The sequence below is a fragment of the Quercus robur genome, chromosome 11 (genome assembly GCF_932294415.1).
Source record: "Quercus robur chromosome 11, dhQueRobu3.1, whole genome shotgun sequence".
NCBI lineage: Eukaryota > Viridiplantae > Streptophyta > Magnoliopsida > Fagales > Fagaceae > Quercus > Quercus robur.
The window spans coordinates 2,063,185-2,135,273 of NC_065544.1; the positions used below are offsets into that span (position 1 = coordinate 2,063,185).

Consider the following 72,089-nt stretch of genomic DNA (forward strand, 5'->3'; position numbering starts at 1 on the left):
TCATGCCTTTTGGAGGAGGAATTAGAAAATGTCCAGGGGCGGAGTATGCTAAAGCGTTCCTGGCTACCTTTCTCCATGTTTTGGTCACCAAATATAGGTAATTTTCTCCCTTAGTACTAAGTCTTACTTGTGCTTTTGCCCCCACAAGTTAGGGGCTAAATTATGAACCAAAACAATTTTATAATTCAAGATTATACTAACATTCGACGAAAAAAAAAAAAAAAACTAATTTAATATATGAAAAACAAAATTAGCATTATACAAACTGAAATCTATATGTGTACTATTAAAAAATTTAAAATTTCAAGTGGGTCATGGGCCTCATGGCCCCAGTTGGTCATATAGTAGTTTCTTCCTTGACTATGATCAAGACCAAGTTTGTGGTAGGATAATACATATTAGTGACATCTTGAATTTTTATTTTTTTATAGGTGGACAAGGCTCAAGGGAGGAAACATTGCTCGTAGTCCACTTCTAGGATTTACAGATGGCCTTCACATTCGTATCACTAAAAAGAGTAGTTAAAAGACATTCTTATTTCTTGCAAAATAATAACTGGATTTACTAATAGGATATTCTATATTTAAATGAGAAGTTCCGATTTCACAAAAAAATAATTGGATACTTATCCAAATGTACCAATATTTTCTTGGGTTAGAATGTCTCTTTATTTCATGTGTTTTTCTCTCTCAAAATTCCGGTTTGTAATGTATTTAATGCCTAAGTGTGTGTGAGGAAACATGTTATGTGTTACAACTTACATGTTTACTTTAGTGTGTGTGAGGAAACATGTTATGTGTTACAACTTACATGTTTACTTTGAGCAATATCTGGACGAGTCCAAATCTTCTATCCCCCTTTTCCTGCTCCACTCTATGCTTCACTAATAAAAACTTGTCACATGTTCACTTAATTAATTAATTATTACCATTAATTAATAATGGTAGTATTAATAAGTCAATAATGGTAGTATTTAATTAGTTAGGTGAACATGTGATAAGTTTTTATTGGTGAAGTATAGAGTGGAGTAAGAAAAGTGGGACAAAAAATTTGGACTCTGTTTGGACTTCTCAAATTGAATAAATTGATCTTAAAGTTTGTTGAATTTACTAACAATTCATAGCATTTGAAAAGTTTAATTCACTATAATAAAAAATGAAATATTAAAAAAAAAATTTACTGACAAAATTTATAGATTGATTTAAGTCTCACTAATCATTAATGTGTTGTGTGGATTTGAAGTGACTATGTTTAATTTCCATCAAAAAGTAGAAGAAGAAGAAGAAGAAATGATTAGGTTTAATATGTTAGTGGAAAATTTATAACACATGTATTTTTGTCGGACCAAAATCCTAGAAGCATAAAAATGTCATGTGGTTTATTCGTTAATTCGGTTGAATTGAATTGAAGAATGGGAAATACAACACCAAAGAAGTGAAAGAGCTGTACCTAAATTAAATTATGGTTTTTTGGGGACCTGACAATGGATGAAAGAGCCATTATGAGGAAAGGGCATATATGACTATACCAATAAAATAAAAACATGCAAGAAGGGAAGGGAACAAACTTATATTGAAAAAACTAAGCTCAACAAGTTGAAGTAATTACTAGAAAGTAGCAACAGCCCAAAGACCTAGAGGAAATTGATATTTTATATGAATTTATATGATTTTATTGAAAAGAAGAATAAGTCTTATTTTATTTTATTTTATTTTTTGCGAAAGAATTCAATAAAATCTTATTCCACAATACTAATCTAGTTTAAAAATGCATAAACATGCTGTCCATTTTTTTTTTTTTTTTTTGGACAAGGAACATTATGAGATTATGGAATATACTTTTATTAGGTACCCATAAAAGAGTAGAAGAGAAAAAAATTTAGCTACATTCTGAACCAGTTGGAGGGCTCAGTGTGTCACTGTATTTTTATTACTTGAATTCGATCGACAAAAGAAACACGCCATTCTTTATTCTTATCAAGGAAGTTAAACTCATTGTACAAGTAATTGTACTATTTTTTAGGAATGGCTTCCCTCAGTATAAACTCCTTTTGTTTTTACTATACAACATAACACAAGTTCATCCTCCCCGAAATTTTATCAAAGCAGAAGGAAAAATTTAACTAGACAACATAATATATACCAAAAAATAAGAAAATATTTCATTGCATGATTAGTGCCAGTTATTTTTTTAACAGTTGGTACAGACAGATTGTGGTAGTTGGGTACTTTGGATTAAAAGCCCCTATTCAACGAAAAGAAAGATAAGCCTCAAATTAAAAGTCTATTATTAACATTTTAAGAACAAATAATTAATAAATTAATTTTACATTATTTTTTGTGATATAATTCCTCAAATTAAGGGATAATATTTAGCAGTTATTTAATTTAGATCAAACATATCATTTATACTTCAAAAATTTTATATTATATTCAAACTAAAAGCCTATTATAAAAAATTCTAAACTTAAATGGAAGACAAAAACCCATGTCTTCTTTCTAAATATATAAACATTCTTTTGACTTCTACTCTAACTAAAAGTCTATTATTAACATCTCCAGAACAACTAATTAGTAAATTAATTTATATTATTTGTTATAATATATTTTCTCAAATTAAGAGATAATATTTAACAAATATTTAATTTAAATAAAACTAAAAGTCTATCATCAAAATTTCTAAACTTAAATATCACATAATTCACGATACATATCATATCAAATTATATGCTATATATATAATAATAAAAATTGAGCTTAGAATCAGTGGTTGTGCCAAATGACCACTCCCACTAATTAGTAAATTAATTTTATATTATTTATTAGGATATATTTCTCAAATTAAGGGATATTTAAAAACTATTTAATTTAAGTAAAATTTTATCATTTAAACTTTAACAAATTTAAATTATATTTAAACTAAAAGTCTATTATAAATATTTATAAACTTTAATCTCAAACAACTACCCACGTTTTTTTTTTTTTTTTTTTTAATCAATGTTTTGACTTCTACTCTAACTAAAACTCTATTATCAATATTTTAAAAACAACTAATTAATAAATTAATTATATATTATTTTTTATGATATAATTCTTCAAATTAAGAGATAATATTTAGAAATTGTTCAATTTAGATAAAACTTATTATTAAACTTCAACAAATTTAAATTCTAGTATTAATGTTGAATAATGATTTATTGTTCACAGGTAACCCTCCTTTTATATATAAAAAGGGATATTATTTTAATCATATAACATTCAATAATTCTTTTATCATGGTCACATGTGTGTGTTTGGTATCAACTTATTTAACTTTTGCAGATTGTTTTTTGTTGTTAAAAGTAGGCTAAAATATACATGTACATTAAAAAAAAAAGATTTTAAAAAGTTATACATAAAATTTAAAAGATAAAAAAAAAAAGGATGAAACCAAACAGAAACTATAATATAAGTGGGAAAAATATTTTAATCAATCAATCTTTAACATACGCGTTAAGTTTTCTATTTTTTGTAATCACTCTTTCTAAGATTCATATGACATAATTACTATATTTACACGCGGCACAAATTTGTCTTGTAGGTGGCACAATACAAATTGTAATTGCCAATTTCATGTATTGGCACACTTTTTATTTATTAATTATAATTCAACAATTGAGGGTAAGTATATTTGAATTTTGAATGTTTTAATTGAAAACACCAAAATAAGCTACAAGACTCTAATCACGTAACAGCACAGAGGACGAATTGATGTTGAAATCTTGAGATTAAGAGTTTGTTTGGGATTAGATGAAAAGTTCAGTTTATTTGAGTTTTTAGCATTTTTTGGGTACTATTTATGAGTTTCATTGCATTTTTTGGTACTATTTATGAGTCATATTATTTATGAGTTCCATTGTATTTTTTGGTACTATTCATGAGTCATATTGTATTATTCAGCTAGCTTTTGACTTTTATTTTTTTATTTTTTTTATAACACTTTCAGCAAAAAAAATTTCAGTTTCAGTTAAATAAGTTATTCTCAAACGGACCTTGAGTAACCTCTATGACACACTTTGTTGATTTAATTTCTTAGACCCGTGTGCAGCCATTTCTATACTCCTAGACTTCTAGTGGGTGCATGACAATACACACACCCATGCATCATATGAGCGGTGGGTGCATAGAATGCAATTCACCTCCCAAAGGATAACCAACGCATGCTTTCTTACAAGCTTAATGTCCTACACATGATCTCGTGGTCTGGGTCTTGGGATGAGAGACAAATCCTAATGGAAATTCTAGTCCATTTTGTTGACACAAATATGGCTTATTCTTTGTCTCCAGCCAATACGTGAAGCTTTACTTGCATGAATTGGCCAACTAGACTTGCATGATATGTCTAAAATGGGAAAAAAATTCAAATACTTGGCATAACAATTTATAAAGTCTAAAACAAAAAAAGAGATAGTATCTTTCTATTCAGATGTGTAATGATGGTTCTGAAAATATACTCGTCCACCCGAGAGGGACGATAGACAAGGATGACGCTGGAATCAGCCCAGCCCAGGAAGAACTGCCTGACAAAGACTCAACCATCGTCCCTCAGTTATGACGAGGCGTTACATAGATAAATAATGGTCTTCAGTACCATTAGAAGATCATTTTGTCCATTTAACACCTCACATGGGCGTTAGAACTTCAACAATGATTCCACCATTAAAGCAAGCCAACGACTAAGAAGAGAGCTCCTATATATGTCCATTGATAAAACCCGACAAAAAGGTACACACAAAAAAACTTTCTAATACATCCACATTACTTTCTTCAAACTCTAGCTATTCTAACTTTGGCATCGGAGGCTCTGTGGCAGGCGCCACACTGGTGACCGTATTTTCTTTTCAACTTGTCTTTGGATCAAGATAAGTTGCGAACAACCCTCGTTTGGATGAACATCTTTACTGATGATTCAAGCATCATTAGTTTGGCACCGTCTGTGGGGATGACTCTTGAGCACTCAGTTCAAGAACACAGTTCCATTCCAAACTATAAGTTCAGATGGAGTCCAGCACTAGCCTAGATCCTGCGGCATTGGCCCTACAAATTTAATCACTAGCAGCCACTGTGGAACTCACCAAGCAAAACCAAGAGATGAGGTAGCGGCTGCAGCAAGAGGATAACCACACGGGAATCAACAAGGACGATGAGAAGACTATCACCAGAGACGAACCGGCACTCCAGAAGAAGCAAATTCAGATTTCCTTAGGGAAATGAGGAAGGAGATGGACGAGATGAGAAACGCTCTCAAGGGAAAGACGGATCAAAGTTTGGATAGAATTGTCAGAAAGACGGATTCACCTTTTACTGTAGCAGTCCAGGAGTGCTCGATACCCTCCAAGTTCCATCTACCCAGCTCGAGCCCTTTGACGGATTAAAAGATCTGTTGGACCATCTAAACTCATTCAAGACAACCCTGGGTCTTTAGCAACCTCCTGATGAGATTCTGTACCGCTCCTTTTCCACTACCCTTAAAAGGCCAGCCAGGGAATGGTTCACCAAATTGCCAACGTCATCCATTGATAACGTCGAACAATTAAGCAGCTCGTTCGTTCATCATTTTGTTGGCGGACAACGTCTGAAAAGGATAGCTAGTCATTTGCTCACGATCAAACAAGGTGAAAAGGACGATAAGGTGCAACTTATGACTTTTAAGGCAGGATTAAAGTCTAGAGATTTTGTGGTTTCCTTGGAAAAAAATCCACCCAAAACGATGGCAGATGCGTTGTTGAAAGCACAAAAGTATATGAACATTGAAGATGCTTTAGCAGCCATAGATGGAGCAGAAAAACCAAAGGAGAAGAAGAAGGGAAAAGAAGATGATCGAAGAGGAAAAAAAAGAGATCGAGTTAACTGACAGAATGAAAAGGAAGTAGACGAAGAGATGACAAAAATCCTCGACTAATGAAGTTCACACATTTAATGGTGCCCATTGACCAGATCTTGACAGAATTAAGAGACGAACCATCTTTTAAATGGCCCAGGCCACTCCACTCATCGCCTAGTGTGCGCGACAAGAAAAAATAATGTTGTTTTCACAAAAACCACGGGTATTACATAGAGGATTGCCGGGATCTGAAGAAGCAGATAAGAACTCATACAGAAAGGGAAACTACAGAAGTATGTGAAAAGGGGAGATTTCAGCAAATATGGTAAGAAGGATCAGCACGGAGGTTCCCAAAGAAATGAAAATCACCCACCACCTCGTCCACAGATTGCACTAGGGGAGATAAAAATTATCACGGGAGGACCAACTACAGGAGGATCATTCAGGTCCCTCAGAAAGTCACACCAAAGGCAGGTAAACAGTATTCACAGCCTACCTCCCCTGAAACAAAGTCAGACAAACCAAGACATGTGCTTCTCAGAAGAAGATGCCAGAGGAGTAAAACAACCTCATGACGACCCATTAGTCATTATGATCATAATCGAGGGGTTCAATACAAGGAGGGTCTTGGTAGACAATGGGAGCTCGAAGGATATTATCGACCTTTTCGCCTTCCAGCAATTAAAAGTGGACCCTAAAAGGCTTCGTCCTTTCGAGTTACCCCTCATTAGTTTCAGTGGAGACAAGGTGTATCCCCGTGGAATAGTGACGTTGACAGTCACGGCCGGTTCATACCCCCTCCAGGTAACCAATAAACACAATTTTCTAGTGGTAAACTCACCCTCGTCCTACAATGTGATCATAGGACGACTTACCCTCAACTACTGGAGAGCTGCTACTTCCACATACTATTTGAAGGTAAAATTTCCAACAGAACAGGGGGTCGGAGAGATAAGAGGAGACTAGGTGTTGGCAAGGGAGTGTTACCAGGCCATTCTAGCCTCAAAAGAGAACCACGCATGGATAATCAAAGATAAATCCCCAGAGATCGTAGAGAAGCTAGAAACAATAGAATTGGTCGAGGGAAGTCTGGCAAAGACGACCCAAGTAAGGATGAATCTAAGTACAAAGACGAAAGAAGGGATCATCAACTTCTTAAAAGATAACCTCGACGTATTTGCTTGGAGCCACGAGGATATGCTAGGGATCCCAGCAAACATCACCCAACACCACCTGAATGTAGACCCAGAGAAGAAGCCCATCTAGCAGAGACGAAGAGTTTTTGCCCCTGAACGAAACAAAGCAGTGATGGACGAAGTAAATAAGCTGCTTGCTGTAAATTTTATTCGAGAAGTCTACTATCTTGAGTGGTTGGCCAACGTTGTCATGGTCAAGAAGGCAAATGGGAAATGGAGAATGTGCGTTGACTTCATGGATCTAAACCAAGCCTGCCCGAAGGATAGTTTTCCCTTACCCAGAATTGATCAGCTAGTAGATTCAACCGCCGGACATAAACTTCTCACTTTCATGGATGCATTTTCTGGGTATAACCAGATACAAATGGCTGAGGAAGATCAAGAAAAAACTACTTTCATCACTAGCCAAGGACTCTATTGCTACAGGGTCATGCCCTTTGGTTTGAAGAATGCAGGGGCCACATATCAAAGATTGGTAAATCAAATGTTCAAAAAACAGATTGGGAGAAATGTGGAGGTATACGTTGATGATATGCTCGTCAAGAGCAAAAAGGAAGAGGATCATTTGGACGATCTTAAGGAGACGTTTAACACACTCAGGCAGTACAACATGAAGTTAAACCCATCCAAATGTGCCCTTAGGGTTTCCTCAGGGAAATTCCTTGGGTTTATGGTATCGCGAAGAGGAATTGAAGCGAATCCTGAAAAAGTGAGGGCTATCCTCGAGATGTCCTCACCAAAGACGATCAAAGAAGTACAATCACTCACAGGAAGAGTGGCAACCCTCAATAGGTTCGTTTCCAAGGCAACAGACAAATGCCTTCCTTTCTTCAAGACTTTAAAGAAAGCATTTGTTTGGATGGAGGAATGCGAGATAGCCTTTCAAGAATTGAAGCGCTACCTGAGCAACCCCCCACTCTTGAGTCCGTCCAAGGAAGGTGAAGACTTATTCTTATACTTGGCAGTATTTGTCACGGCAGTTAGTGCAACTTTGATTAGAAAAGAGAACAAGATACAACTCCCTGTGTACTATGTCAGCCAGGCCTTCCAGGGTGCTAAAGCTTGATATCCGCACATAGAGAAGATCACCTTCGCCCTAATAGTGGCTTCAAGAAAACTTTGTCCCTACTTCCAAGGTAATCCTATCATAGTAATGACGGACCAACCCATAAAAATAGCAATGAGCAAACCCGAGGCTGTGGGATGAATGGTACAATGGGCTATTGAATTCAGCCAGTTTGATATAGAATACCGCTCAAGGACGGCTATAAAAGCTCAGGCGTTAGTAGATTTCATAGTAGAATTCATCGTCCCCGAGCATGCAGGCGACCAGGAAGACCTTTGGACGGTCAATATAGATGGATTGTCTACTTAGAGAGGAGGCGGGGCGAGTGTCGTTATCATCTCCCCTGAAGAGGACATTCTCAAGTATGGGGTCCAGCTCAAATTCCCTATAACTAATAACGAAGTGGAGTATGAGGCTTTATTGACAGGGCTAAGAATAGCTCGGGCACTTGAAGCTGAAAATATCATGCTTAAGAGCGACTCAAAGCTCGTGATAGAGCAAGTTAGAGGAGATTATGAAGCAAAAGAGACAAGAATGCAGAAATACCTCAAATTGACAAATCAGTTGGCAAGTAATTTTCATCGCCCAGAGTTTGTTTGGATCCCACGGGATCAGAATGCAGAAGCTGACGAAGTGGCACGGAATGCGTCAGCAGATGACCAGGACAAGATAAATGATTGGAGACTGGAAGAACCAAACTCTCCTAGCATCAAAGAGTTTCAAACTTTCCCTGTGCACACTTACTCAGGATGGACGAGTCCAATTTTGTCATTCCTTAGAGATTTACCACCAAATCCTGAAGAAGCAAAGAAGATCCAAAAGCGAGCTGCTCGGTTCACAGTACTAAACGACGAGCTTTACAAAAGGGGCTTCTCCCAGCCCTACTTGAGATGTATAGAAGAGGAAGAGGCCAGATATGTCCTGGAGGAGGTACACAGGGGAGTTTGCGAAGATCATGTGGGGCCAAAGTCCTTTGTCAGGAAGATCATGAGGGCAGGTTACTTTTGGCCCATGATGCAGCAAGACGCAGTAGATTTCGTGAAGAGATGTGACAGTTGCCAAAGGTATGGAAACGTTCAACGAGTCCCAGGGGGAAAAATGACGACCATTTCCTTGCCCTGGCCAATTGCACAGTGGGGGATCGACATTATGGGCCCCCTACCATAGGGAAAGAGATAGATGAAGTTCCTACTCGCAATCGACTACTTCACGAAGTGGGTCGAAGCGGAAGCTCTTGCAACAATCATCGAGGCAAAGGTACAAAATTTTGTATGGAAAAATATTGTTTGCAGGTTCAGGATACCAAGGACGATCATCTCAGACAATGGTCGTCAGTTCGATAGTCATGGGTTCAGGTCATTCTGCTCGAGCCTAGGTATCAAAAACAAATACTCATCACCAGGACATCCTCAGGCCAATGGACAGACAAAAGTAACCAACCGAACCTTGCTCAAGATTATCAAGTTTCGGTTAGTGGGGGCAAAGGGAGCATGGCTCAAGGAATTACCGAGTGTCCTGTGGGCTTATAGGATGACCACACGAACACCAACAGGAGAAACACCCTTCAATCTAACGTACAACACAGAAACAGTCATCCTAGTCGAGGTAGGGCTCACTAGCCTCAGGAGGGAGTTCTTTGACGAACAATGCAATGACGATCAACTGAGGTTGAACCTTGATTACCTGGACGAAGTCAGAAACCAAGCCTCCCAAAGAATGTCCAAGTACTAGCAGAAGATAGCCGAGTACTACAATAAGAGAGTAAAACTAAAAAAATTCAACATCGGGGATCTAGTCCTTAGGAAGGTGACTCCTGTAACAAAAGATCCAGCACAAGGCAAACTACGTCCAACCTGGGAAGGACCTTACAGATTCATCCACTATTCACGACAGGGAAGTTACCACCTAGAAGACTTAGAAGGAAAAAGGCTACCTTGTCTGTGGAATGTCGAACATCTAAAGAGGTATTATGAAAAGGGAATCATAGCCTGATTGTAAGCAGTTAACATAATTTGATTTCGTGCTCTTTAATATAAGTTATGTAATAAGTGATTATTTAGAATTTCATAAGTTGTTATTCAGCATTTCACAAGTATTATCCAGCAATTCATGCGCTCTAATTATTTCCTCCTCAAAAGACCAAAATGGTCATCCAAACTAGAAAGATGATAAGATTCCTTAAAAGGATGTACATCGTCCTGATCAAAAAGACGATAAAATTCCTTAAATGGATGTACGTCGTCCCGATCAAGAAGACAATAAAATTCCTTAAATGGATGTACATCGTCTAAATCAAAAGACGATAAAATTCTTTAAATGGATGTACATCGTCCAAGTAAAGACGACAACAAGAAAATTTTTCAACGAAAATTCTCTAAGTCCCTAGAAGGACGAAGAAAATGTTTCAACAAAAATTCTCCAAGTCCCTAGAAGGACGAAGAAAATGTTTCAACAAAAATTCCCTAAGTCCCCAGAAGGACGAAGAAAATGTTTCAATAAAAATTCTCCAAGTCCCTATAAGGACAAAGAAAATGTCTTAACAAAAATTCCCTAAGTCCCAGAAGAACGAAGAAAATGTTTCAACAAAAATTCTCCAAGTCCCTAGAAGGACGAAGAAAATGTTTAAACAAAAATTCCATAAGTCCCCATAAGGACGAAGAAACAAACAAGGAAAATACCAACAAATATATCATATATAAAAAGATGCAAATTGTTCGAAAGCCCAAAAACATATAGGGCACAAAAAGATTGTTCGTCCAAAAGCCCTAAAACATATAGGGCACATAAAAAAAAAAAAATGTCTTAAGAAGTGAAGCCTGGTCAAGCCGAAGGAGCATCGTCACCACCCTTGTCCGCCTTAGGGGGATCCTCGCCAGGAGCCTGAGCAACTTGGGCCACCTCATCCGCCTTAATCTCCTTATCCACGGCTTCGAAATCTAGGTCTTCTAGATCGATTCCCAGTCCGTGCTTCATCAAGTACCTCCTTAATAGCTTGAAACCGTTAAAGTACCATTGGAACAAAGTAGTGTTGTATTCTTCTGTTGTCTGGAAGGCAAGGACGGCCATAGCGATGGCAGCTTTCATCCTCTGGTCGGCCGGTGCGAGAAGTTCGTCCTTCTGCTTCACCAACAACTTCTCGGCTCCAAGCTGCTCGGTTAGAACTTTGACTTGCTCCTTGGAAGTATTATGTGCGTCCATGGCAGCAATCAAGTCCCTTCGCAGCCCCGAAGCCTCAACCTCCAAAGCCTCCACTTTTGAAGTGGCCATAACGGCCTTCTCTTCGTTTGCCAAAAATTGAGTAGTAAGATGCATCGTCTCTCCCAACACCTAACAGTAAAGAGTTTCGTCAAAACCTGAATCAACAAAGAAAGGAATAACAGGGTAAGAAGAAGATTACCTGGACGAGCTTGTGAACATGCTGGCTCACCGTCTTGTGGGAGGGTACTAGGGAAATCTCCTTCATTTCTTCAGGAGTTAAGAACTCATTTGCTCGAGCCATGGCTGCTTCAGCATCAGCCCAAATGGTGGAACCCATTTTTTCCTTGCCCTTGTACCTTGTCTTCCTCCTCTTTGAGGCAGGGACCTCCTCAATAGAAATTGCAGGAGAAGCTATCTGTCCTTCATCCAAAGTGGGGGTGGACAAACCTCTCTCGGCCACCTCTTTCTCTTTTTCTTTGTCAGTTGTCCTTAATGTTTTCTGGCCAATACTGGAAAGAGGCTCATTCTTCTTTGCCTTAATTTTTGTGTACATATCCTTATTAAACTTGCTCGTCATCTCTGAACCAAAAAGAAAGGAAAATCCAAGAATCAAAATAAGGAAAAAAGAAAAAGGACGATCGTGCATGTCAAGATGACTCACGTTTTCTCTGTTCTCGGTCGATTGCTTGAAGGACGTAGAGGGAAGGCTCTGGACCCAAATAATGACGAGCCAATGTGTGCGAATTGACCAGATCATAAAGTCATCGATTGTCCTTGCATACTTAATCGCCTCCTGAACTCTTTCTTCAAATTGGCTCTCAAGATCAGGACGCTCCCTCACTACACAAAAAAAAAAAAAAAAAAAAAAAAAAAAAAAAAAAAAAAAAAAAAAAAAAAAACACATTGTAAGAAGGACGATCAAAATCAGCCAAAGTATCGAAAAAAAGAGACATAAAAGGCAAATGCACCAATATGAGGGGTCTCCCACCGGCGCGGCAACCAAGGGACATTCCCCAAAATTCATTGGACAAAGTCTCCCAACCATTGCCTGACACAAAGAAATATCTGGACTTCCAGTAACGGAAGGACGAAGGAAGGTCAACTATGAGGCGAGATCTCCTATCCCAGGGAACAAATTCATAATATCCAAACTCCTTGGACTCTTTTAAATGATAGAGATGAGTAAACTCGTTGAGAGTGATCATGTCTCCATTCACTATGGTCGTCCAGATCACCATACAGCTTGTGACGATCCTCCAAGAGTTTAGCATAAGCTACCCGGGGGCTATATGTAGGTGATCTAGAAGTTCCATAATGAACGGGTGAACGGGAAACCTCAGGCCACATGAGAAAGCAGCCTCATAAAAAGAGACCTCACCATGGGCAAAGGCACAAGCCTTTTCACCCTTCCTCGGAAGACGGGCCCTAGTTTCATCAAGAAATTGAAACCTATCTCTAAACTTATTAAAGACATCCAACTTCAAGGTACATTTTTCCTTGAGGGCATGAAAGGGACGGGGAGTTGCAGAAGTAGAAGGAAGGACAGACAAAGGAGGAGGAACGGAGGTAGCTGTGTCCTTAACAGCCTCGTCTGCAACCATACCAGAAGACAAACCCCTCTCCTGATCACTCGATCCTGACTCAAATCCCATATTTTCCCTCCTAAGGACCCTACGAACTAATTTAAACCAAGACAAAGACTGATGCAACAAAGGATACAGGTCACCTAATGCTAAATCAAGGCTACTACCCCTACAACGAAACCCCCAATTTGTGGGTATCAGTCTCCAGAAGAATCTAACAACCCCCCAAGTGAGCAAAAAGAAAGGCGATGGAGGGAGAAATATGCCTAAATTCAGTATAATCCACCATTAAGGAAAGATACGCAATCCCAAAAAGGAAAATAAGAATGCGAAAGAGAAGAATACAGTATAACCAAAAAGAGAAAGAGCGTAGAAATAGGCAAACGTACCTAGAAATAAGGAGGAAAACCGAAAAGGTTGGGAGCGAAATATGCAGCAGCAACAGTGAATTCAGAGAAATCAGATGTAGAGAGAGTGGAGAGAAAGGATAGAAGTTAGAGAAATCAAACATAAAGGGAAAGTGAAAAGATGAAAAATGAAAGGCAAAGAATTAAAAAGTTTGCCTTGAAAAATGTGGGAAAAACTGAAAAGGCAATCACCGGAAACAAGAACTGCTCACCGATCAGAAAAGGACACGTGGCCACGATGCGTGCCATGCCACCATAAAACCATTAATGAGGAGAACTTAACCCCAAGTGTCAGAAAACTTTTCAAAAAAAAAAAAAAAAAACCTCTCATATTCCTTAGACCGTCCAAATTATGGACGACCTTGGAATAGGGGGGCAGTTGATGGTTCCGAAAATATACTCGTCCACCCGATAGGGACGATAGACAAGGACGACGCTAGAATCAGCCCAGCCCAGGAAGAACTGCCTGACAAAGACTCAACCATTGTCCCTCGGTTATGACAAGGCGTTACATAGATAAATAATGGTCTTCAGTACCGTTGGAAGATCATTCTGTCCATTTAACACCCCACATGGGCGTTGCAACTTCGGCAATGATTCTACCATTAAAGCAAAGCCAACGGCTAAGAAGAGAGCTCCTATATATGTCCATTGATAAAACCCAACAAAAAGGTACACAAAAAAACCTTTCTAATACATCCACATTACTTTCTTCAAACTCTAGCTATTCTAACTTTGGCATCGGAGGCTCTGTGGCAGGCGCCACACTGGTAATCGTATTTTCTTTTCAACTTGTCTCTGGATCAGGATAAGCTACGGATGACCCTCGTCTGGACAAACATCTTTACTGACGATTCAAGCATCATCATGTAAGATTTTTTCTAGTTTTCTATATGGAAAATTCTGATTAGGGATATTCCTATATGAACAGGAGTGCTGATATGGAAATTGTAATCCATGACTCGTAGAAACTGTAGAAACTTGTATATATCTCACCATGTATCACACGTAAAACACAATCTCTATCATCAAAATATAGAATTTTCAGCATTCCTTGTTTTAATTCGTTTCAAATCCAACTATTCTCCTCAGACTTTTTCATTTCTTATATCACATTCATTTTTGGATGGGAAAGCAAGAGCTTTAACAAACAAACCACCACTTGCTTCTGAGATGGGAGTTAAAAATGTGGATAGCCATAGAAGGATTGTGTAATTTAGCGGTGGTTGTCATTTCATATATTTGACTTACCGGCTAAATAATTTAGAGTCATCCCACCAGGTTCCACGGGCTTACTCGTTATTGGAGAGTCCTTTCAGATTTACTTGAGTGTTCCTTGTTACTCTCTAAATGTCCATCCATTTATCAAAAAGAGAGTTCAGAGGTAACACGCAACTGATTGTGTGTGTTTTTGTAGTATTTGTAGGAATTAAGAGAGACCAATTTATCAAAAAGAGATGTTAGAGGTAACACACAACTGATTGTGTGTGTTTTTGTAGTATTTCTACTAATTGAGAGAGAGAGAGAGAGAGAGAGAGAGAGAGAGAGAGAGAGAGAGAGAGAGAGAGAGAGAGAGAGAGAGAGAGAGAGGGGACCTTTATATGTGTACATTGTACTTGCAATGGAAACTTACATTGTAGACAACCAAAAAATAGCAAAAATTGGTGGAGTGTCAAACTGCCACCATGTCAAACCATCACCCCTACCTTCAACTTGGCCTCCTGCCACTGTCATATATTGTCAAAACCGCTACTAATATAGGTATTTTAAACAACAAAATTGGTTTTAAATATGATTTTGGATTTTTTTTTTTTTTTTTTTTTTTTTTTTTTTTTTTTTTCCAGTTGATTTTGCAAGATGAGGAAAAGTAGGGCATAATCGAAGACATTTATAACCTCACTTAGAGCACTAGCATTGGGGGGTGTAAAAACCTCCTAGTTTTTAATTTAGCAACCAAAAACCCAAAATCTAGCCACATTTAGGGGTGGGTTTTTTTTTTTTTTTTTTTTTTTAAATTATTTATTTTTATTTATTTTTAATACCTGCTGTGAATAGTTAGTTCTCATATATGAGAACCAAGTATTCACAAGGATGTAAAAAATATATATTATTTTAATGAGGAAAGATAGACAAAATGGTAGAGAGGAAAGAGGGAGAGAAGAGAGAGAATTGATTTGTTTATATTATTTGTTGGTATAGTTTATATTATTTTAATGAGTTGTATGTAATTGAGATGTTGGGTGAGTTGTACAATGAGATGATAATAAAATAGATAAAGTAAGTTTTGAGGATGTAAAATAGACACTTTTTTGCATTCTCTATACTAGTGCTCTAAGAGAAGAAGCAAAACAGCAGAGAAATAATGGAAAAGGGTTTTTTTTGGTATTGGCTTCCATCAAATGTGTGGGGCTCTTTGAAGGTGAGCATTCTTAGAGTGAAGGATTTTGTGTAGATAAAGGAATTTGGGTTGGGTGCATTGGTAGAACTATGTACAGTTTTTTTTTTTTTTTTTTTCTTTTTCTTTTTCTTACTAGTTTTTGCTTTGTTTCTTTGGGTTAGATGGTTTGTCCTTGATAATTGTTAAAAAATTTGCTCCTTTTATTTTAAAGGTGTTAAAATTTGTTGAAGAAGTAAATGTTCATTGCATTGCAATATTTGATTTATGTTAATTTGGGATTTTTATTTGTATAAAGCAAATTATTTATAAGGCAAACAGTGTTATGGTCAGGGTGAAAGTTTTTAATTTGAATACTTTGTCTTGGCTTTTGGATCATTTGGGCATATTTTGATATGATTAGGCAAGGTGGCTATGCAGAATCTATTATGCCATTTAGAATACTTAGAGTTTTTAGTTTATTTTTGCTACTATTTATGAGTCTCACTATACTATTCAACTATCTTTTATTTTTTTTTTTTTTTTTTTTTTTATAGTACTTTTAGCAAAAAATTTTTAGTTTCAGCTAAATAAGTTGTTCCCAAATGGTCCCTTAATATTTACATTTTCTTCCTCTATGCAAATTGAGTGCATTTGATTTATGTGTAGGAATTGAGGGCAACTCAGCCAAATCACGTGAAAGAGATTTTGTGGCATATGTGAAGTTTGCCTTAGACTTGACTAATGCACCACTCAAAAATTATGATAGCTATCTGAAAAAAAGAAGAAGGTAAGTTTGTTTCTTTAAGATTTTTCCTTGCTTTTCTATCTTTTAGATTTTAAGTAATTATTGAAGAGAGATACAACTTGATTATTTACTATTTAGGGTTTGTTTGGGATTCACTTATTTTGTTGAAATTGAAATTTTTTTGCTGAAAGTACTATAGATAAAAGTAAAATTTAGCTAAAATAGTACAGTGGGACCTATGAATAGTACCGAAAAGTGCACTGGAGCCCATGGATAGTAGCAAAAATAAGCTGAATAGTAAAATAAGCTAGCAAAAAATAAGCTATCCAAACGGACACTTAATCATTTTTTTTTTTTTTTTTTGGGTTATGTTGTGTGGATTGCAAATAGTCAAAACTTTAATTTGGAGGAAAACTATTGGCTAGGGTGCCTCAGCATTATTTTGGAGCATTATTTACTCACTATTTTTTTTTCTTCAGTATTTCAATGCATTACTTCTAATACCTTTCAAAAACTAGGAAGGATTAGGATCTCTCTGGATTCAAAACCCCCAATTTTTGTTAGGTAAATCAATTAATTGACTAGAGGTTTATGTGTAGATTACCATGTAGAAGTCAGTTGGATACAGGGAGAGCAGAGGGATTGCTGAGAAATGGGCTCAACTATTTAGTACTATTTGTTTCTTAGTCATAGCTATGAATACAATGGATACATTCAATTGGTAAAAATTAATTTTATAAATTAATTAGCCAGTAATATGAGGTATTATAATTGCAAATCATTTGTAAAAACCATGACGTGAATAAAGGAATTGTCGTAGAGTGATTTGTAAGAATTTAATATGGTGGAAACATAAAGTCAAATTTACATTTTATATGTTGGGTAGGATTAGGTGCGCAAATCAATCAATCTTTAGATTCATGCTCTGCTCATAATTTTTTTATGAACAAAATTTAGGTACAGTACCTTAGGTTCTCCTCTTAAGATTTGGCCATGTGGCTACTTAACTAAAAATACACTTCCATTCCATGAAAAAAAATCCACATGACAGAATTTTAAGTGGAGAACTTAAGGAACAGCATCTAAGTACTGTACCTAAGTCTTGCTATTTTTTTTTTTATATGCTATTATATTCGTCCAAGATATGGAAGGAGTTGAACTATATATGTGGGTTCCTAAAAAACATTGTTGACTTGGTAGCATGTTAGTAGTACAATTTGGTTCATTTTCTCCTTCTTTAAACAAATTAATAAGTAATAGGGAAATTATCACTAATGGGACAGGTTCTATGGATGACTTCTTTTTTTTTTTGGTTGTTGAGAAAGAGTTCTATGGATGACTTGGAGATGGGAAATTACAGAAAAATAAGTGCAAAGAATACTCAACTAAGCTAGAAGTTTTTAAAGTAGTTTCTATGTTTCTCATTTGCTTTACTTTTATCTTGGCTGTTAAAGTATGTTTATGCTACATTTTTCATTGCTTTCTTGACTGACTCGTAATAAAAGTTGGGCTTAGATGCTGTGATTGCGCCAAGTGGTTTCACCAAATTGAAGAATTTTTTTTAGATTTTTAGGTTAGTTTGGTAACAATTTTTGTTTTCTATTTTCAAAAACTTGTTTTTGGGAATATAAAGAAAAAAAAAATTTTTCTTGTATCTTTGAAATCAAAAACATGTTTGGTTTGTTGAAACTAAAAAAATAGTTTTCTGAAAAAAAAAAATACTAAAATATGATGTTACTAGGATTTAAACTCTAATTTTAACTAATTAAATGAGACATATTCATTAAATTAAATGCCTTTTTTCATTACTTTTGAAAATTAGAAAATCCTTTTTTGAGAAAGTTTTGAAAAATTAGAAACTGAAAACAGCCTTTGCTTGTTTTCAATTTCCTTCACAAATTGAGTTTTGAGAACAGTTTTTGTTTTCTATCCATTTTGGGTTGCTAAACAAGTTTTTTAGTCTAAAAAATAGAAAATTATTTTTGAAAACAGAAAATAAAAGGAAAAAAATAGTTACCAAACATACCCTTAGATTTTAGAAAGAAAACATATAAAACCAACTAATATTAGATTAACATTAGATTGTTTGTTCATGTCAACTTCTAATTACAAAGACCAACAAAAACTAATTAGATAAACCCAATCTGAATCAAATATCACTCCCAAAACTAATTAGATAAAACAGGAATACAAAAACTTCTAATTAAAATGAATTATAAGGACCAAAAAAAACTAATTAGATGAAGACTAAGATGCATAAAACATAAAAAATAAAAATAAAAAACAGAAAGGTGAAGATGAATTTGATCACAATTGAAATCTTATTTGCATCAAATACCACTTCCAAATATTAATATTTTACTATTATATATTGACTCCTTTAATTTTCAAACTAAGTCTCTCTCTCATAAAAAAAAAAATAAATAAAAAAATCTTTCTCTCCCTCTCCTAGAAGTGGTTTGACATGGAAGACATACCACCATTGGCAAGTATTTTTTTACACTTACATGCTCTTGATTTGTTTTTCAAATATGCATACAGTTTGGTTGTGTATTTTATAATCATTTGCAAGATTAAAATGAAAATCCACTATGAGTTTACGACTATCAAGATCTGTAGATTCAGCCAAAAAAAAGCAAAAAAACACTTTTCGTGCAAATAGATCATATAAGCAATGAACAATTGAAGGTGACCAATATAGTCATACATTTGTTTTACATAGTAAATTTGTATCAAATTACAAATTTATCTACTTCAATTATGTACATTTATTTTATAATAAATTTGTTTCAATAAACTAATCTTGAATTATGAATACTTTAATAAACCAGGATGCTAATGTTGTTGCAAATTTTCAAAGACGTGATATATATAATAAGTACCAACAAAAGAAAAACTCCATTCAAGAAATTGATCTCTAGGCAAGTTTTTTTCTTTTTCTTTTTCTTTTTCTTTTTCTTTTTTCTCTAAAAACTATTGTTATTATCAGTATATTGGCTTCAGTAATTGCCATGCATAAATTTCTTCCTTATGGGTTAAATGGTTGAACAATTTTAAATAAAAAACAAGAGAAGCAAGGTTAAGACGAAGATCCATTATGAATGAACAACGAGAAGGACCTACAAATTCAGCCACCAAAAGGTAAAAAAACACTATTTAAGATCAAATATTCAACCAAAAGATCATATAAACAATAAACATATGGTCATATATTTATTTCGTAATAATTTTTACTTTCAACTGTAAACTCATCTATTTTGATTGCGCACATTTATTTCATAATAAATTTGTTGTGAAATAATGAAGGTAATAAACTTAGTCATGTGTATTTTTCATATCAGTTTTCTTTCCCAGAACTTTTTAACATTTTTTTTTTTTTATACTTTTCATAATCATATCTATGACAACTCCTATAATCCTACTAGCATATGTAAATTTTAAAAGATAAAATTTTGTAAACTAAATCATTATCTTTTGAAACAAAATGATTTTAATTGTTTGCACTATTTCATTATGTTTGCTTATGCAAAAATCTATTAGTTATGCCTATCTTTATCTAAAAATAATGTTATCACCAATTTTTTATTTTCATATTTATCTTCAAGTATATTTACAACTTAAGATTAGATCATAGGGAATGATTTGATGAGATTTTGTATTAGAGTTTAACTTGAAACTTTAAACAATACTTTAAGGATGCCAATAGTGAAAGCTACAAGTTCTCTTTTCCTCTCTAAGGTTATTTAACTCTATCATTTTTTTTTTTCTATTTCATTATACAGATATATTTGATAGGATTTTTTATTTTTCTTCTATTTCATAATACACATATATATTGATAGGATGAAATTCAGAGCCTCCTCCCCTCACTTTCAAAGGAAAAAAAAAATCAATTCTCATGTAAGTCTCCCTACTTTTATTATTTAATTTTTAGTAATTTTTATTTTTTAATGTTTAATAATTTAGGTTTTTCTTAATTCTTAACTATTAAATTGAGGTTACCAATTAAATAAGCTTTCATATATAAATATATATATATATATATATACACATATATATAAGGGCAACTTTTGGTCCTAAGCCCAAAAGATGAATGGATTAAGGTCCAAAGAGGCCGATACAAAGAATTTGTAGAGAGTGGGCTTAAAATCTAGGCTTTAATGGATTAGGCGACGCGCACAGTGGATTAAAGATACTAAGAAAGAAAAGAAAGACAAGTTCTAAGCAAGGAAATCCTTCCTTGGTGAAGTCTAAGGAGAATGATTCTTGAATATAGTTCTTTTGGACTTAGATGCAATTTCAATTCTTGTTGCTATAGTGTGTTCTCTCTAGATTTTTCTGATCCCCTCTCCTTAGAGAGTCTCTTACATTATATAGCACCCTTAAGATAATCTTGACCCTTCATTTGTTGATCGTCCAGGCCACTACTTAAGTGCTTATCCCATCAAACACTTTTCCAAGCCCTTTGTGAGTTGGGGTAGTCAAAGCAGCATTGTTCAGGGGTCTTCTTTACATAAATGCAGTCAGGAGGTTTGGTGGGATGCATTAAATGTGGTGGTAGCCACCATCCCTTCAGTTATGTCAGGGCTAATCCCCTCCTCGAAACTCTTTCTCTATAGTATGACTTCCTCTGATAACGTGCTACTGATGTGGTCCGAGCGTGTGACCTCCTCGGCGCGATAATGGCCTCCTTGACCATGGGTATGACATGTGGCGCCAATACCTTATTTAAAATTTTCTACCCCACAATATACATATATATATATATATATATTTATCTTTTTTAATTATTGAATTCAAGATTTTTTTTTTCATTTAAATATGTGGTGGTGACTACTTGAGCTTTAAAGCTTAATATATTATTTTGCAGACTCCCTTTATATTTTTTTTTAGCCATCTATTTTTATATTAGTTATATAGTTAATTTTGGACTTATATATAATTAAAAAAAAAAAAAACTTAATCTTACACACATGCATTCATTATATAACTTAAAATAAAAGATTACTTCTCTTTACTTTATTTTAATTAAATTAAAAAATATTTTCTTATTTTCTTTAGTTTACACATGATTCTTGATTAAATCGTGCATCGTATGGGCATAATACTAGTATATATAAATATATATATATATATATATATAATTTTTTTTTTGAGAAACTAATACTAGTATATATATATATGTGTGTGTGTATCAATGTGTGTATATGGTACGATGACTTTATGTAACAAAAGTGTATATGATTGACTAAGTGCTGCGTAGACCATTATACTTGCAAATTCTGCTGGGTAATTAAACCCAAACACGTACAAATTCTGCCCTGGAAGGTTTAGATTAAGCAACCTTACGTGGCGAAAAAATTGATCAACCTGTTATTAGTTATTACACACTTCTTTTCCATATTATTTCTGTTCATTAGGGCAATCTCCTTCACAACAATTACTCCATGTTTTCGTCACCAAATATATGTAATTTTCTCCCCTTATTAGTAGTCTTGCTTGTGCTATTTTGCCCCTACAGGTTCAGGGCCAAATTATGAACCAAAACAATTTTATAATTCAAGATTATACTAAAATTCAAAAACTAAATTAATATAAAAATAAATAAAATTAGCATTATAAAAACTGAATTTGAAAAAAAAAATATTTCTACTCAAACATATCATTTGAAATTTATGTGTACTATTTAAAAATTTAAAATTTTCAAGTGGGTCATGGCCCCTTGGTCATAGATTGATTTAATTGTTATTAATATGTAGATTTGACATGATTGGGTTTAATATGTTATTGGAAAATTTTTAACACAAGTATTTTTATTGGACCAAAACCCTAGTAGGTCAAATCTGTCATGTGTGGTTAAAAACTTCATATAAAGCAATTTATACATATAATCTATATAAGCTTTGTTTTAGCTTCTAAAACCCTGAAGTGTCACATTTTTATAATATGTGAAAAGTGAGAACACGACAATTCTTGTACACTCTCATGACAATTCTTGTACACTCTCATCTTCTCTCTCACAAGCATGACTCACTTGAGTCATGCTTGTACCCAAAAAATTTGTAGGTTTCATGCTTGTACCCAAAAATTATTATGATAAACTCCAAACCTCTCATTTTCCTTTTTTAACCCCCAAACCTCTCCCCTCGCCAATTTTTTGTTTTTTTGTTTTTTTGTTTTTTAATGCACCCCAAACCTCTCCCTTGAGAGATAATATAAACAATATTTTACAACATCCCATAATAATAGTAATAAGTGAAGAAAGTGGCTTAACCAGCAAATTAGAGTTCCAATTAGCCTTATTGTTAAAGTCTATTCTCATTGAATAAAAGATTTGTGGTTTAAACTACATATACACTAAAAACAAATTAATATTTTAGTCTAATGATAAAAAAAATCATTATAATTTGAAAAATAAATAAATAAACCAGCAAACAAGTAACATTTTTCGGCAATATGGCACTTATAGGCTAACATTAAATCTATTCTAACATGTAATGCATATCATCTTTTGACCATCCCTCTCAAACACTATTTTGACCATAGATGAGATCAGACAACCATGCTTGTAAGTTGTGGCGACCTTGAATTGATATATATTTGATAGAGTAAGGGACTCAATAAGTCCACGCATTCTTATGATGGTTTGACAACAGAAAATTTGGAAAGATAACAAAAGTGAACCGAGGTGAGATGGTCATTCTACAAATATAAGTTCTTATGGAGTGTGGAAGGTAAGGGCCGGGTTCAAGTTTCTAAAAGGGAGTTTTAATACATATATATTTAGATTACGTTAGAGTAAAATTTTGATCTTGTATAAAATAAGAAAAAAAGATTTAAGAGTGCAATAATGGATTTATAATTATGGCATAGTTGTCTGAAAGAATTTTCCTGGTTATCCTAGCCACTTCTTCTTCTTCTTCTTCTTCTTTTTTTTTTTTTTTTTTGGCTATTCTAATGTTCCTAATAGCATAACAAACATTCCTATTCCAACACTGTTTGATATTGAATTCTCTAATTGTTAAGTAAGTATTATTAAAATTTAAATTGTATTTTTTTTTAATAAATAGTAATAGGATTTCTCATAAGATTTCTTCACTTCTTATGGGTTTGTTTGGTTAGGCATTTTGACAGATTAATAAAGTTTTTTGGGTAAATTTCACTAACTACCCCTGAGGTTTGGAGTAATGCCAAACAGGTCCACAACTTCTCAAAATTAACCAATTTGGTCCAAGTACGACTTAATCTCTAAACACACTTAACAGACGTTAGTTTTAAACTCTATTCTCTCTCTTCTCCTCTCTGACCCAAACTTCTCCTCTCTTCTCACTCTATCTCAGGTGTTTCTTCTCTCTTCTCCTCTCTGACTCAAAGCTCTCTTCTCTCTCAAATCACCACTATAACCACCGAGACATAATCGGCCAGACCTATAGCAGAAGGCTGTGGAATGGGCTTTTTCTTCTTGATTTTTTTCCCGGTATGCCACTCCGTGAGCAAGGAGAGCCACGCATGAGCTATCTCTGACTCACCGATCCAGTCGGTGATGTCACTTTTTGCCAGGGATGTGGGCACAGGCAGGTGATCAAACTTTCTTTGGTAGCTTCAACGGAGTTCAAATCTCGGCTGTGAATCTTGGTTCGAATCTCGGCGTGATCAGACTTTTTGATTTGGTATTTTCTGGTGTGTTGGATTTTTTTTTTTTTTTTTTTTTGAATTGGTGGCGATGGTTTTTTGTTTATGGGTCTCATTGATTATGGGTTGGGTTTGAGAAGAGGTGGGTTTTGTTGAATTTTCTGGTGTTTCTGGGGTGGGGTTTGTGAACCTTGAGGGGGTTTGTGGGTATTTTCTGTGTATGTGAACCGGGGTGCATGGGTTTAGTGGTTTGGGCGGCTGAAATTGGTTTGGTTTGGCCGTGGGTTTTTGAATTGGTTTGATTTGGGTGACTGACTGTAAATCTGTGGTGGTTGGGCTCCTATTTATGGTTTTGGGTTGTGGTGGTGGGCTTTGAGACGATGGTGGTGAGGCGGTGGTTTTCGTGTCTCAACGGGTAAATTTGTGGGTTGTGGTGGTTTTTTTTTTTCTTTCGGGTGCGATTTGAGTTCGGACTTGTCGTGAATCGGCGGTGTATGTGGGTTGTGGACCTTTGGTGTTGTGGTTTGGTGGTGGTCACACGGTAGTGGTCTGAGATAGAGTGAGAAGAGAGAAGAGAAGTTTGGGTCAGAGAGGAGAAGAGAGAGAAGGGAGAGTTAAGAAATAACGTCTGTTAAGTCTGGTTAGAGATTAAGTTGTACTTAGGACCAAATTGGTTAGTTTTGAGAAGTTGTGGACCTGCTTGGCATTACCCCAAACCTCAGGGGTAGTTAGAGCATCCACAGCAGTGGAACTAAAAATTTAGTTTTTTAGCTCCATCAAAAGTTACTTTATCTATTTTACCTACACACATGCTGCAGCGGTGGATCTATTTTAGCTTTCAACACAATAAAATAATATAAACATCACAATAAAATAATATAACTACTACAATAAAATAATCCATCTCACTACAATAAAAGAAGAGAAAAGAAAGAAAAAGGAAAAAATATTTTTTTAATAGAAGAGGAGAGAGAAATTTAATAAAATAATATTTTTTTTCTTTTAGATGTTATGAATAGTGCACATCTATTTATAGATGTGCACTGTAACAATGGAGCTAAATTTTTTAGATTTAGCTCCACTGCTACAGCAAGGTTTTTGTGTTTGTGGAGCTAAATTTTAGCATTATAGTATTATACCTACACTGCTGCAAATGCTCTTAGTGAAATTTACCCAAGTTTTTTTAAAACCCAAAAGTCTATTTTCAAACAAAACTCATCATTGTTTTTTTTTTTTTTTTTTTTTTAATTTAAATTTAAATTTTTTTATTTTTTATTTTTTATTTTTTACAAACGCTCATTTTAAACTAAAAAAAAAATTCAAATTCAAATGACTTATACAAATGCACCCTATATATCATCATCATGAATACAAATCTCTTAGACTGTTTTTTGTGTTTAATTTTATGTTCCATCAATCACTTCTTGCTTCTAAAGGTTCTCTATAAAATATTTTTATCCAGATCAATCTACAAGAAATGTGGACAATTGGATTATGTACTGTTAAAGTATTGGTCATAGATTTTACTTATTGGCTTAAACAAATAGAGCAATCCAAAGTGCAATGGAGTCCTCCCTCCAGGTTGCACGGGTCTACTACCCCTTGTTGGAGATACACTTCGGTTAGTTGATTGTTCCTAGTTACTCTCTAGACCTTCACCATTTATCAAAAAGAGAGCTCAAAGATTACATGCTACTAACTGAGTGTGTTTTTATTATTTTTAGTTTACTTTGATAACTAGTAATATATATATATATATATAGTACTATTATGACTGCGGAACTATGGGCTCTTAGAGATGACCTCATCCTATGCAAAGATCTTGGTTTGGAAGCTATTGAAGTGGAACTAGATGCTAAAGTTGTAGTTGATTGGGTGGGTGGCTTGAACTGTCCTAGTAATTATTATTCTTCTCTTATAGCATACTGTCACAAGTGATCGAGCACTGCATTAGAGAAGCGAATTAATGTGCTGATGCTCTTGCTAGGCAGTGATCGAGCACTGCATCAGTGAAGTGAATTAATGTGCTGATGCTCTTGCTAGCTAGGCATATATAGAGCATCCTTTATTGAGGATTTTGTTGTCCTCTCTGCTTTTGTATGACGCTATGGGCATGTAATATTAGAGGCTTCGGCTCAACCTTATTTCCTTCCATTAATATATGAACCCCCTTTTACCCAAAAAAAAGAGAAATCTATTCTGACAATTCAATAAGGTCTTATTGTTCCACCTACTACTAAAGTCTTCTAAAAAAAAAAAAAAAATCTACACTGACAATTCATGCATAAACATGCTGTCTTATATTATTATTATTATTTAGACAATGGTTCTAAAAAAAAATTTATTATTTAGACAATAATACGTGGTCTTATTTTATGCAATATATTCATAGGTACTCACAAAAGAGTAGAGAAAAGCCTATATATATTGATTGGGCTTGTTACAGTAGTTCTCATAAGACTTCTTCACTTATTAAAATATATATCACATCCATTTCTAAAGAGGGAAAGCAAGAGATATACCAGCCAAACCCCTACTTAATTGCTTCTGAGGGTTCTAACAAGACAATATCTTTAACCAAATCTACAAAAAATGTGGACAATTGGATTAGGTTTTGTAGCAGTTCTGGTCATATATTTTACTTACTGGCTTAACAAATGGAGCAATCCAAGGTGCAACGGAGTCCTCCCTCCAGGTTCCATGGGTCTACCCCTTATTGGAGAGACCCTTCAGTTGATTGTTCCCAGTTACTCTCTAGACCTCCACCCATTTATCAAAAAGAGAGCTCAAAGGTTACACATGCTACTGATTGTGTGTGCGTTATTATTATTATTATACTTTGATAACTAGTACTGTTTGTGTGTTTTTATGGTATATATAACATTTTCTATATATATATATATATATATATATGGACACAATTTGATTACAAACTTGGTTGTACCTAATAGTTACAACTTCCATTAAACAAAATTATCATTGCTACATATTTTGAAAATCAAACTTTTGGATTGTTTGTTATTTAGGTTCTTTAACATATATGTCAAATTTCGTGCCAATCGGATGTTATTTACTATTCGATCCATAGACTTATTTTTTTATATATAATTTTAGACTACAGAATATAAAAACTTGAAATTTCAACATTCGATTGGTGACATAGCTATATATTGATCTTTAATCTTCTAGAAATTTTGCAAACATAAAGTAGACAAAAAGAAAATGCAATCAATGGTGGATTTGTCAAAATGCACATTTAATAAAAAGATATTTAGTGGAATTTTAGTCATTAGTTACAACCAAGTTTTTATCCAAATCTTTTCATTTATGTATTTAATTTTAATTTTTTTGTTGTTGATAAAATCTTTCTTTTGATGGTCACATGCATCATGTCATCTCACTTTGATGCCAAAAATACAGTAATTGAAGACTTAGATAAGACTAAAATTAAGTCAACACTGAAAGCTTTCTTAGTTTAGAATTAATAAGAGTAAAATTAATCAGAGATAACATATCTTGGTCACTGAAATAAATGAGTCTTTATAGGGTCGGATGAGGCTGAATCGGTACAATGATCCCCCAAAGGCGAAGCCAGTATCTTTAGAAAATTTTTGGCTTGGAACATGTTGTAAACTGTTTTTTCCAATTTATTACATGGTGGTTTATAAGACTATCAACGTGTATTATTCAAATAAGTCAAGAGTAATACTATAGTCACAAATTATTTTATAACATTTTATTCTAAACTCTACCATTAATATCACTTTTTTTTTTTTTTTTCATTTACTAACAATCTTCACCACATCAACAATTTGTAAAATAATTTGTATCTCTAGCATTATTCATAAGTTAAATGGTTCATTAAAAAAATTTTGTGACTTTAATTGTACATAAATAGTCTCTTTAATTGTCATATAATGAGTTGGAGTCAAATTTTTACCTTTATCACAAAGTGCTTAGAGATTTAGGGTGAAAAGAATTCGAGTTGCAAGAGTAGCAGCATATTGTAACTATCTAAAAAAAAAAAAAAATTTGGGGGCACAAATTAAAATATCATAATTTATTTTTTTTGTTCACATACTACATATTGTATATATATATATATATATATATATGAGCAAGACTAAAGTACAGTACTTAGGTGTTGTTTCTTAGATTTTCCTTTTAAAATTCTGCTATGTAGATTTTTTCTCATGGGATGGAAGTGTATTTTTTAGTTAAGTAGTCACATAGCTAAATCTTAAGAGGAGAACTTAAGGAACAACACCTAAGGTATTGTACCAAAGTTTTGTCATATATATATATTACTATAAATAAGTTTAGATGTAAATAAAGTGTTTTATAAAATAGTAGGTAATGCTATATTGCTATTTTAGAAAATTAAAATAATCAATATGTACTAATTTTTTTTTTTTTTTTTTGGAGAAACAAGACCATGACTTTTTATTAAGAAAATCCAGGTAAATCAGCTTGGATAATAGCAAAAATTTGTGGTGAAACTCTAATGACACGGTTGTCCAATATGTACTAAATTTCTTAGTAATTTCATTTTTACAAGAAACAACCAATTTAGCTAAAAAAAACTTGTACCTGGAGATTAGGACGTTCTTTGCAAGTTGAAATTTCCATGGTAGAATCAAAGGTGTATTTGCTTTCTAAATTGCCAACATCAATATTTTAAGAATGTATCAATAGTTCTTAATTTTGACATATTAAAATTATGTTAAGGACTGGTAATTGATGATGCCGTAAAATCACTAGTGAGCTACACGATTCACGCTCTCTCAAACTAACAACATGCAAGAAGAAAGAAGTGATCTCGCCGAGGGCACCGGTGTGGTGTCGGCCAAATACCCTCCGACGGTCAAGTTAGAATTGTTCTCAACTCTAGAGTGCTAGAAAGGGTAAATCATGCGTACCTTGATTTGTAAGGGTATTGGGGCTTTTATAGTAGTAGGTTGACCTCTCCTCCTTGATGTACAAGTCTTTTCCTTATAGGAATCCTCTTGAGTAATCCCAAACGTGATGAACAAGACATTTCCTTGCAGAGTGTATTTTCCGTTAACGCGCGTATCTTCTAGAATGCTCTTTGCGCTAGGTTTCTGATTTCCTTGGAGACTCTATGTGCGCAACAAAAACCTGGAATCACTCTAGGCCCTGGGCTCAACTGCTGCCGGCCCATGGGCTTAGATCCGTCAAGCCCAATGTGGTGAAAGCCCATCATGCTAAATTCTGCCCCTTCAGCTGCCCCCTTCACCCTATGGGTCCGTCATAACTTATATGGATGGACCCTTAGGGTGACGGTTTGATATTATTTGGGGTTAACAGTCAAAGAAAATTTAGGATGGCAGCTTAATATCAATGAAGTTGACGGTTCTCCAGGAGGAGACGAATTGCGATTATTTGATCACAGGTTGTCAAGCATTTATGAGCATGCCACGTGTCGCTTTTTGATTGGATTTTCTATCGGATCGAAGCGTCGCTTCGTCTTCCGTGCACTTCAAGTATATATATAACACTTCTCCATCCTCATTTTTACATTTTACAGCCAAATCACATTGTTAGAGCACCACCATCAACCTTGTCAGAGCAATCTGTCGTACATACATACCCATCGACTATACAACTGTCGACCTTCAGTTACTTCAGAGAACAGTGAGTATTGCTGTTCTCATTTACAAGTCTTGTATTTTGCAATTATATTTAACTAGACCTACACACCCGTCAATACTCTTAGATTCGTCAGTCTTAGGTTTTACAGTCAATTGTAGGCAATGTCTAGTGCGTCAAGTAATCAATCAGTGGTTCGTGACGGGACGGAATACGAGGAAGTATACCTATCCGGTCATAGAGACCCAGACAGTCCCGGCGAAGAGAGGAGTCTGTCAGCCTCTTCCTCGTCCTCAACAAATGAGGATACGGAGATGGTTGAGCCAGAAGATGCTTCTGATGATGGCGAGGATCAAGCACTGGGATCCGTCGTCGGTGCTGATGGACTTAGAGTGTTCATCATGCTACCAGAGTGGACGGTTCATAAATTCACATCCGTCATTAAGGAGAAATACTTCAGCACATTTAGGGCTAACTTTCAAATTCCAGACTATATTCCAATCCGTCTACCTTATGTATCGAAGAAATGTTACTACGACGGGGTAGAAGGTGTCTGAGTGTACGAGCAGATGCTGAAGGCAGGACTTCGGTTTCTGGTAAGTACCCTTCATAGAGAACTTTTAAATTACTTGGGACTATTCGTCACCCAAATATCTCCAAACGCCTGGAGGGTCTTCATAGCAATGGAGATTCTCTATGGTGCTATGACTGACGGTGCTAAGAGACTGACGGTGCGTGAATTTCTTCATTGCTACTGTCCAGACGAAATAGACAGGTCAAGAGGAATGTATAGTTTTGCCAGTAGGAGTCCTTTGTTGAAGGTCATCTTTGAAACTCCTGACTCAAATAGAGACTGGAAGAGTCGTTACTTCTTCCTAGAGGGTGACAAATGGATGAGTCGTCCTGGGGAGACGGAGTTTATGCCCGTCGACACAACTTGGGGAGTGTTACATTCATCTCGTATGCACCCGTCCTAATTTTTAATTCTTTTCATAACCATCATACTCGTCAGTTATAATCCTTCTTCTAACCGTCCATTTTTTTTTGTAGGTAGACAGTGCCCACAAGTTAGTGTTGAGGAGTTTAGCTTTCTCGAGAGGATTTTTCAAAAGACCAAGCCAGAGGAAAGGACTAGGGCAAAATTGGTAAATCCGAATACAATCCATTGGTATTGTGACGGTTCGGAACCAACAACTGAAGCCGTCAGATACGACGAAAGAATTCACAGACGTAAGTCCGTCAACTTTTCCTATCAATGGCTCCAACTATATGTCAATAACTTCATTCATCCTGTTTTACAGAGATGGACGACGCTAAGAGGAGGGCGCTGATAAAATCTCAGGCCGTCAAGAAAAAGGAGTCCGGCGAGGTGGTTCCTAAAGGGACGGCTCCGACGATAAAGAGGAAACCGTCGACCAAATCTGACCGTCCTCATAAACAGCCAAAAGTCTCACTGGAACCCGTCGTAGGGTTGATGGTTGAGGGTGTGAAGACCATCACCCCAACAAAGCACGGGTCTGGCAAGGGCCTAATGAAGGCTCCATCCACAAACCAGGAGAAACCTCCTCCTCTCCTCCATGACGACTCCAAGTTTTCCTTGGAGAAGCTTACATCTATTATCTCGTCGGAGGACTACAAGGATCTAGGCAATCACTCGACGGGGGCAATGAGGGAGACGGGTCTCTTTGTTGTTGCTCAGGTAATCTTCCTCCGTCGCTTCAAGTCCGTCTACTTAGTTTTTTGGTCTAACACCTTTTTTTTTTTTTTAACTTGTTTGTTCCAGTCCTTGGTCATGATGAAGGGCTTAATGGATCGGTGTCTTAACCGAGAGGCGGCTTTAGAACGTTTGCGAGCAAAGGCTGAGCAGACGGAGGATGAGCTTGGTCAACTTCACAAGTGGAAGTCCACTTTGGAGAAGAAGTTTGATCTCTCAGAGCAGGCAAGGAAAGAACTTGAGCAGAAGATGGATAAGGCAGGGAAGGCCCTGGAGAACAAAAAGGAAATCCAAGACTTGAAGGAAACGCTCCGCCAGGCTAAGGAGGTAGCAGTTCGTTCCTTCAAGGTTTTGATGACGCACTCCGTCAAGTTCAAAGAGCCTACCCTAAGTTGGATGTGTCGATGATAACTGTCAATGACCAAGATCAGACGTCTGTTTTGCCCGTCGCTTCAGAGAACACAGACGACCTTTTTGGTGAGGATGCAGTTCAAGGTCACGAAGAATCAGTTCCAGCGAAAAACGTCCCAGATGCCGACCCAAAAAATGTAGATTGATTATTTTATTGTTAATTTTTGTATTCGAGGACGATCCGTCCTTCCTTTTGTGTATTAAAAAATTACCCTCTGTGGGTTTTATCCGTCATTATGGTGTTATCTTAAAATTTTATGCCTGCTTTATGTCAATCTTTATTATTTTTTGAATGATGCATAAACATCCGTCCTTTTTTAGAAAGGAGAATCTTGAGTAAATATCCGTCCGTGTATAACGGCATTGACAGTCTGGTATCCATCTATTTACCCGTGTATATATGGACTTTCTTTTATCCGTCTATTTTGTGGAATATTTTCAGCCTATTAGTGATCCATCCACTTTGTGGAGTTCGTAAATTATTTTCACCCTTTGGGTGATCCGTCCACTTTGTGGACTGCAAATTATTTTCACCTTTGGGCGATCCATCCACTCTGTCGAATTTTTAAATAGTCTTCACCCTTTGTGTGATCCGTCCACTTTGTGGACTTTGTAAATAGTTTTCACCCTTTGGGTGATCCGTCCACTTTGTGGACTTTGTAAGTTATTTCACCCTTTGGGTGATCTGTCCACTTTGTGAACTTTGTAAATTATTTCACCCTTTGGGTGATCCGTCCATCTCGTGGACTTAGTAAGTTAACTTACACCCTTTGGGTGAACCGTCCACTTTGTGGACTTTGTAAGTTATTTCACCCTTTGGGTGGCCCGTCCACTTTGTGAACTTTGTAAATTATTTCACCCTTTAGGTGATCCGTCCATCTCGTGGACTTTGTAAGTTATTTCACCCTTTGGGTGGTCCGTCCACTTTGTGGACTTTGTAAGTTATTTCACCCTTTGGGTGAACCGTCCACTTTGTGGACTTTGTAAGTTATTTCACCCTTTGGGTGGTCCGTCCACTTTGTGGACTTTATAAATTATTTCACCCTTTGGGTGATCCATCCATCTCGTGGACTTTGTAAGTTATTTCACCCTTTGGGTGATACGTCCACTTTGTGGACTTTGTAAGTTATTTCACCCTTTGGGTGAACCGTCCACATTGTGGACTTTGTAAGTTATTTCACCCTTTGGGTGAACCGTCCACTTTGTGTAGCCTATCCATTTATAATAAAAATCCATGTGGAAAATCAAAGCTGTGTCTGAATAATCTTCTTTAAAGAAAATGCGTTTGTAGAAAAAGTACCTACTCCCTTGGGCTTAAAAAGGCACAAAAAGATTGTAGAAAAGCCAAAGAAAAACTAGTAAATTGTAGCTAAAAATAAAATAAACTAGGAAATCACTGGTTTTTCACATTCTCTCTACTGGTAGTATTTCCGTAGATGCTCCGTGTTCCAAGGGTGCTGCAGCTTTTGTCCGTCCATTGTCTCGAGGTGGTAGGTGCCCTTCCTTTGCCATGATGCGATCCTGTAGGGTCCTTCCCAGTTGGGGCTGAGTTTTCCTTGTGAAGGATCTCTAGCAGCACCCATTACTTTCCGTAGTACAAGATCCCCGACCTGGAAGTTCCTATGCCTCACTTTGTTGTTGTAGTGTTTTGCCATGAGATTCTAATAATGCGCCAAACTTTGCTCTGCTGCCGCTCTAACTTCGTCCACTAGGTCGAGCTAGAGGCGTATAGCCTCTTTGTTCTTATCTTCATTGTAGCTCTCCACCTGGTAACTTGTGAGCCCCACTTCTACGGGAATGACAGCTTCTGTTCCATATGCAAGTCGAAATGGTGTTTATTTAGTGGGTGTTCTCATTGTGGTCCAGTATGCCCATAGGACGCTTGGTAGTTTGTCCTGCCAGATACCCTTTGCCCCCTCGAGACGAGTCTTGATTATCTTAAGCAAGGACTAATTCGTGACTTCGACTTGCCCGTTCACCTGTGGGTGTGTGGGTGACGAGTAGTGATTCTTAATCCCTAGCTCCGAGCAGAAGTCTCTGAACGCGCAGTTGTCGAATTGCTTACCATTGTCAAAGACCAGTACTCTAGGTATCCCGTACCTGCATATGATATTTCTCCAGACAAAACTTCGGATGTTTTTCTCCGTGATGGTGGCTAAGGCTTCTGCCTCGACCCACTTAGTGAAGTAGTCTATGCCGATGACCAAGAATTTCAGCTGTCGGATCGCCGTCGGGAATGGACCCATGATATCAAGTCCCCATTGTGCGAACGACCAGGGTGCCGTCATAGGTGTCAGTTCTTCGGACGGCTGGCTAATGAAATTGCTGAACCTTTGGCATTTGTCGCAGGACTGGACATAGACTTGCGCATCCTTCATCATTGTAGGCTAGTAGTATCTTGCTCAGATCAGCTTGTGTACAAGTGATCGTGCGCCTGAGTGGTTTCTGTAGATACCCTCGTGTACTTCTCTCATCACGTAATTTGCTTCCTCTTGGCACAAACACCTCAGGTACGGTCGAGAAAAACCTCTTTTATATAAGACGTCCTTTATCAGCACGAACCGTGATGCCTGGACCTTCAGCTTTCTTGCGGCGCCCTTCTCATTTGGTAACACCCCAGTCTTTAGGTAGGAGATCAATGGCGTGGTCCAGTTGTATTCAGAGTTTACCACCTGCATATTTGTTCCGTCAACGATAAGTGAGGAGATTTGAACGAATGATAATACCTGTTTGGGAACCAGCATGAATTCGGCTGATGCAGCTTTTGCTAGGTGGTCAGCCCATTCGTTCTCTTCCCTTGGGATCTGAATGAATTCGACTTCAAGGTCGCTGATTCGGTATTTCACTTCTTCTAAATACCTCTTCATTCTATCGTTCTTGCACTCGTAGTCGCCATTGATCTGACTCGCCACTACTTGTGAATCGCAGTGGAAAACTATGTTTTCTGCTCCCTCAGCCTTTGCAAGGTCTAGCCCTACCACCAAGGCTTCATACTCTGCCTCGTTGTTGGTTGTGGGGAAATTCAATCGGATCATACATTGTATCTTATCCCCCTGCAGAGTTTGGATCACTACCCTGGCTCCTCCAGCTCGTCTATTTGAGGATCCGTCTATATAGATTCTCCACTGTTCTTTCTCTTCCTCCACCTGGCCTTCTCTGAGAGTGAACTCAGCGATGAAGTCAGCTACTGCCTGCCCTTTTATGGCCGTCCGCGGGCGGTATTTAATGTCAAACTCGCTCAGCTCTATTGCCCACAAAGCCATTCTTCCCGCTGCTTCTGGGCTACTTATGGCTTTTCTCAGTGGCTTGTCCGTTAAGACAACGATTGTATGCGCCTGGAAGTATGGCTTAAGTCTTCGCGCAGCGATTACCAACGCGAAAGCCAACTTCTCCATCTGAGGGTACCTCTCTTCTGCTCCTCGGAGTGCTCAGCTGGTAAAGTAGATAGGTTTTTGGGATCCGTCTTCCTCTCTCACCAAAGCTACGCTTACTACAGCTTGTGAAACAGCCAAATATAGATAAAGTTCTTCGCCTGGCATGGATGGACTGAGCAGCGGTGGAGACGAAAGATACGCCTTCAAGTCGTTAAATGTCGTTTGGCATTCATCTGTCCACTCAAATGATTTCCTTAGAGTGCAGAAGAATGGTAAACACCTGTCTATCGCCCTTGAGACGAACCTGTTTAGAGCTGCGATCTTTCCGTTTAAACTTTGGACCTCCTTAACCATCCTTGGTGGTTCCAACTCCATTATGACCCACACCTTCTCCGGATTGACCTCTATTCCTCTTTGGGACACCATGAAACCCAAGAATTTTCCAGCCGTTACTCCGAATGCGCACTTGTTTGGATTCAGCTTCATGTTGAACGATCGGAGCGTATCGAATGTTTCCCTGAGGTCGTCTAGGTGATCAACTTCGTGCAGGATTTTTACCAACATGTCGTCAACATAAACCTGAACGTTCCTACCGATCTGATGCGCAGACATCTTGTTCATTAGCCTTTGGTATGTTGCTCCAGCATTTTTGAGTCCGAAAGGCATCACCTTGTAGCAGAATAATCCCTGGCTTGTGACGAAGGAAGGCTTCTCTTGATCAAATTCGTCCATCCTGATTTGGTTGTAGCCGGAGAAAGCGTCCATAAAGCTTAGGAGCTGGTGTCTTGCAGTTGAATCCACCAGGGTATCTATCCATGGGAGCGGGTAGTTGTCTTTAGGGCAAGCCTTGTTAACGTCTGTGAAATCTACGCACATCCTCCAGTTTCCGTTGGCCTTTTTAACCATAACAATGTTTGCCAACCAGTCGGGATAGTATACTTCCCGGATGAAACCTACCTCCAGTAACTTTTGAACCTCCTCGGCTATGGCCTTGTCCCGCTCCTGGGCAAAGACTCGTTTCTTTTGCCGGATTGGAGGGAATAAGGGCGACATATTCAACTTGTGGACCATGACAGAGGGGTCGATTCCTGGCATGTCTTCATTATTCCAGGCAAAGACATCTTGGTTATTTCTTAGGAAAGTCGTGATCATTTGGCGTACTGGCCAACTGGCTAGAGTGCCAATTTTAGTTGTTCGTTCAAGCCGCGTGTCGTCAAGTCTTACTTCTTCTAGCTCTTCCACTGGCTCTGCTAATGCTCGCTGCTTTCTGATACACATCGTTTGCTACTGATCCTCCATTTCTAACATGGCAATATAGCATTCCCGCGCTACTACTTGATTTCCCCGCAGTTCTCCCACCCCATATTCCATCAGGAATTTGATCATCAGGTGGTATGTTGAAGTTACCGCCTTCCAGGAATTGAAAGTGGGTCGCCCGAGGATGACATTGTAGGCAGATGAGCAGTCGACTACGAGAAACGTTACCTCCTTAGTGATCTGCTGAGGATAGTCACCCCCCGTCACAGATAGTGTTATTGCGCCCAATGGGAACACCTTTGTACCCCCAAACCCCATGAGGTCAACTATTCCCTGTCGATCCTCATTTGCTGGAATGCTGGATAGTACAGGATGTCTGCTGAGCTGCCGTTGTCGACGAGGACCCAATGCATGTTATAATCCCCTATTTGCAAGCTGACCACAAATGCATCGTCATAAGGATGGTGAAGTCTCCGAGTGTCATCCTATGAAAATCCTATGACGGGGTTATCTATTTGCGGCATCTTTGGTATGGATCCTGTGAGTTGGACGCTATGGACCATCCTGAGGTAGGTTTTGCGGGCTTTCTTGGAAGATCTGGCTGCGACTGTGCCCCCTACGATCATTCTTATGTCCCCTATAGGTGGTCTAGGGCGCTCGTTCTCCCGTCGTGGGGCTTGTTCCTCCAGCGTATTGGTTCTTTCCCTGCTGACAAACCTCTGTAGCTTCCCTTGCCTAATAAGGGCCTCAATCTGCTGCTTCAGGTCGTAGCAGTTAGTTGTGTCGTGCTCGTGGTCTCGGTGAAAGCGACAATACTTGTCTCTTTGAAAGCGACAATACTTGTCTCTTGGCCTTTTGTTGGGATCTCCCTTTAATTTACCAGGGAACGTCAATGCTCCTTCATCTTTGATTTGCATCAATACTTGATCGATCAGGGCGGTTAATGGGGTGCAATTGGTGAATCTTCCAGTGAGGGGTCTAGGGCGCTTTTCATCTCGTTGATCCCCGGTTCTAGCAACCTTTCGCCCCCTATCTTGTCGTGTGTCCTCCTACCTCTCCGTCTTCTTAGGCTTTTCCTCGCGGGCTAGCAATGCATCTTCTGCATTCATGTATTTGGTAGCTCTGTAGAGAACGTCCGTCATGGTCTTCGGGTCATTCTTGTATAAAGAAAACAAGAACTTACCCTTCCGTAACCTGCTAGTAAATGCAGCTACAAGTTTCTTATCGTCAGCTTCATCAATCAAGATTGCTTCTTTATTGAAACGAGTTATGTAGGCCCGCAGTGTCTCGTCTTCTCGCTGCTTAATGCTCATTAAGCACGCGGTGGACCTTTTGTACCGATGTCCGCCTATGAAGTGCGAGGTGAACTGGGCGCTCAATTCCTTGAAAGTATTGATGGAGTTTGGTGTCAATCTACTGAACCAAACCCTCGCAAGGCCCTTCAGCGTGGCCGGGAATGCCCTACACATGATCTCGTCTGGTACCCCCTCAAGGTGCATCAGGGTCTTGAAAGTCTCTAGATGAACGAGGAGGTCCTTGACCCCATCGTAGCTTTCAATCTGGGGCATCCAGAACTTCGGTGGCAGGGGGAATGAGTTGACGGACGTGGTGAATGGTAAGTCGGTTCTGTTCACTAGGTCGTCGAGATCAGAGGATACTCGTCCCTTGAGGGCATTCATCATGACCTCCATATGCTCCTTCATCGCCTGCATCTCTGCGATAATAGGCGGAAGGGCAAAATCCATTAGAGATGGAAGACTTATGTTTTGCCACTCTGGTCGGCTTAGGGTGTTGCTGCCCTCTGGCCTTTCCTAGTCCCTTCGTTCAGCACTGTTACCTTCCTGGTTTTCCTCCTGAAGGTTAGGTCCTGCATCCCTTTGGCGTAGCTGCTCCTCCAGATCATGGTTCTACTTTGTGAGTCATTCTACTACCGCCATGAGAGGTTGGACCTGTCTTTCTAATGCAGTAGATCTTGGCGGCTCGTCTTCTTGAACGTTGTTGGTGGTAGCCATCGAGCGAGTGAGTACCATGCGACTCTTATGTCCGAGAGGCGATAGTCTGGCTTAAACTCTTCGCGTTTCCCACAGACGGCGCCAATTGATGATGCCGTAAAATCACTAGTGAGCTACACGATCCACGCTTGCTCAAACTAACAACCTGCAAGAAGAAAGAAGTGATCTCGCCGAGGGCACCGGTGTGGTGTCGGCCAAATACCCTCCGACGGTCAAGTTAGAATTGTTCTTAACTCTAGAGTGCTAGAGAGGGTAAATCATGCGTACCTTGATTTGTGAGGGTATTGGGGCTTTTATAGTAGTAGGTTGACCTCTCCTCCTTGATGTAAAAGTCTTTTCCTTATAGGAATCCTCTTGAGTAATCCCAAACGTGATGGACAAGACATTTCCTTGCAGAGTGTATTTTCCGTTAACGCGCGTATCTTCTAGAATGCTCTTTGCGCTAGGTTTCTGATTTCCTTGGAGACTCTACGTGCGCAACAAGAACCTGGAATCACTCTAGGCCCTGGGCTTAACTGCTGTCGGCCCATGGGCTTGGATCCGTCAGGCCCAATGTGGTGAAAGCCCATCATGCTAAATTCTGCCCCTTCAGTAATAAATCAACCTAATTCTTGCTAATATCAGATATATTTGAGAAGATTAAAATTAAAAAAAAAAAAAACAAATTAGCTAAATATATTGAAGTAACAAAATTATTTTGATTGAAATAAAATATGCATGAATGATAAATAAGAATGATATATTTTTGCCTTATACAAAAGGAAATCAATTAAAATTTGGTGATAAGAAGTTTAAATTATTTTGGGAAAAATAAATAGCATTTAGGAAAGAAACTTAAATTCTTACTATGCCTTGATATGGAAGAGTAGTATCATAGTGTGAATTGTGAAACATATGGGGCATGGCTTGACTATTGATCACTATATATTCACTACTACTTATAAGTCAAAGTGTAAAAAAAAAAATAATAATTATTATAATAATTTCACCTCAGTCTCCTAAAGGCATTTTAAAAGAAAATTATTTTTAATAACTTTTTGATTGAATCGTGATAGAATCTACTCACTTAAATATTTATTAATTAGACCATTAGAAGTTGGAACGATATTGTGGATTGTGAATCACTATAAGTGAGCCCAATGTTCGAAATACTAAAAAACAATTTGAGAAATGTATAATTATATATATATCTATATATCTCTCTCTCTCTCTCTCTCTCTCTCTCTCTCTCTATATATATATATTTATATATATAAATTCAAACCTAAGGGGCCATGGCCACCCCACCCTTAATGGTTTCGCCATTGCCCTAGAGTCAAAAATTTGGGCGTTTTATGAGGATGTTTCCTTTTGTAGCTTTATGGGTCGTGTGCTAAAACGGCGTTCATGGAGAGACAAGCTCAATAATACAATTAAAAGGTCGTGAGACATAATAAGTGATGACATGAAAGGAAGTCAACAACGATAAACTCTTCTTTAGAGTGAAAAGTTGATATCTTTAGAGCATTCACATCAGCTCTGGTATAAATGTGTAAAATACACATTTTGGCCACTTTTACACATTTTGAACCAAAAAACACACTACATCAGTCCATTTAAAATCGTGTATAATCATCTAAAATTTTCAACAAGCTACAGTACCCGTGTAAATTTACACGGGCACTGTAGCATGTGTATTTAGTTTTTTATTAATTTCCGTTCGCACCAATTTTTCTCTCTCTTCTCCGTGCACAACGACCTCAACTCCTCATCTTCTTTTCCTCATATGCACACAAACACGTCCTCACAGAAAAATCAACACAGAGATATACTTGCTAAAAAAAAAAAAAGATACACAAACACACCCACACACAAACAAACCCAAACGAAAAAAAAAAAAAAAAAAAAAAAAAAAAAAAAAAAAAAAAAAAAAAAAGACAGATCGGTGCTTATCGGAACAATCGGAGCTCGTGGGTATGGGTCTTGCCTGATCGGAGCTAGGGAGATCGATGCTTGTGGATCGGAGCTAGGGAGAACTGAGCTGTGGATCGGTGCTTGTGATCAAAGCTATGGATCGGTGCAACTGTGGATCGGAGCTGTGGATCGATGTAGCTGTGGATCGATGCTTGTGATCGGAGTTGTAATCAGAGCTGTGGATCGGTGTTATGGATCAGAGCTGTGGATCGGTGCTATTGTGGATCGATGCTTGTGATCGGAGCTGTGGATCGGTGATCAGAGCTGTGGATCGATGCTTGTGATCGGAGCTGTGATGATGTGGATTGGTTTGTGACCGAGAGGGAGAGAGATGAGTATAGAGAGATAGACCGAGAGGAGAGACTGGGTATGGAGAGATAGAAGAGAGAGAGAAAGAAATTTGAAAATATGATAGAGAGAGAGAGAGAGAGCGTATAAAAACGGCAAAAATGGGTTAGGTGAGAGATATAATAAAATAATTAAGAAAATTGATTATTTAAATACGAGAGATGATAGAATAGATGAACTGATGTGGGTGTTTTGTAAAAGTGATTGTGTAAAATAGAAAAAGTAGGTTTTTGGTGTAAAATAGACGGAATCTTTTAGATGAGCTGATGTGAATCTTAGGCACCCATAGACTATTTTGGATCAAAATGTCCATTTGGAGAGAGTGATGTGGCTAGTTGACAAACTAAGGGCACATTTGGTAGACTATAACTATAATATAATAGATATTCCTATGACATAACTATTCGGTTGTTTGGTTATGTTTTTATTACAATGAATAATTATTTCTTATAAATAGCTATTCTTCAAAATGATGAATAACTACTCCTTATCAAAAGTATTGAATATCTATTCCTTCATCTTATGTAATAAATTATTAAAAAAATTTCCTAAAAAGCCATTAGTTGCCACATCTTCAAAAGGAAAGAAAATAAATTTTCCTTCTTGTTAATTATTAGCTCTATTTTGAACACCCTAAAATAAGTGTATTTTAGGAAATTTGACTTAAAAATGATTTAATTACACATTCTTTTTATACTCTACTAAATTGTGGATGCATATTTAGGATTCTATTAAAATTTTTATTTATTTATTTTCTGTTCGTACTACTTTTCTTATTTTTTATTCATTTTGCGTTCACACTACTTTCTCTCTCTCTGTGTCTCTATGTAGCGTTCACACTACTTTCTCTCTCTCTCTCTCTCTCTCTGTGTCTCTATGAAGTGATTTGATGCTAGTTGTGATTGTGTTTTGGTGGTTGAATGAAATATTATTTTATTGTGTTAAAAGCTAAAATAAAACCACTGTTGCTGGATGTGAGAATATAAAATAAATAAAGTAAATTTTTTTGGTGCTAAGAGCATCACCAATAGCTTATCTATATCTATTTTTTGGAGAAAAAACCCCACTGTTGACTCCAAAAACCCACTCCAACAGCTTCTCCATCTCCATTTTTTAGATTAGAATTGCTACAGTGCTTCTCTACAAGTAGAGAACACTGTAGCAATTACTGTAGCACCTCTAAACAATATTCTCCCTTAAAATAATACCTGATTGAATAAAAAAATAATTCCTTCTCTCTCATTCCTTTTCTCTTTCGTTCTTCACTCTCTCGTGCTTCTCTATCTCAACAGTTACAAACTAAAACATACCACAATCAAAACAAAAACACAAAACCGAATTGAAAGATTTGAAACACAAAAACAATATTTCTCATAAGCCTAATGAAATCTAAACAATAAAATAAAACTAATCAAACCAGAACCCAAAAAAAAAAAAATTAGAACACTAATCTGTGTAGAATGCCGATCTCCACTTATCTGCTGGTGATCTATGTGTGTATGAGAGAGAATTTGTTTGTGTGAGATAGAGGGAGAGAGTGTTCTAGAATCAAGTAGAAATAGAAAAAGTAAAAAAAGGGAGAGCTAGAGAAAGAAAGAGAGAGAGAGAGACAGCTGAAGAAAGTGATCCGAACTGAACTAGAAAAAGAAAAAAGAAGGGTAGATAGAGATAGGAGTGGGATACGTGTGTGGTGTAGAAAAAACCAAGGGAAAAAAGAAGAAGAAACATATGGATGAAATTAAGAGAGGAAAAATAATATAAAAAATAAGAAATGGCAATTAAGAAATGCTACCACAATATTTTCACAATAAATCTTAAGTAATAGATTGTTATTAGCTAATATTGGTAAGTAAAAAAATAATTTTAGTGGTGGGTTCAAATTAGAACTAGTAACAACTTTTCATATAAGATTTTGATGTGATTCTTGTGAAAGTATTGTGAAAAATATTGTGGATATAACACTTTTCATTGAAAAATATAATTGTTGGGAATGAATATAGGAAGAATAAATGATGATAAAAAAAAGAATAAAGAATGAATGAATAAATAATATTTAAATGTGATGAAGAAAAGGATAGAGAATCTGTTGGAAAATGTATTTGAAAAAGTAGATAGGTAAAAGTTAAATGTCATTGTTCATTGTCCAAACAGTATAAAAATTTAGATAATCTGCTGGAGATGCTCTTAAAAAACTAAAAATTTGGCTTCACGGATGCTCCAATAGAGGCTGATGCAATTCTTTTGGAGGCTCTTTTATAATCTATCCTTGCTATATTTAAACACCATCAATCCAGCCATTTCCATAAGACTTCACTTCTTATATCACATCCATTTCTGAGAGGGAGAGCAAGAGGTCTACCAATAAACTACTACTTTTTTTTTTCCCTCTTAGATTTCAACACCGTCTTTAGAATACTACAAGTAAAAATAAAAGTCAGAAATGTGGACAGTTGGATTGTGTCTTGTAGCAGTGGTTGTAGCATATTGTAGTTACTGGCTAAACAAATGGAGGAATCCAAACTCTGTGTTTGTGTGAAAAGATGAGGAAGAAGAACAAATATTATAGATTCGTATTATGCAAACTCATATATGTTAATTGAAGTGACATTTTGATTGGTTTAGTTGTCATGCAACGGAAATTTTTATTTTATTTTTATATATTTTCACTAAATTTGCATTTAACGGCCACATCATTCATGGAAACGAGCAAAATGTTTATATTGAGAAATATACAAACATTATGGAAGAAATGAAAATTTTTAAACATGAGGGACCAAAATGAAAACAACTCCTAAAGATAAAGGATCAAAAGTATAATTTAGTCTAGAATAGGATAGGATAAATGTTGATTCCTCCAAATTGATTAGCTAAAAAAGCTATCACTAATGTAATTTTTTTTCCTTTCTTTTAGATATGGGCCAATATTTCGAACTAGTGTGGCGGGTCGACCGATTGTAATATCAGTAGATCCTGAATTCAACCATTACATCGTTAAACAAGAAGGGAAATTAGTTGAATTATGGTACATGGATTCATTTTCCAGTCTTTTCTCTATGGAAGGAGAAAGTAGGACAACTGCACTTGGTGTTATCCACAAATACGTAAGAAGCATTATATTGGATCACTTTGGTACTGAACCACTTAAGGAAAAATTACTTCCTCAAATTGAAGTATTTGTTAGTAAAACCCTAGAAACATGGTCAACTCAGTCTTCTGTTGAAGTGAAACATGCTGCTTCCATTGTAAGTTACAATTTTCGCAGTAGACACATTTCTTCCGTGGTGTTACAAATTTTTGTCATTCATGTTACAACATAACTCTTGAAAATTTTGTTTTGACCCCATATCATTCTAACTATCAAACTTGAATAACTCTTAGATAGAAGATCAATCAACCTCTAAGAAGTCAGTGTACACACTGACACAAGGTCAAACAAAGGATATCTTTGTTTTTAAGCTCAAGAGAGGGCTCTTTAGGTTTGAAATGGGATGTCAGCCCTCTTGGGTTTTAAAGTCTTTCATCAAGGTGTATTTATTTATATGTAGGTTAAAGGTCAGCGAAAATCCTTCCACAAGTAAAAATAAAATTCAATGTTTGGCGATCTTGCTCAAGTGAATGCAGAGTTTGAATTAAGTGAAAACTTTGTCTGACTTATTCTTTCGCTCAACCAAATCCAAAATTTTGCTTGAGCAAAATTTTCAGGTTTTCAAATCTTTCTTCAATGCTTGACTTATTTACCTAACTGTTTTTTTTTAATAATTTTTTTTGTTGTCAAAATGTTAGAAAGTTTTATTAGGATAATCAAATTTAATTTTTTTTTACTTAACCTGACTTTAATAAACGTTGTTCCAGCCATATTTGATACATATATACATTGTCATAAGGATTTGCAAACATTAAATCCCAACATCTTTCTGAACATTGCAGATGGTGTTTGATTTCAGTACAAAGAGTATAATGTTTAGTTATGATGCTGAAAAATCACCCATGAAATTGAGTGAGAAGTTAATCAATGTCGCCGGAGGTTTTATGTCATTTCCCTTGAATATTCCTGGTTTCGCATACCATAAATCTTTGAAGGTAACCAAAATAATTAACGAGAAAAGATAAATTCTTGCATTATAAATTCTCCCAACAAGTATTTGTTTAAATGACTCGAATACATTAATCTAAAATCTTCATTTTCATTCAGGATCAAAAGGAGGCATTGACCATGTTGAGGAAAATAGTAAAAGAGAAAATGAATTCACCTGGAAAACATGAAGATATGCTTGATCAAGCCATAAATAACATGAATAAGGAGAAATTCTTATCAGAAGATTTTCTCATCCGTTGGGTTTTTGGGATCTCATTTGCTACCTTTGAGGCGATTTCAACAGCATTATCATTAGCTCTCAAGTTAATTGCGGACAATCCAGCAGTTTTACAAGAGTTGACTGTATGTGCATGTAGAACAAATTTCTTTTAGCACTTAATTTTGTGTATGGTAAAGTTGAAACACTGATGATAGATCATATAGTAGGCCGAGCGCAAGGCAATTCTCAAAGCTAGAAAGAATCGAAATTCCATTCTCACATGGGAAGAATATAAGTCAATGACTTTTACCCTACAAGTCAGTTCCAGAATCTCAAAATATTCTCTGTTTGTGGTGTAGAGGATTCCAATTGTCTCATAAACATAAAAATTTTGTTGTATGAAATTACAGGTAATCAATGAAGTTTTTCGGATCGCAAATGTTTCTCCTGGTTTACTACCAAAAGCACTGAAGGATGTAAAATTTAAAGGTATGCTCTCAAATGCGTATATTTGGTTCAGTGTCTTTATATTCGGTTACGAAGTGTAAATGATTGGCTAAATGCTTACCAGGATATACAATTCCGTCTGGTTGGACCATTATGATTGCAAATTCTGTACTTCAATTAAACTCAAACACTTACAAGGATCCACTTGCTTTCAATCCATGGCGCTGGAAGGTACGTAATAAGCAACCTTACTAAAGTAAAAAGAAGACTTAACCAGTTATTATACACACTTTTTTAATTCCCCATACTATTGCTTTTAACTGATATGGAAATATCCTTGACAACAATTTTTTTTAATGGAACCAGGATCTTGACCCATCTGTTCTATCTAAGAATTTCATGCCTTTTGGAGGTGGAATTAGACAATGTGCAGGGGCAGAGTATACTAAAACGTTCATGGCTATCTTCGTCCATGTATTGGTCACCAAATATAGGTAATTTGTTCCCCTTCATAGTGTCACTTACATGGGGCTTGAGCTATTGCCACAACAAGATGGTCACAAACCTCGTTGTGGTAGGATATTATTTCCTATTAGTGACCTCTTAAATTTTTATTTATGTTTAGGTGGACAAAGGTCAAGGGAGGAAAAATTGCTCGAGTCCTGTTCTGATTTTTACAGATGGCCTCCACATTAATTTTTTAAAGAAGAACAGTATATAATTGAAAGAGCAAACATCATGGAGTAGACGCCATACCTTAAAAAATTCTATCACATCTATAAAATAAATAAATAAATTCCTAGTTCATGCAAAATAATAGGATGTTCTATATTGAGATGAAAAGTTCCGGTTTCATGCAAAATAATTAGATACTTTATATTTTGTTTCTGGTATTAATGTTCTCTCTCTCTCTCTCAAAATGTATTTGATGTATGTGTAAGGAAACACGTTTTGTGTTTCAACTTATGTGTTTTTTTAAGAAATATGTGAACTTCTCAATTTTAATAAGTTGTTCCTAAATTTTGTTGAATTTAAATTTCATTGGAAATTCGTTAGGATGAGATTATCTGAAGAGAAGGATTTTGATTTAATGTTTTAGTTTAGAATTTAGATTTCTTTAATAAGGTATTGAAATATACCATTTTTTTATGAATAAAATTAGGGTTTTGTTTCAAGTTCCTGTTGAGTTCTATTTTACAACAAGGCAACGTAATTGAAGTGAAGAATTGCACTACTCTCTCTCTCTCTTTTTTTTTTTTTTTTTTTTTAATTTATTTATTTTTGATGAAAAGGATTACACTAATCTTAGGATAAAAGAAGACACGTTGAAGTATTGATGTTGAAAAAGATTGATTGTTTACGGGTAACCCTCCTTTTATATATAAAAGAGGATGTTGTTTTATCCATTAAAATCCAATAATCCTACCATTATTGTCACATGTAATATAAGTGAACAATGTAATTTAATCAATCCTCAGTATACAAGGTTTTTTTTTTTTTTTTTTAATATTATAATTCGATAAGTATAGTGGAAGAGAGGGGATTTGAATTCTATATACCTTGAAAATATCAAATAGTGCCAATCAATTGAATTATAAGACTTTTGACCTCAATATATAAGTTAAGTGTGGGTTTGGATTCAGCGTTTCCGTTGAATCCTGCGCCGCGTTTTCACCTTTTTTTTTTTTTTTTTTTTTTTTTTTTTCGCTTTCACGCATTTAAGGAGAGACAAAATTTACTGTTCATGAGAAAAAAAACACTGTTCATGTACTATTCACGCACTATTCACAGGTCCCGCGACACCATTCACACATTTAAAAATTATTTTGTTACAGTATTTTCAGTTTTCAGTTTCAGTAACAATAAGTTCAATCCAAATGGACCCTAAGTTTTCTACTTTTTTTTTTTTTTTTTTTTTTTAACCACTTTTCCTAAGATTCATATGAGGTAGTTACTAAAATTTGGCTTGTAGGTGGCATAATGTAAATTGTAACGGCTAATGCCACTAAAATATTAATAGTATACTTGAGGACGAATTAACATTGAAATCTTGAGATTATGTAACCCCTATTACTTTGTTGATTTAATTTCTTTGACCCGTGTCACCATTCCTACCCCCTCCTAAATGGATAGACCATTGCATTATAGAGTTATAGTCCTCCACACATATGGTCCCATGGTCTAGGCCTTGGGATGAGACAACAAATCCAAATGGAAGTCTAGGTGGGCGACAACAAATCCAAATGGAAGCTTAATTTCATGTATTGGCAGGAGACAAGGAGTAAGAGCATCCACATTGGTGGAGCTATTTTTTTAGTTATTTGGCACAACAAAAAGCTACTTTATCTATTTTACCTCCACACTTTATAAAACATCTAGCATCAGTGGATCCATTTTAGTTTTCAACAGAATAAAATAATATATCCAAATAAAAAGCAGTGTGAACGCACAAATAAAAAAAGCCTTGTCAACGCACAAATGAGTAAAATAATCAAAAGCAATGTGAACGCACAAATAAAAAAAAATTACATTTTAGCTACTATTCACAGCCAAAAGTAGCTGTCCACTGTAGCTGTGGGGCCAAAAAATATAGCCTTGACTCTATTTTTAGCATCACCAATGTGCTAAATAGCTATATAGTTATTTTTAGCACCACTAAAACTCAAAATGTACCTTGCAATAGTGGAGCCAAAACAATATTTTTTGGCTCCACAGCTACCGTGCACAACTATTTTTGGCTATGCACTGTAGCTGAAAGGTAATTATTTATTTATTTTGCGTTCACACTATTTTTCTTATTTTTTATTCTTTCATTTGCATTTCATTTTGCGTTCACACTACTTTTCCTCTCTCCGTGTCTCTGCGTTCACACTACTTTTCCTTTCTCCTTGTTTCTGTGCAATGATTTCTATGGTTTTGATGGTGGATGTGGTTGTGTTTTGGAGGTTGAAAGAAATATGATTTTATTGTAGTGTTTATATTATTTTAATGTGTCAAAAGCTAAAATAAAATCACTGCTGTTGGATGTGAGAAGGTAAAATAGATAAAGTGACTTTTGGTGGTACTAAAAAACTAAACATTTGGCTTCACTACTATGGATGCTCTTATATGGCAGTGTGCGAAAATCTACACCCTGCTTATTTATGAACTTCTGATTGGATACCACAATTTATCTATCTCATACTACAAATCCAATCCTAGCGACATGTCATTTTCTACGGTCAAAATTTACATTCTATTTATGTGTCAACTCTTAATTGAATTCAACATTTTCATATGGGTCCACTACATGTATTTAAAAATGCTTAAGTCCAAGTGGATTTGAGTGTGAGAAGCGGTGTTGCAATACTAAAAAAAATGAGACAAAGGGTTTCTCTTTAGATGTGCTGTTGAGTTTTTTTTTTTTTTTTTTTTTTTTTTTTTTTTGGGTCCATTTTAAAATATGTCTGTTTTATTTATCTAAACATTAGATTACATCAATCCTGTTAAGGAAAATTTTGATTTCCAGTATCGGCAGGAGTGCTGATAAGGAAAATGTAAATCCATAACGCTGGGAGTTGCCTTGTATTTATCTCACCATGCATGTATCACACGTAAAACACCATCTCTATCAGCAAAATATAGGATTAATTTTCTGTATTCCTTATTTAATTCCTTTCAAATCCAACAGTTCTCAGCAGACTTTTTCATTTCTAATATCACATTCATTTCTGGAGTCAGTGGAGTGGGATAGAGCGAGAGCTATACCAACAAACCACGACTTGCTTCAGAGATTTGTACACAATGTTAACCATATTCTATACAAGAAAGGAGTTAAAAATGTGGATAGAAGGAATGTGTATTGTTGCAGTGGTTGTCATATATTTGACTTATTGGCTGAACAAATGGAGAAATCCAAAGTGCAATGGAGTCCTCCCTCCGGGTTCTATGGGCTTACCCATTATTGGAGAGTCATTTCAGCTGAACGTTCGCAGTTACTCTCTAGATGTCCACCCATTTATCAGAAAGAGAGCTCAAAGGTAATATGCAACTGATTGCGTGTGTTTTTGCAATATTTAATTTGTACGAATTTAATTATATATGCATCTTAAATGGATCTTTAATGTATTAGCTAGCTAGAATCAGTCACATATATTTTCTTTCTTTATTATATTTTATTTAAAGTCATACTTTCTATACTCTCTTGACTGATATGCCATTTTTCAAAAAGAGAGCTCAAAGGTTATGCAACTGGGGATTTCAACTCTTGTCTTATAAATTTTGCTTGTTCAGCCTGAAGAGTTCTTTTGTCCACCTCAATTACTTTGCCAATTTTGCTACCTATATCCTTCCCTGCTTCTTTAGACGTATTCAAATGGCAAACCCCACACTTGGATCCAAAAAGGAGTATGGGTAAAAGTGATGTTTGTTGCAGTTAATCTCTTCCTCCACCGGCATAGCAAGAGAAGATTATTTTCAAAATTCCATGGACCCCCTTTTTCAACCCATTCTGACTGACATTGAGAGCCAAACTTAAACTGCAATATGTTGTTTCCTACCTCAACAATCCTCAGATCAGACCCCATTTTCCATGCTGACTTCAGAGTAGTTTTGAGAGCTCTTTGATTCTGTTGACGGTCAGTGAGAAGCCGTCCAAAGAGAATTAATGAGCACTCTTCCAGGATCTCCGGTTTGGTAACATTCATTAACACAACTAGCATTTAGCCCGCGCAATGCGTGGGATCATTTTATGAATTAGAAAACAATCAACTTAATATAACAATACATTAAAATTCAAAATTCATCAAGGGCATGTTGTACAGCCCCCCATTTGTCCTACTTGCAGGAATGCTATCTATAAAATACAATATCACTCCATTTAAAATCAGCTCCAATTATCTTTTATAGAATTTAAAAAATATATAACATATGTTAAAATGGTGTCCATCTAGAAACAAAATATCAAGCACATAGTGAGCATCATATGTCATTGAAAAAACACAGGCACCAACCCAAAGCAAATTAACCAAAAATTAAAGCCCTTTTATGTTGGGGTATTTTTTTTTTTAATAATAAGTTTTGGGTTTATAGAGATAAAAACATAACCTTAACTTACTGCACATACTTTGAAAATATTCTGTTTTTTCACTCTTCAATTTCCAATTTCCAAGTTAATATGTCAAGCTTACCACACTAATGAGCCAAGCTCATCTAAAGTAAAACAACTTTAAATTGTTAACTGCATGCTAGATCCAAACGCAATGGACAAAGTTAGAACTTAGAATTAGTGGAGTCAACGCCAAAAGTGAACTCTAGAACAAATGTAAACTACCTATGCAAATTGAATCAAGATGTAACTAAGCAAATGAATTAATAGGTGGTTTGAAACTGAAACATGAGCAACAATTAACTTTAAAAACCAACTCCAAATAGCAAGCCCACCCAAAAACTGAATGCACAATTCAGTATACTTGTATAAAACTAAAAATACAAAAATAAAAATCTATAAACTTACCTAACACCAGCATCACCAATAATATCAATTGGAATACCAATCAAAATGTGCATAACCAAGCATTCTAGCCATAACAATTGGGACAATGCACTTCATCTTCATTTCAGGCCTCATCATACCCATCAACACCACACCAATACCATTATTGATTGTCCCATAAGTAGCTCTTATACCTAAAATCCCAAAAATCTAACCCAAAACAGACTAAAAAATAACACAATCCCTTCCAAAAACAAAGCAACTACTTCTTTTTTCTCTCCCTAACTCTTGCATTTTTGTGGTTAGTCTAACTTAAACAACCTAAGATTGAAAATTGCATTAAGATAGAAAATAGTATGACACAAAACATAGAAATTAAAAGAGATCAAAATACTTGTAGCAAGTAAGCTATTTAATAGAATTTGCAAATTACAAATTTCTCAAATGAGCATTAAAACCAAATTATGCTCAAGTAGAAATTGTCAATCAAAAGAATAATAATGCTTGCTACAAAAGAGCTTACCATAGAGATAGGATGGCAAGATGCAGGGAAATAAGTTTCAAAGAACAAAATGCCCATTGTTCCTAATTTCCTGTTTCTTTGCCAAGTTTGTATTCTATTACATATTCGAATATATATTTTTTACATGTTCAAATATATATATATATATATAAATCAAACTTACCATTAAATTACAATATTCATTGTAATGCAATTACATGCCTCAATCACTGTGATTTGTGAACTCTTTGACCTTTATATCACAACCCAAGGAAAAATAATTAAAAAAAGAAGCCCTCAAAGAACTTGTAAACAAAGAAATAAAAAGAACATAGGGAACCAAATTATAAAGAGGAGCAACATGTGATAAATAATACCTAGTATGAATTTCAAATTAAATACATAGATAACTATCACAATCAAATTTATAAATGATTGAATTATAGTATATTTATGAACTGCATCAATAACTAATAAGCTGAATTTTTGGAATAAAAAAATTGGTTCAATGAATGAAGCAACTTAAATTATTGATAATGAGGAGATATTTGATAGAATTTTAATAACAATAATTAATTAGAAATAGATAAAAATAAATAGGTTTAGAAAGTATAATTACAACTATAATTTCCAAAACAATATGCTTCTTACAAATATATTTCTTTCAAGTATATTATAAGCAACTAAAGTGGTTGGTAACATCTCCTGTGATGGATACAAATTATTAGCCAAAAAAAGAAAGTTAAAAAGAGAATGATGAGAATATCCTTGGAAGAAATTTGGTGGAGAAGGCAACTTGGTTGTTGTTAGCTTCATGTTCTTTGTCTTAAAACTTCTTCATCTGAGAAGAAATAGATCAAACGAAGCTATAGTTTAGATCAAATGAAGCTAATTTATCCAAAAAGAGAAAAATAAAATGAGGCTAAATTAAAACAGCAAATATTCAAGAAGTTTAGACATCAAATTTAGCACCAACTTTGATAAGACAATTACAATTATAAAAATTACAGCCTAACCTCAAGAAAATTTCCTCAGGAGCAAAATAGTTGTAGAACTGAAATGATATGTTTCCCATATTATATTCAACAAATTCCAAGTGGGAAAAATTCATCTAAAAAGCATGATGCACTTCTAAGAAACTTGTCAAAAATTAAGATTGTATCCATCAACTTCTAAAACAAATTTATACAATACCAGATAGAAACCACTTAAAAGAAACTATAAAGAGCTTCTTTTTTTTTTTTTTTTTTTTCTCTCTCTCTTTAATATTGAAGAATGATGTACAATATGATCAAATTAAGGCTCTATTTGTATCCATATAAGATATTATATAACTCAACCAAAATATAAGCATTTAAAGCCTATAGGGATTCTCTATAAAATAATTTATTTTACTGGTCTCATAGAATGCAATAGGAATAATGATTTTGTAGCCATAAGCAGAGGTGAATAAATCATAATTGCTCATCCATCCCCCATAAAATTCATTAATTTATACATACACGGGTAAATGCTACAGTGTATATAAACATGTTAACCATGGTGAACATGAATGTGAAACATATGTCAAAGTAATAACATGAAGTAACATCTTTTTATCTACTAAAAAGAATTGCATTTAAATTTTCAATTAGAATTGCTTAAAATACTAATGGCATTTGCTAATTAGTTGCATGCTACATCAATAAAATTTTTCAATTAACATAACATTTATCCTCGACTCCACAGAGTATAGATGACTTCAATAAAACAAAACTTAGTTGAAGTTAAATAGGGGCACCACTAATTGTCCTAGAGCGAAACAAATTGATGTTATATGATACATCAAAACAATTTTCCATTAATGTAACATTTATCTTCGACTCCACAAATTGCAAATAATTTCAAAAAAAAAAAAGGAAGTACCAGCTCACTTTTAGTTAAATAGTGGCAGCATGCAACTAAACAAAATAGAAAAGAAGAAATTGTTGGACTTAGGAAAGTACTAATTGCATATGTTGCTTGCAATTAGCTTTCACTGTTTCAATGTTTTAAAGCATAAAACCCCACCATAAGTGATTTATCTGTATGAAAAAAAAAAAAAAAAAAAAAAAGGCATATCACTAACATAATCCTTATGGAAAAAAAGGACTAAAACTTTGCACAATAATTGAAAAGGAAAAAAATTTTAAAGTAACCAAAAAAAAAAAAAAATATATATATATATATATATATTGAACAAAACTGAAACCAATAAATTAGCAGTCCTTTTTTGCTTAGTTTTTTCTACAAACAAAACTAAGTTCGAGTGCTTTCAAAGAAACTATCACTACTTGATATAAAAAGAAATCAGAAACCTTGATATCAAAGACATGTACCTCCCCATCTTTTGTCTGAGACCCCAACGTCACCATTCACATCCAATGGAGTGATATCCCTCTACTTGTGAACCGCAAACACAGACATCAAAACACATTAAATTGTGCCCACAACTAAAATGATAGTACCTATACAAAATAAATTTGACATTAAGTCCTTAACATCGACACAATAAGCAACAAAATAATAATAAATCAGAGAGCGTTAAAAAGATCCATGCATTCTACTTTTACTACTTCCATTACTACTTAGAACCAACTTAGCATCTTCCTCAGTTAGACTTTGTTCCTCGTGGAGATTTATATAACAGTAAAGTAAAATCACAAAAGTTAAAGGGTAATTTCATCCTATTATTCATTTCTATTAGGGCTGGCAAAATGAAATAGGAGGTATGTTATCAAAAACAAATTCTAAAAAAAGAAGAAAAAGAAGAGCAAAACACCTAGGCATTTTAACAAACACTCTGCGTTCAGATATCCTAAACAAACAACTTCTAACCAAAATCCCTCAAACCCAAATCTAACCCATCTGCTTAAACTAATTAAACAAAACTACTCCTAATCGAAAAACCTAGATCATAACAACATCCCTCAAAGAGATCCATGTTAATGCTTCTAGAATACCTAGATAAGGAAGAAGCCCAAGTGCCCTGTTCGTGTGGCTTATATTTTTTTCCTATAATAATCTATTGCTCTATTTTTAACCGGACAACATAAATAGATACCCACACATCAATTTATCCAAATACCCAAAACAAAACCAAATCTAACTCAAATACCTTAACTAGAAATATAACCCAGAAATTTAAATAAAAAAAGAATCCAGCCAAATTATAAGAACCTGATCATAATTAATGCACAACTGAAAAGCAAAGAGAAAACTAGCCGACAGAGAAATTGAAAGACGTTCTCTGATTGCAAACTATGGATACATGGGCAATGGAAGTTTTTGATTTTTTTTTCCTTTTAATCGGGTTGATTGGGATTGGGGCTTCACTTCCAACCGCTTGATGTTTTACGTGGGGTTTTTCCCGGTGATATATGGGTGGAGGTTGGGCTGATAGAAAGAGAACTCAATGGCTAGGGTTTTTACTTTTAAGAAAGACAGAGAGAACGGCTGAATTTGTTGAAAGAGAAGGAGAATCGGAATGGAAGAGACTGTGTGTTTGCAGTTTTGGTGGTCGAAGTATGGCGAGGGAACAGCGGAGGCAGGAATCTCTCTGACTTACGATTACAAACTCTGTTCTCTCTTTCTTCGTATAGCAAGCCTTTGTTTTCATTGTATTTTGGCCGGTTAGATTTCCTTTTATACTGAGCGGTATTAAACAGTGTTTTAGTGTAACTCAAACGGTGTAATTTATCGCATTTGTGTCTAATTTTTAGATAGCCATTTTTCCCTAACGTGGCAGCACCTCCCTAAAGGCTTTTGCTATTATATATAGTATTAGATTAGATTAGATTACATTAGATATCCTCTTCTTCCTCTTTTGTAAGTTGTAGTTTTTGAAGACTGTTGACAACTTCTTGCTCCATGGTAACATCCGTGATGGCTACTACCTAGCTACACAGATGAGTAGGTGAAGAAAAAACCTTGGTTGGAAGTACAAAGAGAGAGAACACTCGTACCTGTCGAGAGAGAAAGGCTCCTACAAAGGGAGAGCGAAAAATAGTAATTCCACACTTTTTCCTCATATTATTTCTGTTCATTAGGGCAATCTCCTTGACTTTTTTTTTCTTTCTTTCTTTCTTTTTAATGGAACTAGGATCTTGACCCGTTGGTTGTATCTAAAAATTTCATGCCTTTTGGAGGAGAAATTAGAAAATGTGCAGGGGCAGAGTATGCTAAAGCGTTCCTGGCTACCTTTCTCCATGTTTTGGTCACCAAATATAGGTAATTTTCTCCCTTAGTACAAAGTCTTACTTGTGCTATTGCCCCCACGAGTTAGGGGCTAAATTATGAACCAAAACAATTTTATGATTCAAGATTATACTAACATTCGACGAAAAAAAAACTAAATTAATATATGAAAAAAAAAATAGCATTATACAAACTGAAATCTATGTGTACTATTAAAAAATTTAAAATTTCAAGTGGGTCATGGGCCTCATGGCCCCAATTGGTCATATAGTAGTTTCTTCCTTGACTATGATCAAGACCAAGTTTGTGGTCGGATAATACATATTAGTGATATCTTGAATTTTTAATTTTTTATAGGTGGACAAGGCTCAAGGGAGGAAACATTGCTCGTAGTCCACTTCTAGGATTTACAGATGGCCTCCACATTCGTATCACTAAAAAGAGTAGTTAAAAGACATTCTTATTTCTTGCAAAATAATAACTGGATTTATTAATAGGATATTCTATAGGCCAAAATGGGCAAATGCCCTTTTCTCGGAAATTAAACTTCCTTTTGTCCCCTTTCTCAAACTAATTAGGGAAATGCCTTTCTTTTGTAACTCGACAATATGAGAATTGAGTTATGTGAAATACTCGATATTCCTATGATCGAGTTAGCTTTAGCTTTGTGCCACGCTGGTTGTCCAGCGTGGCATTTTCTTTTTTAATCCCTAAATAACTCGATTTTAAATTAATCGAGTTATGTAACCGACTATTTAGATATTGGGTTATGCTCTTATTAAACCTGTTTTCAAACTGTCTTTGTGTCAGGCATAGTCTTTTAATATAACTCGATTCCTTTAATATCGAGTTATAAAGTATACTTGAACTCTGTAAAATCAAGTTATTCTTGTATAATTTCTCCACACCTTCTCCCATTCAGAGTGTCTTGCTTTCCTCTAAACTGAATTCCACTCTGCTCCACAGATCAACAACTGCTTTCAGACTCAATTGAAATTTGTATCACCTCAGGTAAAAAACTCACACCAGAATTTTAGGGCAATGGTATTTTCATTTGATATTGTACTGAATTTTTATTTTTTTTGGTTAAATGAGTGTGAAGTAAGTACATTGGTGTGATTTTGGTTGTTTGTTGTAGTAAACGTTGGTCACAAGAGAATGAAATCTTTACTATAGCAACATTTTGTATTGCACATATCATCATTGGTCAGACATTTACAATAACATTTAGTATTGAATACAATGTGTAGACATTAACAACAATGTCTAATGTTTATGGTCAAATGTTAGTGTCAGTGTTAGTATTTCATTTTTAGCATGCAATAGTACACAATTTTATGAATGTCTTTATCGTGTACCATCTTATGCAAAATTACATTATTTACCAACAGTTAATGCACACTGTTAACTTGATCATTTGGTGTTATTGTATTCAACGTCAATGTCTGGTTCTGCAACCCACAACTCTATAGGCCTCATGATATGTTCACTGCTATAGGTCGTTGTTGGGTATTGGAAGATGAGTTCAACTATCCAATCAATCTGAATCTACGACATAGTGCTTACGTTCACAATACCATGAGACAGGAGTGGGCTTGGTTATTTCGTGAACATCAAATGTTTTATGATGAGCTGGTTGGTTTTAAGTTGCCAGTGCCTCGGCTACTTGCATCGCAGATGCCCAGAGACACCATCGACGAACTTCGTAAAGCATTGAACCACATAATAGAAGAAAATAATCGAATGAAGATACATCTTAATCGATATCGGACCCAAGTCGAGATTCGAAAGTCAGTGGAGGGAGGGTGGTATGAGCACGCACAGTTCATGCAATCACTTTTTACTGATCCCATTTATCAGTCAGTCGTAGAGATGTCAGATGAAGAGTAATCGTGTCGTGGTGTAATTAGATTTTGTTGGAGAACTATTTTGCTTAACTATGTTTTATATGTATGTGTGTCACCGTTGTTGCATTTGTACTATGTAAACCTTAATATTGATTGTGAGGAGCATGCATGTTATTCGTAATCTAGATTATTCTCACATAACGCATAAAAGTTAAATATTCCCACACATGATGAATTTTACTAAGCACCTACAACATAACATAGAAAACTCAAAATAACTTGAACTAACATTATTAACTTAACCCTAGACATAACACACACACCACATAGGCATTCATTCTGACAGGTAGTCCTCGTAGTTGAGGGCATTGTTACGTTCCGCCAGAGTGAGTTGCCTATTCGTTGCGGCGGCCAGTTCCTTCGCCAATTGTAGCATGTGATACCTGGACCTACGAAGTATCATAAGATTGTTCTCTTTTTTTTTTTTTAGTCACTGCACACTCATATTGGTACATGTTTCGCCATGGCAGTGTGAGCGAACTACGGTCGACAAGAGGCTCTCCGAGTCACAGGAGATCATCGTGCAGAGCGTTGGACTTGTTCACACGAAAGTCCCATTCCCGCCGCAGTCCGGAATAGTATTCCCTCTCGTCGGAATCTCTTTCTCTTCTTTAGTTATCTGGAAAACGAGGTAGCATCCAATTGCGCATTAACATTGGAAAATGTGACTTTAGATCAGTATGTGTAGATGTTTTGCAAGGGTAGATGTAAATGGGACTTCGGTATGTGTAGATGTTTTGCAAGGGTAGATGTAAATGAGACTTTATATAGGGGTTTTGCAAGGGCAAGTATTCACGTGGATGTGACTATAAGTATTCACGTAAATAAAGATGATATGACTCGACAGTGTATTGTTCAGTGGCAAGGTGTTGAGGAGCACATGCAAAGCTGCGAACATGACTTGGTTGTACAGTGGCATCTGTTGGTGTATGTGATTTGCTGAGGTAGCTATTTGATATGGCTATAGCTTGTGCTATAGCAATGGGTTGGTGATGTGTATTGTAAAAGAGGTTGCGTATTTATTCACATGAAGACTATTCAGCATTGATGTGCTTCATCTGACAAAACTTAATGAGATAGTGTTGAGCTGTGTTAAATGTATCATAAACTTTTTAGGGATGCTTTGCATCCTTGAAAATGGTGCATTGCAAAAGGATGCATAGCTATGCATTGACATGCGTGTAGGTGATATGACTGGATAGGGTTCAACAGTGCAAAGTTGTTAAGCAGCACTGCAAACATCAGTGAAGCAAGGGTGGACAGCTCACCCCTAAAATTGATGCATAAACTTCTGGGATGCTCTGTGTATTCATGTGAGTGTGGATGGGTACTTTTGGTCAGGGTTCAACAGTGCTGAGCTATCCACCGTAGCTACACTCATTGCTCCCTATGGTGGTATTTCGCAAGTGGGATTGAAGAAAGCTGATAATAACATTTGGTTTTGTAATGGTTGATAGAATTTCGCTGAATACCATTCTATCTGTTATCGTTATTTTTTAGTCTTCAGATATGAAGGAAATTCAAGCTTCCATGTTCTTATATTTGATAAAACTACCACTGAGATTCAATATTCACCCAGGAAGAATTGTAAATTGGAAGATCATCAAGTAGAAATAATAGACTTAGATGAAGGTGATACAAACATTTTTTCCTTAATGTATGGATGCACAAAACATGAATTCAGAGAAAAGTTTGTTCTAAAAAAATTACCGATTATGTCCAGAGGAAGAGAGAGAGCAATCCAAGCAATCAAAAAGTTCAAGCTTAAAAATCCTTCTTTCATGGGTATCTTGCGGCCGCATAATATGGTGAGCCTTTATACATAATGTGATCATGATGTTCTCTTAAACATGGCCTTGAAACATATATGGGAAGCAAGTATATTATTGGGAAGTAATTTGTCACACTTCAATGTTTTATGCTATTACCCTCCATCAAAACATATTCAGCAATGAGATTCGGGAAGGGATGGGTTGCATTTTCGAAAGACAATAATTTAGATGTCTATGTCTTTGAGGTGATCGAAAGGAAGCCTATTGTGCTTAGTGTCTCAATATTTCACATGGTTGACCATCAGAGTTTGGACTAGGATAACCTGTGTAAATTTTAAACTAGTGATGTTTATGCTTATATTTAATTAGGGACTTTGATCACTAGTATGGTTTATATTTTATGAATGTGGTTTTAAGACTTTTCTTTGACCAGTTTGGTATGTCTTGTTGAAGACTATTCAGTATTCCTGTGCTTCATCTAACATGACTTGACGAGACAGTGCTGAGATGTGTTAAATGTACCATAAACTTTTCATCCATGCTCTACATCCTTAAAAATGGTGCATTGCAAAAGAAGGCATATCTGTGTATTGACTGGACAGGGTTCAACAGTGCGAAGCTATTAAGCAGCACATGTAGCACTACGAACATCAGTGTAGCAACGGTGGACAGCTCACCCCCAAAATTGATGCATAACCAATTCAGGGATGCTTTGCCTCTTCAAAAAAGGTGCATTGCAAAGGGTTGCACATCTGTGTATTCACGTAAGTGGGGATGGGTATGTGTGGTCAAGGTTAAACAGTGCCGAGTTGTTGAGCATTACAGGCAGAACTGCATCAATCAAGTGTAGCAATGGTGGACAGCTCACCCCCAAAATTTTTCTTACACTTTTGAGGGATCCTCTGCATCTTTGAAAATAGTGCATTACAAAATGTTGCATATCTATTTATTCACGTTAGCATGGATGATATGACTGAACAAGGTTCAATAGTGTCGAGCTGTTGAGCAGCACATGTAGAACTGCGAACATAACTTGGCTGAACAGTGCCGAGTTATGTTAGCCTTCTCCAATCTCACTTGCCAAATGCTACTATTACGAGCAGCAAGTGTAGCAACACTAGAGAGTTTTATCCCCATATTCCCTTACAAACTTTTCAGAGAGTCTTTGCGGGTACAAATGTAGTTACATTTTCTCAACATCAATGTAAAATTACATGAAGAAAACTATGCTTCCAAGTTTTACATCAATGGCTACCAATCATCACAATTGCAATATTAGGGAGCTTTGGAGCAATGCTACAACAAACCAATAACTTGAATGAAACATTTTAGAGGCTAATCAGGCTTTTAGGCCTTTACCTTATTTCTAAGCAAACCAAATATCGTTATGACAGTGTTGTGTGAGCTATATGGATTTTCAGTGAGTGAGTGGTTAGTCTGGTTTGGACGAGTCTTTATATAATGTATCTATATAAAGTAGGACACTATTAGAACCAAGATACGCAGATACGTGCATATGATACTGCGACTCAAACAACTCATATAAATGAATTATTCGTACTATTGAATCATATGTGTGGTTGGTCTATGTGGTTTGGATGAGTCTGTATGTATTGAATCTATTAAATTTTCCTACAAATAATGTGCAATAAATATAATTTGGAGATATTTCACTTCCTAAGGTTTTCCCTACATTACAAATCAAAGGACATTGTCCAACCAAAGCACATTACTTGAATGTAGCAACAAAGAACAACAGGGAAAAAAATAAGAAACAAATTTCACATAAACTTAGCCAAAACTAATAAACAGTAATCTTTAGAGTTGCAAAAGTTGAGCATACATAATCATCATTTGTCACACATTAACAACAACATTATGTATTGCACATAATGTGTAGACATTAACAACAATGTCTAATATTCATAGGTAGAAATTTTTGGAAATCATCATTGCTTGAATCTGAGAAGTTTAAAATATCTCTTTCATCATCTAACGCAGTAATTTCATTAATAGACTTGACGGCTCGCTCTTGCATCTTCCCCTTTAGATGCTTCCTAGCTTCTTGGATTGCGTGAAAACAGTATAGTCGCCTTTGCATTTGATTGTTCTCTTGTTCAAGACGAGCAAGTATGTTGGCAGGTTCATCTCTAGTAACTCAGCTGAGCGTGCCTTAGGAACTTGTAACCCATGCCATCGACAATACACCTCTAACTCACACCTCTTCTCGTATAGGGTTGACCATGGTGGTTCTGCTAGTTCTGCTATAGTGAACTCTATTGCGGTGGTATCTGTACTTAGTTTTGTAGGTTTGTCGACCATGATATGTCCGACGCTTCCAAGACTCTCGTACATGTATATTGGCATATTAACGAAATCTCTCTTCTTTCCAATCCATTTCCCTCCATAGTGGTCTGTGTATGTATGTAGTTGTTGATCCGTTGATGATGCATTTGTTGAAGTAGGTCTAAACCTGTTTTGCATTGTACGATTTGATGTTAAGGCATTACGACTCATAGCTTAATCAATCTACGAAGTTAGCGGCGTAGAAAGTTAACATTATATCACTAGTGCATTTATAACCTCATTTCATGGTCCAAGCATTACAATTTCAGTTATTAGGGCTTGTCATGTCAAACCCTTCAGGAAAAACACTATATGAACAGGATTTTAAATGTTCCCAATGTCACATCAAAGGTGGGCAGTAGTTGCAACATTAGATATAAATGAGACATCTGTGCATCCAATTTCACAATTATGTATTCACGTGAGTGTGGGTGTGAAACAGTGCCGAGCTGTTGAGTAGCACGTGCAGAGCACCGAACATGACTTGGCTAAACAGCCACGTCTGTTGGCGCATGTGTTGCGATTGAAGGAGTTCGATATGACTACAATTGGTGCTACAGCAGTGGGCAGGTGACGTGCGTTCAGAGTTCAAACTTGGTCATCTTGAAACTTTGCTATATTAATTGTGTTTGTTCTTTCATGATGCAATTTCGCTATATTTTTTGGTCTTTCACAAAACAGATTCTGAAGATCACAGTGTTTATTATCTTTGGTCATTTTCAAGGTGTTTAAAAATCATGGTGTGTAAACATCACGGTGTTCATTATCTTTGGTCCTTAAACATTTAGAGGTTAAAAGCATCACTTTGGTCTCAGAACCATCACTCTTACAAATTACGCAACCCTATAGCCTGAAACACTGAAATTTCTCTTGTAATCGTAGCCAATCGTAGCCAATTAATGTGACATTGCATTTTTGGAATACCTACTTACTCGACTATTCGATCAAACATCGTGGTCAAAATTTTGCCGGTTTGAAGCGAAGCCTAACTGGAACTAAATACCACATCTGTTATACCTTAGATGTTGGTGGCTTGAGCTCACTGTTATATCTGTTTAATTGTGCTTGGTCCTTCACAAAACATTAAACATCAGGGTGTTTATTATCGTTGGTCATTTTCAAGGATGCCAGTCAAAATGCTCTTCCCATAATCCGTGACTGTTGGTTAGAAGAGATTGCACATGGTAAAACCATCTTGAACCTTGAAACTAAACTCTCAAACAAACGCGTCCCATAAACGTTTACAGGTTGAAAGCACCACTTTGCTCTCAGAACTTTGATGTTGGTGGCTTGAGCTCACTATTATATCTGTTTAATTGTGTTTGGTCTTTCACAAAAACATTAAACTTCACAGTGTTTATTATCGTTGGTCATTTTCAAGGATGCTAGTCAAAACGCTCTTCCCATAATTCGTGACTGTTGGTTAGAAGAGATTGCACATGGTAAAACCATCTTGAACCCTGAAATTGAGCTCTCAAACAATCGCGTCCCATGAACATTTACAGGTTGAAAGCACCACTTTGCTCTCAGAACTTTGATGTTGGTGGCTTGAGCTCACTATTATATCTGTTTAATTGTGTTTGGTCCTTCACAAAAACATTAAACTTCACGGTGTTTATTATCTTCAACTCACTGTTATCTAATATATTATGTAAGGGGCTTCCCCTGTTTGGATTCCTCATATTTGATTAAAAAAAAAATGCGGGAGTGCATGAGGTCGTGCCAAGTGTCGCTTTTATCTTTTTTGATGAGTCTGCACTGCAAGGCTTCATTAATAAATTTTTTAATTCAAATATGATGCATGAGGTACAATCCAGGCGGGGACCAAACTCAGAATAATATAATTGCTGATTTAAGAGCGACAAAAATATCCAATTAGTGGAAAAAAAAAACATGACTGAAAAGCAAAACCTCCAATAAAAACAGTTGCCTGAAGTCAAGATATAGCTTGAGCCATTGTTCCAAGGAAAATCTCCTAGGTGATTCATCGTCAATATCAAACCCTGTAAACCAATTATGCTTTCACAAACCTTCAATTTGTATTAATAATTACTATAATCTAATAACACGTGAGCGCCGTACAGAATTATGAAATAAATCTTATTTACACACTAACTTGGATCTACTTGATATTATATAGAATCACATAATAACATAAAAAATTCTTACAGTTAGAACCATTTCAATAATACTAATGATAGTAACGATGGGCATGAAACTAACCATCATATTAATATATCAAATTACTTTCCATGGATACCATGTTCTTCAAGCTGCCACTAAAATAACAAAATATACAACTGGCTGAAAGCCACTTCATAGAACTGTCATACAATTCTCCAAATATGCTACAGCAACTACGAAAAATTCGTCCCCCCTTAGGTACAATGGCCAATGGCAATCATTAAGAGTCAGATGGTGGAGAAGGTGGAATAGGACGTCTATAGTGAGCTAAGTCTGCTCGCATAGCTGCAACCTCGGCAAGAAGACCATGTAGAAGTTGCCCATGGGCTTCCTGAGTTGTCATAATGGTCTCCATCATAGCATGAAGAGAGGGAGGAAAAGGGCTTGTATGCGCTGCATCAGCAATGTCAACATCTATCTCATCATCACCATCCTCGGCAACAACAGATGTGGGATCCCCATGCATGTCCTCTTCTGGAACATCTCCAGTAGTAGACCATACTCGTGGTCTCTTGGATAGGCCAACACTGGGGTCGACAACCTTCTTTTAGGCAGTTCGCTGTTTCAGAAATTTGGCTCTTATGGGGGCTTGGATGTGAACCAACTCTTGGGAAGGAAAGTTCTTTAATCCTAAATATTTGAGGACCCTATGGATGAGAACTGAAAAAAACAAAGCATGCCTTTTATACTTGCTCCTATGCACCTCTATAATGGTTTTGATGAAAAGGGAAGGAAAACAAATGGAACTATTGGTGACAAGGGCGTAAAGAAAGAAACACCTATCTATAGGGATTGTATGGATATGAGAGATAGGGAAAATGTTGTGACAAGCTATCCTAAAGAAGATATAATTAAGCTCAGTCAACTCACTTGAGCTAATACTTCGATCAGAACCCTGAGTGACTGATCGTCCACAAAGGACATCCATAACATCATCAATATGAGGAGACATAGAGTTTGGATAAGTAGGTGTACAAATTATAGGTACATCAAGAGCTTTAGACACGCGCTCCCTAGTTATTGTAAACGGTACACCACGTATGGACGATGCCACCTTGTGACCATCAAGATCCTCATGCACTGATAGATTCGAATAGAATTCTCTAATCAAGTCAATTGGAAGGGGTTGTATGTTTGTACACAGGGACAGCCAATGCCTAGACTGTAGATTCTCACGGCCAAAAGGATGCAGTTCATGTAGATCGATTTGCCTTTCTCCCCAAATACACCTACGCTTAATCAAGGTTTCAAAGGTTTGCTCATTTTCGGGCGTGAGGAACCTTAATTGATCAAACACCACTTCAAGTTTGGATGCAGCTTTGCATTTTCCCCTCTTAGCCCTCTTTGGAGCCATAACTAACCGATGGTCAGTAGCGGAAACAAGATCAGCTCACACAAAAACGGAACCAAAATGAAGTTTGAAGCAGAGAACAAAAATTGGAGAATAATGCACTACCATGTGTAGAAAACCATCCATACAATATACTATCTAGAGCAGTTTACAACAACACAATGAAAAAACAATATTCTTATTCACAGGTTGTTTAGTTGGTGAAATAATTGTAATGCATTTTGGTCCTAGTCAATAATTTGAAGATAGAGACCTAGAGTATATAAACTTTAGTTGAACTCAAAGAGCCAACATGCAATTTGTTAACATATTTTGGTATTTAGTCAAAATGATCAATAATGTCACGTGCTGATAGCAAGCATTCTAACAGTAATAATATTACACAGGAAACATACAAGTGGATGTAGGACCTGACACATTTTCGAAATTCCAAGCTACATGTTGTAAGTTTCACCAACTTGTACAAAAAACATTAAATTGCATAATGTACAATTCAGACATACAAACAGCATAAGGACTACCACACACATATGGAGCCACTGGCAAGTTCATTTTGTGGAAGGAGACTAGTCGAAGACAACCTTACTAAAAACAATGCATTTGACTAGCCAAACACCCAATTTCATCACAATCTACAAAGACAATGAAGTTTGAAGCATCAATAAAAAATTTGAGAATAACGCACCACCAATGTGTAATTTTAAAGACAAAAACCATTAAAAGAGTCTTACTACATAAAATCTTTGAAGAATTTGCATGGGAAATTGTCGATTCTAGCCGGATGCAGTGAGAGCAATCGAAGATGTAATTTCGGACAGCTGCAAGTTCTGCAGAATTGGGGGAGAGTTTATAATGGTGGGTAATCACATTTAGTTATGTCCATATAACTCAATTACTCATGAATCGAGTTATGTGTAGTGTAAATCACAGAAATCCAATTTTTGAGCAAAAGGGCTTGCACATAACTCGATACTCTAGAGAACGAGTTATGTTCAGCTTACTCGATTATATATAAATCGAGGTGTGTTGACTGGGCTTCCATATAAACTGATTCTAGTGAAATTGAATCATGTGCAATGGATATCACAAGAATCCAATTTATGTCTAGAACAGCTTGCACAAAACTCGATACTAAAGAGAACGAGTTATGTTCAGGGTTACTCGAATATATATAACTTGAGTTATGTTGACTAGGCTTCCCCACCCAGCCCAGATATTTGGACTACTCCAAATGCAGTCCAAGAGGAATCCAAGTGTCCAGGAGGGTCTTCCACATAACCTGATTCTAGTGAAATCGAGTTATGTGCAGTGGAAATCACAAGAATCCAATTTATGTCTAGAACGGCTTGCACATAACTCGATACTAAAGAGAACGGGTTACGTTCAGGGTTACTCAATTATATATAACTCGAGTTATGTTGACTGGGCTTCCCCACCTAGGCCAGATATTTGGATTGCTCCAGATGCAGTCCAAGAGGAATCCAAGTGTCCAGGAGGGTCTTTCACATAACTTGATTCTAGTGAAATCGAGTTATGTGCAGTGGAAACCACAAGAATCCAATTTATGTCTAGAACGGCTTGCAAATAACTCAATACTAAAGAGAACGAGTTATGTTCAGGGTTACTCGATTATATATAACTTGAGTTATGTTAACTGGGCTTCCCCACCTAGCCCAGATATTTGGAATGCTCCAAATGTAGTCCAAGAGGAATCCAAGTGTCCAAGAGGGTCTTCCACATAACCCGATTCTAGTGAAATTGAGTTATGTGCAGTGGAAATCACAAGAATCCAATTTATGTCTAAAACGGCTTGCACATAACTCGATGCTAAAGAGAATGAGTTATGTTCAGGGTTACTCGATTATATATAACTCGAGGTCTGTTGACTGGCTTCCCCACCCAGCCCAGATATTTGGATTGCTCCAGATGCAGTGCAAGAGGAATCCAAGTGTCCAGGAGGGTCTTCCACATAACTTGATTCTAGTGAAATCGAGTTATGTGCATTGGAAATCATAAGAATCCAATTTATGTCTAGAACGGCTTGCACATAACTTGATGCTAAAGAGAACGAGTTATGTTTAGGGTTACTCGATTATATATAACTCGAGGTCTGTTGACTGGCTTCCCCATCCAGCCCAGATATTTGGATTGCTCCAAATGCAGTCCAAGAGGAATCCAAGTGTCTAGGAGGGTCTTCCACATCATGTGAAGTACTTCACGATGGACATTCCAATTGAGTTAAATGATGGGATGAAAATCCTAGTATCAAACAAAATGATGGGATGGAACCAATATTATAAAATCAACTCATTCCTACAACAACCCAAGAATTCAAACTAAAATAAAAATAAAAACGTGGTCATGCAATTGAGGGAAACGAAAATAAAAGCATGTGCGGTGCATTTGAGGGAAACGTGCTTGGCTCGTAGTCATAAGAATTGAGGGAAATGTGGGAAACGTGGTTATAAGAATTCAAACTAAATTAATCGAATATTTGCTCGACCCATAGTGTAGCCAGCGACGCCCGATACGCAACAAGGACGTGTGTGGCATGCTCTGCGGTGCATTTTGGCCCGCTTCACCTAGCAAACATGGGGTGTTGACAAATGCTTATTACTGAACTTTACATTTAACAAACTTTGCTTTATATTTCACATTCGTATACTAAGCATTGATAAGTTTCTTTTGTTTGTTAGTTTGGCATATTTTTAATTATATCAAAGAGACAAATAAAATGTAATATACTATTACACATAAATAATTATTCCTAAGAGACACTTAGTTTGAATAACGAGAACTCAATGAACGTACCTAATGGCAAGGGGCCCTGAGTGCACTATCGGTAGAGGCGGCCTCACAATAGGGCATAGTCGTGGGAACCTTGAATAGGCCCATAGCTACACCAACAAGAGTGCTCCTCCAATCTGCATTGCATCCTTCTTCGATGCACCACAAAGTTGCCCATAGAGCCAGGCCAATGCTGCACTACCCCAGTTATACCGTCTCGCATTGTTGATTGGGTTGAGCAACTGTAGAGGCAACAGTGAGACCTGGTCCGCAGACTTGTCCATGAACAACAGGGCCCCTATCTGTACAAGTAGGTGGTAGCAGGCATGTTGCTGCATGACTTCGTCACTAGCGTCCGCAACTAGGGGAGCGGCAAACTGTGCATTAAGCCACTTGTATTTTATCCTCGCCCCAGTAAGGGTAGACTTGTTTGAGTTCGGTATCACGGGCGGAGGTTCATGGCCCAACAACTCTCAGCACAGCAAGTTCCATTGATGGTCAGTCCTCCCAGTGACAGGCAACCCATCCACTGGAATCCCCAACATCACCTCGATATCTTGCAAGGTGATACCCATTTCTCCATGGGGTAAGTGGAATGTGTGCTTCTCCAAACGCCACTACTCGACCAAGGCCGTGATCAAGGCGTGGTCGTCCTCCATATCAGGAACCTTGAATAAACCAGTCAAACTTGCTGCATCTATGTATTGCATGATACGTGGGTCTAGCCCACCTTGTGGCAATACACATTTACGGCGTCGAACCTTTATCATGCCAGGCACCTCCTGTACACGGACGAGTATTGTGTTACGTAGTGCACACGAGGTAATTATAAAATAGACATGTATTAATAATATAACTACATACCTCATCAGCGGCGTGCCTCCAAAGTGGAGTTAACCGATGATCCGGCTGTCGGGTCAACTGGGTATGATCGTCGAGTCTAGGTTGCACTCTATCTAGTGCCTGCATATCTGACATGGCAGCAAATAGATTGTTAGCAATTATCTGACAAGTAAACCACAATTAATATAAAATAAAAGCATGGATTCAATAAGTCATATTATGACCCCAACAAGATTGTCAACATCACTTCTTAAAGCTTAAATAAATAAGAACTTGCCATAATTTTACATAAAAACACTTTTTTTTTTCTATTATCTGTAATTGAAGTAAAAAAAACAAACAAATGACTAATTAAAGTGCTAAAAACTTGATCGATACCTACATGTTCAACATCTAAGCAATATTTAAATGTGATAGCTCTTTTTTGGTGTATGATGTCTTTGAGAGTGACTTTAACAGGGAAAATATCAATTACAATTATTAGGAGCTGCTTATGGAGGGAAGACATTAAATTTAACCATGCGACACACAATATGTGATCTTCCCCCAAGGACATTTAAATTCAACTCTATGGCTTATGACCAATGCAGTCACATAGTAAATATAAATTGCAACAACTCAATGTTTAGGTATTCTATTCTCAAACATGTTCAATCAAACTTGGTCTTTTCAACAAAGTAACACTCTCTATAAGGTCATCCTTGACAGCTCCCCGTTTTATGTCCTACGCAATTGCCTGTAGACGATGGACCATTAAGATCCCTACAGCTATAGGTCATTTGGGCTCGAGTTCTCAACTTAATATCTAGAAACCTATACTAATTATTCTAAATTTCTACCACTAGATATGTAAGCATACCATGACTCAGTCAGCCCATTTCCCTATTTGTTAGGCCTATTTTCTACATTTCAGGAGTTAATTCTACTCAATTGAACAATGCTTGGTGAGTCGTTTTCAAATTTTAGGCTCATTTCCCTGCTTGTTGGGTCTATTTTACAAATTTTAGGAGTTAGTTCTAGATCCATTTATATGAGTATGGATCTAGTATTACCCTGTTCCACTGTATTAGCTATAAGCAATAGTCAATCAAAATGTACCAAACTCATTAAACCACAATGATGGAGTGAATGTTGTTTCCTAGAGTAAATGCATTCATTTTTTTCTTGAAGTTACTTAAGTAGTTTGATGTTCCAACGAATATCATTTCTTGTTTAACAAAAGGGTGAAAAATTACAGAGGATTTTCCTAAAAAAATTACATAATCAAAAGATTATAATCGCAAAGAGAGAAAATCAATAAAATCTACAATATAATGCATGCCATTTTCACCAAAGGGTGCAGGACCACTCAAACAAGAATCTCAAATTCACTGACTTCAACCCAATAAGCTGAATAGTAAAATAAGTTGGCAAAAATAATCTTTGCCAAACAGACTCTGTATATCAAGGCTTATAGATGAGCATTGCATAATTTTTAAGTAAAACTCTATTAGTAATTTTTTTTAGATGCTTCATTTAATTTAATTTAAAAATAAATTTTAAAAACTGTTTAGATTATGAAACATGCTCACTACAGACCTTGCTCCAAATAACTCAATATTATGTGTGTGTATTACACTATTATAATTAAAGTCTTTTTATCATTAACTCTTTAATTGAAAATTATTAACATAGTTAATTTATTTCATGCAAAAGTCTATAAAATTTCTAATAGACTCGGATAATTTTGATATTATTAAAATTTTTATATTTTATATTTACAAATAAACATTTTTATTTTAATAATATTATCTTTTATACATATAATTAGTTTTAATAATATTAATAAAATATTATCTTTATCTATACATAATTTTTCATAGAAAATATCTACATATAATTAATACTTTTATAATTATATATAATTTTTAATTAATCTATGCATGGATATATTATTAGTAAACAAATAAAAATAAAATTAGTAGATACCAATCACATATATTACCTCAGCTTCTTTTTAGCACTTTCTCAAAAGGGAAAATTCAAACCAATTATCATGATTTGGAGATATATGTTTTAAAAAAATTATTTTTAAAAAATTATAAAATCAGTAAATGCTAATTCTATTTAGCTTGCCTGTTTAGGAATTTTTTAAATTAAAAATGAGATAACATGTCTCGGACCCTGCCAATGACAAAATCTTTTATAGATATTTCATACATTTAACTTTCAATCCTTGGTCAACATAAGGTTAAAAGTATTTTTATATTGATACATGCCCTTAGGGTAATTATTAATAAACTATTTTAAAAAATTTAAGTTATAACACCACTTTTATGAGAAATATAATCAACCGTCATAAAAACTAAATGCTTTTTTCTTGTCCTCTACAAAGTTCCTAAAAATGTATCCAAAATCTAAGAAAATTTTTAAGTACTCCTAAAATACGAAGAAATGATACCCCCTCCTCTCAAATTTATTATGAACCCCACCATGAATTTAAAAAATGGACTCCTCAATGAATGTGAGAACAACACCCTTTTCTTTGCTCTATTAACTTTTTCCTTATTATTTTTGTGCACCACCTAAAATATTTGTGCACCTAATAAAGAGGACCAAATTGATCAAGAAAAACGGATCAAACATATATGCCTTAAAAAAACTGCCAAGAAACAAAATCCATAAAATAAATTGAACAAGTGACAAGATAACATTCAAACGTTCAAGGGTAAAAAATGTGAAATCGAAAGAATATTTCAAGGGCTTTCATATTGCCCAAGAACAATAAAGATTCAACACTTCTACACCATACCCTTGCTGCAAAAGTAAATCACAATTTTTCCTCACGTAGACAAACCATGATTTAAAGTCTTTTCACTAGCAATAAATAGCAAGACATAATGAAAAATCAGTGTTTAGCATAAAAGAAGTTGCAAGCCGACAAACTAAAGACACTCATTTTTTTTTTTTTTTTTATAACCAAGGCACTCGCATGTTGGGGAAAGAATAATGATTTCAATTGATAAAAACAGATTATTGCCTTATGTCCTCATATATAAAGATTCAAGAATTCTACACACTCTGTTGCATAAGAAAATCAACATTTCCCCTCCCTATAGAGTGTAGACACATCATCACAAATCAAGATTGTGAATCACAATTTCCCCTTCTGTAGAAACATCAAGATTCAAAACTTCTAACTAACAAATAGCAAGACATTAATAAAATTATAAAAGTATAAAA

The 72,089-nt window shown here is 36.0% G+C and overlaps 3 protein-coding genes and 1 long non-coding RNA gene across 4 annotated transcripts in view; 3 read left to right on the forward strand and 1 right to left on the reverse strand.

Moving 5' to 3' along the window:
* Nucleotides 1-683, forward strand: part of LOC126707067 (cucurbitadienol 11-hydroxylase-like) — a 6,328-nt gene extending 5,645 nt beyond the window's left edge. Inside the window, exons 9-10 of the mRNA XM_050406656.1 lie at nt 1-97; nt 432-683. The exon at nt 1-97 is cut by the window's left edge and continues 31 nt beyond it. Of these exons, the coding sequence (XP_050262613.1) occupies nt 1-97; nt 432-525 (191 nt within the window). The 3' untranslated portion in view covers nt 526-683. The remainder of the gene's footprint in view (nt 98-431) is intronic.
* Nucleotides 684-8,589: 7,906 nt separating this feature from the next.
* On the forward strand, nt 8,590-9,855 carry LOC126707068 (uncharacterized). Its single transcript, XM_050406657.1, has 2 exons — nt 8,590-9,188; nt 9,417-9,855. Exons 1-2 carry the CDS (start codon nt 8,590-8,592, stop codon nt 9,853-9,855), a joined length of 1,038 nt encoding a protein of 345 aa, XP_050262614.1.
* Nucleotides 9,856-26,544: 16,689 nt separating this feature from the next.
* Nucleotides 26,545-56,156, forward strand: LOC126705397 (cucurbitadienol 11-hydroxylase-like). Its single transcript, XM_050404395.1, has 9 exons — nt 26,545-26,858; nt 43,657-43,987; nt 44,673-44,825; nt 44,938-45,183; nt 45,268-45,357; nt 45,451-45,529; nt 45,612-45,718; nt 45,854-45,981; nt 56,035-56,156. The coding sequence occupies exons 1-9, from the start codon at nt 26,659-26,661 to the stop codon at nt 56,126-56,128; spliced, it is 1,428 nt and encodes a 475-aa protein (XP_050260352.1). The 5' UTR covers nt 26,545-26,658; the 3' UTR covers nt 56,129-56,156.
* LOC126705398 (uncharacterized) lies at nt 51,959-55,109 on the reverse strand. The gene is made up of 3 exons (XR_007648281.1): nt 54,661-55,109; nt 53,820-53,948; nt 51,959-52,303 (listed from the first exon to the last, which is right to left on the reverse strand). It is a non-coding gene; the product is annotated as an uncharacterized LOC126705398 (long non-coding RNA).
* Nucleotides 56,157-72,089: the final 15,933 nt, after the last annotated feature.

What these genes read in the sequence shown, in the direction of transcription:
- LOC126705397 (XM_050404395.1), top strand. Translation starts at nt 26,659, where the DNA reads ATGTGGACAATTGGATTAGGTTTTGTAGCAGTTCTGGTCATATATTTT. An exon ending in CATACCATAAATCTTTGAAG is followed by an intron (nt 44,826 to 44,937) that starts GTAACCAAAATA and finishes ATTTTCATTCAG; the next exon opens with GATCAAAAGGAGGCATTGAC. An exon ending in GTATTGGTCACCAAATATAG is followed by an intron (nt 45,982 to 56,034) that starts GTAATTTGTTCC and finishes AATTTTTTATAG; the next exon opens with GTGGACAAGGCTCAAGGGAG.
- LOC126707068 (XM_050406657.1), top strand. Translation starts at nt 8,590, where the DNA reads ATGCTTAAGAGCGACTCAAAGCTCGTGATAGAGCAAGTTAGAGGAGAT. An exon ending in AGATGTGACAGTTGCCAAAG is followed by an intron (nt 9,189 to 9,416) that starts GTATGGAAACGT and finishes TATTGTTTGCAG; the next exon opens with GTTCAGGATACCAAGGACGA.